This window comes from Cryptomeria japonica, chromosome 4, assembly GCF_030272615.1.
Source record: "Cryptomeria japonica chromosome 4, Sugi_1.0, whole genome shotgun sequence".
In the NCBI taxonomy this organism is placed as follows: Eukaryota; Viridiplantae; Streptophyta; class Pinopsida; order Cupressales; family Cupressaceae; genus Cryptomeria; species Cryptomeria japonica.
Window position 1 is genome coordinate 367,148,323 of NC_081408.1, and position 72,089 is coordinate 367,220,411.

Below are 72,089 nucleotides of genomic sequence, written 5' to 3' on the forward strand. Positions count from 1 at the left end.
TTTGATTAAAGATGTTATATGTTATTATTAATTTGAAGAAACCAAAATTATGCAAAACTTTATTACTCCATGTGTTATGACTAACATTTTGCAAACCAATTCATGATTGACACCATTTTAAAGTTTAGTACTTAACAAATTAACAAGTTAAACGAATGCTAATCTTATAAACTATTTTTTTTCAACTGTTTAATCATGTTTTTAAACCTCAAATTTCGAATAATAAATCAAGTGAGAATAAAATCCAAAATTGAATGTACAATTTGCACATGATATCATGTTGAAAATTCCTTGAATTTAAGAATATTCACTTTAAAACAATGGTTAACTTGTTAACACAACCAACCTCTTGCTTTACATTTTCAATCAATGCTTAATAAATTGTTTTGTGATACTCCATAAAAAAAATATTAAAAAAATAAACACCATTAACAATTTCACTATATCAAAATGTCATCAACTATTTCCCTATATGGAATTCAACTATTCCCTCAAATAAGAAAAATACAAATTCCCCCTTTCACATTAAATTGCTTTAATTGTAATTAAATAATTGAAAGGATTTACAGAAATACACCCAAGGCTTCAAATATAAGATTGAATATCCATTGAATTCCATTTGACATACCAAGAAGTTCAAACATTAAACAAGATTTTAGCACTAATTTACACTCTGGTCAAATTATGACATTACTAAGTTATATTTTGACCAAATAAATTATATTACTAATTTACATTTTGACAAAATTTCGACATTTAAAGAGCTTACCATGAAAATTTTCAATTCATGAACCATCACACAAATGTCAAAAACAATTGTTGATATTTATGCTCCCTTTTTAACTATCTATCAATTGTTGATATTTATGCTCCCTTTTTAACTATCTATCCCCATGAATTAATGGGTAAGACTCATCTTGAACCCTATCTTTTCACATACTACCGAAAAAAAATTATTACCCATTAGCATTGTGCTTGCCATAGAGTTTTACATGCAAGTCTAATCACAAAAATGAGAGATAACTATATTTCAACAATAGACCCTTTGGTGAGGCTCTTATAAAGCAATACCCCAATTTAAGGCCTTGCATTTAGGTGTCATCTCACAAATGTCCAATTCAATGTAGTCCTAGGCAAGCTTCCAAATTTGTAGTTCAGTCGCACTTGCACTCAATGTCAGATTAAATATACACAAAATAAAAACCACATCCCTCCACGTGGCAGTTGAGCTTAATCAAGTTTTTAGTATTGTATTATTATAATCTATAAGTGGTATGCTCTTTTCATACATATGAAAATAAATGTAGTCTAATTGCGCCTGCTTTGTTATTACCAGCCATCAAGCACAATTAAATTTAGATCCTACGCTACCATATAACCTTAATCCAGTTGAGATAGCATAAATTGATGCAACAAAAATTATATTACAAACAAAAGCTGAGCAACAATAATACCACCAGCAACCTAAATAAATAAATAGTCGTCTATGTCTAGAACTATAAGGATGACAAAGATGTTTTGTATATGTTTGCTAATTACATGAAACACTTGTTTTATAAAACAAAAATACCATAAATACTAATTAATGAAGTCAATTTGTAATGTAAATTATTCTCTTAAGTTTGCCCATCAAATTTTAAACAAGAATATCATAAATACTAATTATTGAGGTCAATTTTTTATATAAATTATTTACTCTGAGGTTTGCCCGTTGATTTTTAAATAATATCTTACTATATTTTTTCCCAATACAAAATATGCAACCATGTGGTAACTAACTAAAATACATGCTTTTGGAAATATTGTAAGCATAAAAACTAAAACAATGTGTTTTGAATTTATTATGTCTCTTAAGTTAGTGTATTCCACAGCTTTCTAGTTTAGATGAATCTGTAATTTCAATTCAATTTGGGGACTATCCAAATATTAGAAATCAAATAAATGAAAGCAGGTTTTAAAAGGAAAGACTTTAAGGATTAAATCCTTAAATCCACAACAAATTCTCAAGAGGTTTTAAAAGGAAAGACTTGAAGGATTAAGAATCCTTAAATCCACAACAAATTCTCAAGAATACATCTAAAATTGAAAGCATATTATCAGCTGAACTAAACCTTTCTTGCAAATCATTCTTCATCATATGAATCACACTCTCTATTTAAGGGTCACGTATCAAAACATAAATATCCAAGAAGTTGATGGTGAGATGCTAGCATGAATTAACTTGAAATATTGTTGCAAGTATAACGATCATATGTAGATTAATTGTCTCGTATGTTTTAAAAAGAGTCAATTCAGTCCCATCCCAATCTTAAATAAAATGCGTTCAAGGAAAATCCATATTTGAACAGTTTTACTATAGATGTAGGTTTAAATATTATTCTCTGTTAATCCACCTTACACTATGCATTGGCTGATGATGTCACTGGCCTCATCATTAACGAGTATACTGCTGTACACGTACAAAAGCGGACTTGGGGGATTGGGAGACGTCCGGACATAAGGGATTCCTGTAAATTCATTTCAATGGCAGATTTGCTACCAAGAACTATATATTGCTGTATGGGACAGAAATTAGTGAAAATTAATAATAAAAATGTAGAGTAATTTGAATAGTATTTTAATAATGGGTTGGGTGCATGGTTTGGTTGGTGAAAGCTTCCTATGATATACACAAGGTCACAAGATCCAGTCTGCCCCCAACCCACGTGATACCGCAGGTCATGTTGCACCAGCGTCACCAGTCGCGTTAAAAAAGTTTACCTGATGCATTGCAATTTATGGTGGGGGGCTACCCGAATCCTGCAGTTATTTAAAAAAATAGTATTTTAATAATATTTACTTACATTATTCTCTCACCAAGAATAGTGCATTATAGTTTCCAATTCCCATGTGCACTGCTAATAGGAGGCCAATTATGAATTAGTCAATATGGTTAAGGTATTCACAAGAATGGACGTTTCACGTCATGAACACCTTTCAGGTGCAACCAAGTAATAAAGAACGGCAAATGGAATCTAACTGGCGCTCAATTTTGAATCTGTAAATTAAAGCTCAAAATGTAGTAAATTAACAGCCCAAATTAAAATTGTAGCAAACAATTTTTGGTACTTTTTTAAGAAAAGCGAAAGCACTTAACAGCGAAACAGGAAACATTGATAAATTGCGTGTTGTGTTTATTGGAATAAACCAAAATTATGCAAAACTTGATCAATCCATATGCTATAATAAACATGTTGCAAACCAGCTCATGTTTTGAACCATTTCAGAGTTTATTGCTCAATAAAGTGTCAACAAGTAAAAGATCAATTCTACTCATATATACTAACAAGTTTAAAGTCCAAATCTAGAGCAATACATCAAATGTGACCGAAATCTCAGATTGAATGTATAATTTACCCAATACCATGGGGGAAACTCTTACTTAAACATTGCCTTACACATATTCAGCTGGGATGGCCATTGAATGAAATGACTGGGTAAGCACCTTTTGGTCATATCTTTCTCTTTCTCAACAGGTTACTGACTCAGTTCTTCATAAGCAAAGATCTCTCAGACTGATTTTCTTTTGATGGCACTTCTATCGCTACAGAAACAGAAACAGAAACACATGGGGTCCATACGCCACCCCCATCAGAGAAGAGGTGAGCCCCTACCTTTTCTCCATCCACCTCCCCCTTTGCTCCCCCACTATGGATGGACCCAGTTATATAGGTGGTAGGTACTAACTCATCAACACAACACCCTCCTGCTTTACATCTCAGCCATCTCAGCCAATGCCTGATAAGTTGGTCTGTGCTTCCAACTCCATAAATGTAAAAAAAAAATAACGGAACGTGTCATTAGCAATTCACTATATGAAAATGTCATCAACTATTTCACTAAAAGAAAATAGACTATTTCCTCAAACAAGAAAAAAAAACCACCTTTGTATTCAATTGAATAATTTTTAGAATTACTGTTTATAGCATTACAACTTGACCTTCAAATATAAGATTGAATATCCATCGCATTACATATGACATGCCAGGAGATTCAAACATAGAACAAAATGCTGCAAGCACCAATTTACAATATTCCCAAATGGGAATCATTCTATTACAAATTGTAACATTCAAGAAGGTTGTCATGAAATTTCCACCATGCACGAATATCAGATCAATTGCTGTTGTAGCCTGTGTTCCCTTTTTAATCATTCCAATACCTCAACTAGTGGGTTTAGGCTCAATCTTTGGTTCATGGAACCCTTGCTTTTTGTGACAGACTAGAGAAAATCACTCCCGGGCATTATGCCTCACCACAGTTATACGTGAAAGTCTGATCACATAGAATGATAGAAAATATATTACAACAATAGACCCTTCGGTGAAGCCATTTCTTATAAAGCAATGTCCCAGGTTGAAACCTTGCAAAGAGCTGATACTAAATGTGCATTAAGGTGACGTCTCACATATGTCCAATTTGAACATAGTCCTGGGCAAGGTTCCAAAATCGCAGTTGAGTAGCACTCGCACTAAATTTAACATTACAAATACATTGCACACAGGAAACTGCATTCCTTGAAGAAGGCATGACACACCTGTGAAGTGAATATCAATTAAGGTGTCAATTGAGCTGCGCCTGGCTCTTGTATTATACAGTGAACCTCGAAAGGAAGCAACCACTACAATGCCCATATTCTGCTTACAGCAAATCTTGCATGAATGATTGTGAGGTCAAGTTATTAGTTTTGATCTTTCTCTACAGCAGCTGTATGGAAACGAACCTCCGGAATGTACTGACTGTATGTCATGGGCAGTGTTCCAGTAGTTATCAGGAGGTAACTTCTTTGCACCAGGCTTTGCATGGCAACTTCTCACCATTTTCCCCAACGCAGCATAATCAAATTTGAGCACTTCATCCAAATATGTCCAGGATCTGCTTATCAATAAAATGCCATCTGAAGCTGCTTCACATGTGCAATCCAAGCAGCAACATTTTGACCATCAACAGTAACCCAATCAACTGCTGTTGCTGCTGGTTGTTCCCACCATTCATCAACCTGTAACAACAATGAAATATGGTTAACTTTGGAAAAATTCCACCTGAGCAATCAAATCAGATGTTTGTAAAACAAATAGCTAATGCTTCATAGTTTATAATGAATGTGAATATTGCACCATTTTTATTTTGGCTAAACAAGAAATAATCAATGATTGACGGTGATCACTAATGATCCCAATCAACATTTCAACTTTCTCAATCTTCAAATTACATTATTCTCCACTTCAAAATGCATCCTACACGGTTTCCTATAAAATGAACAATTGATTATAAAGATATAGGGTGCTAAAGAAAGAAAATCAGCAAATTATTGTAATTGCCACATCGATGCTCATTTACATATCCAAATATTTAAAAACAATTAAATGATGTTCACTTGGTTACGGAGCTGCAAATATATCAAAATATAAGTCTACAAATAGCATTAGTCATATAAATGCGACCATACCATACCATCTGACAAAACTAAGTTGTGAATGAGAGTAAAGTAGGTTCTGGTTTGTTGAGGAGCTCAAATCTTGAATCTAGTTTATGCACAGCTGCAAAAACAGACTGAGCAAGTGGAGAGCAAAGCATTTTCAATTTAGAGCAATAAAACACTACAAGTTGGAAATTGAAGTCAAATAAAGATAGAGAGATCGGCTCAACAATCAACAGTCTTCTCAAAAGCACGTCTTATTCCTGAGGCTGAAAAAATGAGAACGAACATGTTACAATATTTTCCTCCAATTTGGAGGCTTTTTGCTACTCTGTTTTTATTTCACTACTTCAAATAGTGCACAAAGAGTTTAGCTAGTTCCCAGATAACCTTATTGAAAGGGAGAAAACTAGGCACAAAAGAGAAAATAACAATTCACAAGGTTTACAGCTATAAGTACATAGAGAAATTCTTATCAAACAACCAAATTTTGTTGAAATCTTTCACTACTTGGTTAACAGTGATAGGTAGTTCATGCCAGTAACCTTTGCATTATTTTAACGGAAAAATATCATTGTGGGACTAAATCTCCATTCCTGTTATGGTTCAAGATTCCTGAAATTTTATTATGGTTGTATAGACTTGTAAAATCATAGTTGAACTACTCGCTGAAAATTCGGCGAGTAGTTAAAAACTCACGAGTTTTTCTCAAGGCGAGTTTTTACGACTTTTACTCGCCGATTTTTTGGGAGTTTTTCATAAAAACTCGGCAACACTAAAAAAAGAGGCCCAAACATGTCAAAAAATTATATAATTTTTGTTTTTTCAGGTCAGTTTCATTCTCTTCATGAGAATATATACATGAAATATAACATTTAAGTATATACTTTAAGTTATATTTCATGTATATATTGGCAGGATGTTTGAGAGTGGTTTCAGATCTCTAGGAGTTGTAATGCAGATTCTAGGTTTTAGAAGATCTTTTAATTTTTCAGACTTAGTCAAATTTCAGTAATCAATATGCTCCTATCAACATTCTCTCGCTCTCTCTATCTCACTCACTTTATCTACCCCGAATTTTAGACCTATCTATCTCCCTATCACTCTTCCTCTATCCCCCTCTCTACCACTCTCAATCTCACTCTCTCCTCTCTTCCCCGAGATCTAGACCTATCTCTCTACCCCTCTCTTTCTCACCCTCAGACCTCGACGAGGGGTGCTACCCTCAACCTAATTTTAATTTGCAAATGCTTGGTGGAAAAGTTGGGGTGGACATAACCCCAAATCTCAAAAAAATTGCCTTCAGAATCTTATGTCAACCTTGTAGTTCATCCAGTTGTGAGCGCAATTGGAGCTTGTTTGAGGCCATCGACACGAAGAAGAGGAGCAAGTTAGCTCAAAAACGCCTCAATGACCTTGTCTTTGTGCAATATAATCTTTGGTTGCGCATAAGGAAGGTAGAGGAAGCACCAACTGGTCCAATTGATTTGGATGATATAGATCTTTATAGTGACTAGATATCAGAGGAGTAGCCTCCATTGTTTATAGAGGATGACATCAATGATTTGGAGAGGTAGGCTATGGAGGAGGGGGGTGGATTTGGTTTCACGCTGAATGACATTAAGGAGGATGAGGAGTCACTGCCAGTGCTAGGTGCAGCTAGAGACAGAGCTACATCTAGGATGGAGGATGAGCCACAGCTTGAGCCAGTCATACCGAGCGAGGAGGCACAATCACGCCCACAACAGACTTCTAGGACTAGACCCTCTAGTTCTACCTCTCCCTTAGTTTTTACTAGAGTTGGAAAGAGGAAGATGTAATTGTATTGATCTATTTACTTTTAGTTCTACAAAAACTATTTACTATTTTGCTTCCAGCCATCAGCATTCCTCATGAGGATGCGATTTTGTACTCACTTTGCATTTAAATATATCTAGACTCAACTTGTTTCTTTTGTGTTCTCATTGAATGCATCTTCTCATTAAATTTTGCAAAAAAAAATGCATTTTTAATTAAATTTAAGCATGTTTTTAAGTTGCCAAGTTTTTCGCCGAGTTTTTGCCGAGTGTTTTTTTTTTCAGGCCTCGGCGAGTAGTTCAACTATGTGTAAACTAATGAGCTACCTTGAATATGCATTTTATTAGAAAATTAAAAACTATATCTCTACGTTACCCCAAGTTTCCGGGACGGGGGGATAGGGGGACGAGTTTCTGGGACGGCAAATTTTTTTGCCAAATTTGGGGACAGGGGACAGAAAAGGGGACGGCTATATAAAATATAGGGAAAATTTAAAATATAAAGGAAAATTCTAAATGTTCATATGAAAACATGGATAAAGCATGCATCTATACATTATATTCATATGAAAACATGGATATAGCATGTGTATGATACTATGAAAACATTTTAGAATGCAAACATCGAACATACAACATTATCAATAGACTCAATACTCAATATGCACTCATAATTCAGAATTTCAATTCATTCACATTGTCAATATGCATATCATAATAGATATTAAAGAAATAACATACATAATGGAGCCTAATCAGACTCGGAGGTTAAATTTTCACTACTTCCATCAGCGCAGTTTCCCCCTATATTTTTTGACGGGTTTGGGGGCAGCGCCCCTTGCGCGCTCCCTGTTGCGATACAGGGCGGGGTCGAGGGGCAGCGCCCCATGAGGCCAAAAATACTTTTATTATTTTATATAGGCGTAGAGTGTTATTTTTCTATTGGCAAAAAACCCTTCATGAGATATTTCACTCCCTCAAATACGCAAAAAACATCATTAAAAAAAATTTGAAAATACGACTTTTTTTATTTTAATATTTTTCCCTAGCCCTAGATGTGGGGGACGTCTAGCCGTCCCCGGGACGGCTGGGACGTCCCCAATCCGTCCCCAGCCGTCCCCGGGACGTACGGACGTCCCCCACAGCTAGGGAAGTCGTCCCCCCGTTTCGGGGACGTCCCCTCAAAATTCTAACAATTTGGAGACGGGGGGGGGGGGACGTCCCCAAGTCCCCGAAACGTCCCCGGGACTGGGATGGGGGTTTTCGGGTAGGGGACGCGTCCCCGGGTTTCGTAGATATCTCCATTCCTGTTATGGTTCAAGATTCCTGAAATTTTATTATGGTTGTATAGACTTGTAAAATAATGAGCTGCCTTGAATATGCATTTTATTAGAAATTTAGGCAAGTATAAAAATATCCATAAGTGCATGCTTAAGGCTAAATGAAATATTTAACAAGAACACATTACTAATACGAAGGAATTCCATTTGAACTTCTTTGGTTACTCCAGGGCATTAATAAAGCTTCTTGTTTTCTGACACCTCCAATCTGATCCTGAATGTTAACCTGTCTTTTTGTTCAAACGCCGCTGATTCAGGCATGTGTACCACACTGACATATGAATATAATTTATTTGCTTTAAATCAACGAACTGTAAGTACCAAGAAACATGCAAATGTTATACAAAGTATCCTGCCAAGTATATCATAGGATTATTAATATAGCTTCTTGTTTTCTGAAACCTCCAATCTGATCTTGCATGTTGACAACCTCTGCCTTTTCGTTCCAACCTCAATAATTCAGGCATGTGTACCATCTTGACATATGAACATGATTCATTTGTCTTAATCTGCCCGCCCCAAATATCAGCAACCCGTGAGTTTCATGAAACATGTAAATGTTCCACAAATAGTGTATCATAGTGATTAATTCACATATACTTCTTTCATCACTAAAATAGATCTTGTATGGGTCATCTGCCATTGAGATGATTACATGAGGTGATTTCAATCATTCCAAATGCATTCACTGCATGTTGACCATAGAGAAAAATTCATAGTTCCATGGAGCCGCAGTACATGGTGACACAAGGATGAGTTTCAGGGATGGGGGACCCTTTTTCCAAAATCTGAGGATGGCAACTAACTAGTAACATAAATATGATATAGTACTTAAAACATTACCTATGTTACACCAACTTTCTAGGGCGGGGACAAGGACGGCAAGTGTCATGGGGTCCATTTCTAGGATGGACTTTTTGGGAGGCTATTTGTTGCCCTTATTTAGCATCTGCTAACACTGTATCAAAATCAAATGAGTCATTACCACTATAAGGGGTTGCCTCAATCTATAGGACCCCAACCAATCCTCCCTATGCCTCCTTGTCAATCTATGCAATGTCCCTAAGATTAAAATCCCACCATACAGTTGGAGTATATCAACCTTGAAGCCACAGGACATTATGCCGACCACCAACATCTCCACTCATCTAGAGGTAAACCTATTCCTCTGGATGGAATGGATAAAGTTGTATGCAGACCAACTTTTGCCTAGAGCACAAGAACTAGCAACTTGTGAAAGGAGGGAAATGGCAATCATTCTCAACTTAGTGTATCCTTGCCAGCCATGTCAACCATACAGTCAACCATACAATATGGATAGGGATGGTTTGAGCTAATGTAGCCCTAGTTTGTTAAGTGTTGAACCGATTATTAGCAAAGACAAGCCACTATGTACTGAGTAAAGTTGATTCCTCACTTCAATACATATTCAAAGGGCCTTCATTACTCTTCATCATCAAGATGCAACCTCCCAATCATTGGTGCATACAACTTGAGAGAGCAAAATTTGTCATATGAAGTGGGGAGTTCATAGTGTTCTGCCAAATCACAATGGGCTTGATATGATGCTCATATGATCCCAAATTAAGATTCTTATTGTAAATTGTGTGCTTCATCTGCCCGAGCATGTTGTCAAATGTCTCATAAATCTCTCCAAGGCTACGAGACTCCATATCAGCATATCTAATGACATCTACAACATGTGAGATGAAAGAGCAAACATATCTACAAACAAAATTTCAAAAATTATGATACTCAAAAGACAAAGAGTGTATGCTAGTAAAAGACTGAATAAAATTATTGTGTTACAAACATTAATAAATTAACATGTCAATAACTTGATAAAAGCTCTAGAATTCATTTACCTCATAGTGAACCACCACTCATCATCACGGATGTTTTGTTTCAGGCGTTTTCCTTTAGTAGTGTTTGAATAAGATCATCTACCCACTATGATTATCCATCATCAATTTTTGAGTCCCTTGTACATTGATCCTTTCTAACCAAATGAAATAACTGACATATCTAGTCTCCATAGGTTTAAGGAATTCCATGAAAAAGTATAAAAGAGTAAATAAGGTGTGGTGGCTTCAAATGAACACCTAAAATCTAAATCTCTAGCTTTTACCAACACTAGCGCTTCACTCAATCTATCTTCCCTGTCTTTCTATGCATTGTTCAATACATGAACACAACACAAGGTCCAAAAAAAGCGTGTAAACACCCTCCACCATCATGCAAGCTAATTTGCACACACATATCAAATCAATTTGAGACATGCTGAAATTTAAAATTTGCACCCTTGTGCTTTCTTGAACAATCAACAGCTCTGAGAAAATAAGAGCCGGATACATGTGTCACTGTGATGTTGATGAGTGATTGATGTCTAATATCAGTCCACTCATTTAATTCGAGCAATCCGTCATCATCCAAGTTTGCCTCATGTTTTCACATGCCTAGTTTATGTTCTCCAAGGGGAATAAATAAAGAACCAACCAAAATTGCAGCTTTGAACATTTTTGTTTGAAATAAGGAGAACATACCAAATAATATGATATGGTAAAGGCAAACAAAAATTTTGGCAATAGGAAACTCCACCACTTCTTGTGCTTGCATATTGAACATACATGCAACTATCCTTGCCCTTCCACTACCACAAGTGTTTCTATTTCCTCTTTTAGAAACATCACCAGTAGCACTAGCGACCATAGATAGCATAGTTGATATTGCAAGCTAGTATTGCCATATCCTTAGACCTTGTTTCCCTTCCATAAACAATATTTTGAACTCTACCTTTATATTTGGACATTACCTTAACCCCATGTCCTATAACGCCCAAGAGGTGACCATATACCCTACTGTATCTCTTGCTAAAATCTTTGCGGCAAATATGACACAACTACACTCTACTACCCTTAAATTTTTACATTTTTTTTTTACTAGAGATGTCACAAATGGAAAAAAGATTCAGATTATTTGAAAGGATAGTTTGCATAAACTTTCAAGATTTTGCAAGTGCACTCATATGAGTTATTTGGTTGTCCTCCATCCACAACACTCCCACACCCACAAGAACCCCCAACTAAACCTAAAACTCTTATATTTCATGTTCAATACAAACACTACTGCTGCCCATATTTTACAGAAAAACAATGCAAGTGCATACTGAAAATAGAAAAGAAAAAAAAATGTTCTTCAAAACTTTGAAAAGTCACGAAAAAATAAAAGTAAAAATGCACTTACCTCTACAACTGCCCTACTCCTCAATGTTCACTTCTCAATAATGCTAGACCTTGCTATCCTAGTTTTGTTACCTCAAGCTCGGCCTTACTATTCACAATGTATTTTTCCTCCAACTTTGCTGCTTTTTTGGATGTAAAAAAAGTTTAAAATGGAAGGAGGAACTACCTTTTATTCATTTAGGACTGACTATGGTATGGAGACACACAAAACAAGACAATAAAAATGTTTTTGATTAATCCTAGGTGTTATTTAAATTTTCTGACGTTTTAGTGTGGCGATTAGTGACGGAGTTTCCAAGGCATTTCTAAAATGTTACCTCAGCAAAGCAAATAGGGGATGTTGAGGAAGGGAGAGAGATTTCAGAGTCCCTATATCATTGAAACAACTCCAATACAGTAACAGATCCAAGGGGGCAAGGGACACAAAAAAAAAGTAAAAGAAATTGCAATTTTTCTTTTATGCAAAGTTAAACTATAAGCACAATAAATCAATTGAAACAACAATGAATTGAAAATTCTAAATATCAATATATTAATATCATGATTATGTTAAGTTTCAACTTTCAAGTACAAAGAACCAATGCCATGATACATCTAATCATTCTCCCCAAAAATCGTGGCAAACCCCTCATTGCTAGAACTATTGGACCCATCTAATTGAAGCTCCTCCAAATGGGTTCCAACCAACCCTACTTGTGTAGCATGATCCTAATTAATTTGTGTCAGCTCAATTGGTCTATACTTAAAACCATGTTACTAGACTTTACTCATGCACAAGCATCTTGTGGTCCACATATGACCACAAGCTCCCCACTTTCCTAGAGGTAAGCATGCTGCTCTTGGTGGAATGGATAGAGACGAACAGTTACACATTTGACTATTGACAATTGCTGCATTTGGAACATAAATTATTTTGATTTATCTTTGACATTTGGCACTGAATTATCAATTATCAGCTGTGTTGTATAATTAATTTTGAATATTTCATTCAAATAATGGCTATTTTCATAAAATTGTAATCAACACATATTTTGTATGATGTACCCAAGCCACCATTTCTACAAATTCATTTTACCATTTCTAGCATTCCAATAATTACGAAACAACATAAAGTTTAAAAATCTTCTCTATATTTGATATTTTGAATTCCCTAAATTTATGACCAATAGGTTTATTTAAAAAGTTCCTTTTCTCCAAATTTCTGAATTTGCAAGCTCAATTATTATGCCGCTCCCATTTTTTCTATTTATAACTCTTCTATTTCTAATTTTCAGCTTCTGAAAAGATTTTATGTTTGTATTACATATCTGTGTCGTGTCTCTGCCTCCACATCAAAATAATAGTTTAATCCTAGCATCACAATTATGTTAGGGTGCTGCTATGCGCATATTACCAGATACCCCACAAGATCTCTCATACATGGTCTGCAACAAAGATATGTTTACCAATTTATTGATACTGCAATTCATCTTCCAGGACTCATACCTGTCAGTTGCTTCATTTTCAGAAGCAAGACATTTTATAGTTGCCATAAAACCTAACCAAAACCACAAGCGTCATCGATGAAAAAAACTATCCACAAAACTTGCAAGGCAGTCCTTAAATAAAGAACTTATCGTGCATTACATTTCAAGTTTAGATATTCAATATTGGCTCTCCCTAGAAGCACATTTTATTAAAGTTTCAGCCAAAGTGGCATTGAAGAAGAAAGTTACTGCAAAATATTCATTGGGAGCTTTGGTTCAAAATTAAGAAAATGAATTGAAAAAAAAATTGAGTAAAATATTTCGACAAGGAAACAATGTTGAGGTAAGTTTCATAAACCCAAATCAAGTACTGATTAACCTATATCCAAGGGCCCATAAATATCAATTTAGCATTTGGTAGTTATAACTTTAGAAGTAAACATAGCATGCAAGTATCACAAGGTAAAATGAGCCCTTAAATATTCATAAACTAAAACCATGTGCTGATTAACTAAGGTCCTAAGGGCCCTTATAGATCAATCTAGCATTCAGTAGTCATAACTTTAAGTAGCACACAAAGTACTTAGGTATCACAAGGTAAAATGAGCCCTTAAATATTCATAAACTAAATCGTGTGCAAATTAACTAAGGTCCTAAGGGCTCTTAAAGATCAATCTAGCATTCAGTAGTCATAACTCTAAGCAATCTAGCATTCAGTAGTCATAACTCTAAGTAATACACAGAGTATTTAAGTATCAAAAGACAAAATGAGCAATCAACACCTATAAAACAATACAAAAATCTGTGTAACATGGTAACTACATTGGAACGGTGCAGTCACTACTTCCTAATTTAAGCATTCCAGGAAACAAACCATATCCAGCTAGGTAATTTCAAACTAAGGGATGGTCTGGGTTAATCCGTAGTGTGCATGAGCCATACATAGTAGATTTTAACCTTTGTGTGGCAATACAAAATCTTTATTCAATATCATATACCTGCAGCAACCTTTTGGGAGGAAGCTTTGAGACAACACTCATAGAAAGAAACAGCAATGGGAGAAGGTACAGTTCTCTTTTCTAAAGTACAAAGCCCTATGCAAGCATGCATGTCTTTCCTTGTTACAAGATAAACAATGAAAATCTCAGAATCTTCAATTGATACTTACCAAACCTCTGACCCTCTTGCATTCTTGTAGACACTTTTGAGCTTCATGAACTGCAGCCTTGAGCTCAGGCAACCATTTTTCCATGGCTATTTTTTCATGTTCCGCAGCCACAGAAAGACAATATGATGTAGTCCTGTAAAAACATATACACTTTAAAATCATAGCCATTCTAATAACTTCCCAACAATTGACTAGCAACTTGTATCAGACAACAATGTTGCCGTTCATAGAACAAATATGTTGCAAAGATCCCATTTTATTTTTGACAGAATGTTGACTGTAAATTGATTGCTCACCTTTCATATTCTGGTCTTGAGCTGTAAGCATTGCTCAATAATGCACGACCACTGCCAACTAAGTCCTTAAGCATATGCACTTGATTGATTGCCTTTGAAAGGTCCTCCAAAATACTTGCCTCTGACCCACGGAGCTTCAAGCAAAACTCCAATGATTCCAACACTGATCCCAAGCCAGCATCCGAACCCTCAACTCCTGCTGTCAATGGTTGCATATCAGAATATTCATTGCAAGTTTACATTATTTTTTGATGTGTTCCAAAAGCAGCTTAAGAAAAAGTTGCTTCTTATGATGTTCAAATCATAAAAACCAAGTTACTTGTTGGCATGACAACACAAGAATATTATGTTACAAATGTGCATAGTGCAAAGTATACAAATGGATAATTAATCATGACATATGGTAATGACTTCAGACTTCTTTTAAAAATTCAATTATGGATAATAGGATTTTCTCTTTGTTCGAAGTTCATTTTTGGGATTCATAAATTTCATCTAACATGAACTTCAAGTTTCACATCATTAACAGAGCCTCTTCTGGTTCAACCAGCTTGATATATATTTGTTAAAAATGCACAACACAAATTCAGATTAAAAATATGTTTAGTTAAATTAAGCATTTAATAGAAGGACCTCTAAGAAACTTTTTGTGAAGACTACTAAGAACAAACATTACATTAGTCGTGCAAGAGATCACAGGATTTCAACTCCAGAATTATAGACTGTTGGATCCTGCTTCTTTCTCACGAACTCTCAAGGATTTTGCCAGATCCTACTTCTCCATAGTTTGTGGTGGGTCCCAAGTGGGGCCTGCAGCTGGAGAAAGCCATTGTATTTGTCCACCTCGTGGGGTTTGAAGTTGCTGGTGTGGGTCCAGTTGGTTTTTGTTGTGAACCTTTCTTCTTTTGGTCAGCTTCTGTCTCTCTCCTTTCTAGATAGTTTTCAGCATTTAGCTGCCTCTAATAGGCAGACAGGTAAATAGCAGTCCTAAATTGTTATTTTTTTCTCTCTTCCTTCTGGCAATGGAAATCCAATCACCATCATGCATGAGAAATGGGCACAAGATCTCTGGTTCTGTTGAAACAAACCATCTAGGTCAAGTAAAGATGGCTTCATCCGTCAAAACAAGGAAGTGGATATGTATTAATGCCAAACAGTTTCGGGGTATTTTAAAACATAGGCTTCTCCGTCCAAAATGGGAACAAACAATAAAAAAGCAATCTGAAAGTTCAAATAATTTGGGCCTCGGTCATAAATGTAACTCAAACAAGTTCCCTTTGCAAGTGACTTGCTGTAACAATAAAAAAGCAATCTGAAAGTTTTAATAATTTGGGCCTCGGTCATAAATGTAACTCAAACAAGTTCCCTTTGCAAGTGAGTGGCAACAGCAAGTCTAAACGCACAAAAGACCTTGAAGATTCTAGTGCTTCCAGTTGTACTTTATGGGCATGAATTGTAGTCCAGTGATACCTCAGATTCATGGTGGAAGCAAATTGAGAAAATTCAAAACCGCTTGATCACAAGCAAGTTCAAAATTAAAAGTTTGGGTCCTTATGATATCATGCTGAGTGAAACTGGGGCTACTCCTACTGAAGCAATTGCTATGGTGTCTCTCATAAGATATTTAAAAAGAAACAATCAAATGAAAGAAGTTAGATGACCTAAGGTTTTTTTCAATGACATATTGTGCAAAAGAAAAGACTTGGATGCAGCAAAACAGCAAATGGATAAGTAAATGGAATATCTACTTGAATACATGCCCCATGAAAAGTAAGGAGATAAAGGCTTTTGCTTTGGATAAGTTCCATAAGAGTACTTGGGGTAAAGCGCCAGGAAGAAAGAAAAATTATTATATCAAAGAGTTCAATCCCACTTTGATCATCAACCAAAAGTGTAAATAGGGGCTAATATTTCATGGAGACCCAAATTTCTTATTGCCTGGTTAAGAACTAACTCTCATCAACTCCAGACTAGGTTACCGGGTTCGGCCCCCTACACCCCTGGTGCTGGTCCGGTCCGGTCCGATCCTGGTCCGAGGTCCTAGTCCGGTCCGCCTGTGGTCAGGACAGGGTCCGTGATTCACAAGCCTGGATCGGACCCAGGTCGAACCCAAGAGGACCCAAGTCGAAGCCGAGGGTCTGATGGCCCAAAAATGGTGCTTTTTTGCAAAATTTAATTTTTTTTAAATCCACCACATTAAAAAACTAAAATATAACCCTAATAGTGAGTTTTAAAACATTAACTTGGCTCATTTCACACAAGCAACATGACTACAAGCAAGGGGAAGCGAAGATGTGGGATATGGAGCCAGAGCATACTGATTTGGATGCTTTCACTTCTCAGCTTGTTGCATTTGATGACTCGGATAGTGAGCAAACTTATAGTACAAGTGCAAGTGCAAGTGCAAGTGTAAGTGGCATTGGCATTGGTTCATCTAATGTCAAGGTCAATGATGAGGAGGAGAATGAAGATGATGATTTAGAGAATCCATTTGATGATTAAACTATTAGAATATTTCATTATATTTTAGTCACCTATATTTAGTTCCTTGTTTAATGGTCATTTAGCTTTTTTGTTTATAGCTCGTTAATTGTAAACTATTGCTTCTTTATTAAAGATGCATAGTTAGCTTTTATTTAATTTACTTTTAAGCTTTATTTAGCATTTAGCTTTTTAGTCTTTTACTTTAATCTTTTTATAGAACACCATCTTGTAACCTCTATATATACGTTTGTATATCATTCAATTAATTCCTTCAATTATTTTTCATGGTATTAGAGCACGAAAATTAAACTTTTCGAAAGGTTTCTCTAGTGAAATTTTTCAAAAGTTTTTTTCTAGGCGAATTGAATCCAAGAGGTTTTTTTTTTTAAAAAGAAAAAACTTTTTCAGGGCAATTTGCAGATTGGAGATTTTTTTCCTGCAGGTTTCTTTGCAGAGTTTCAGCTAGGGTTTCTGAGCGTTTTAGGCAGATCGTGGGCAGATTTTTTTGTTTTTCGCGATTTTCTTCTCGCATTTTTCTGTGGCTCACGTCGTTTTTTTGCGGCTCGCGATTTTCTTCATCCGCGTGTTTCTCTGTTACGTGGCGGCTGCGTCTGGTATTTCCGCATGATTTTTTTTTTGAAAATCGCAGATTTCTTTGGCGCTAGCAAGAGGGCATTTCTGAAAATCGCACATTTTCCGAAAATCGCGTTTTTCCTGTGTTTGTGGGCCGCGCCCAAACTGTATTTTTGGCACTTTGATTTTTTCATCTTTTTTTACACGAATTCCAGGCGCGATTTTCATGCCGTTTTTGCCGCATTACAGAAAAATCATGGTTCAGTGGTTTTTTCTGCCAGCTCGGGTTTTCTGCCAGGATACTTGAATATTTTGTCATTTTGATATAAAACTTGATTACAAGTTTATGTTGGTTTTGTTGTTTATATGATGCTATGTGACATGCTAATCTTAATTCATGCTTATAGGCTATATGTATATAAAATTTACATATTTTTGTACTAACGAGCCCAAACCCCTTTTCAAAATTTTGCCATACCAGCGTACCGGTTCTTTGAACCCAAACCGGTGCCCGAACCCGAACCAGCAACTTGGACTACAGTGTAAATCTAGACATTAGAAAAAAACAAAAGAAGCTTGGAACGAAAGAGTGTGTATTTTTTGCACTTCCGAGAAAGTGGAAACAAAAAGCATTTTATTCTAGACAGAAAGGACGTGTATGTAAATATCTTGACAGCTATCTCTTAGTGCGAGGGGATCATTGAGAAGTTGATGGTGCTCATCATCACCTTGCATGGAAAAAGAATTGAAATGCAGAAGTCAATTTGATTAGGCAGACTGCCATAGCCTATTTTTAGCCTCATGGACATTAAAAAATTTCTTCTTCTATTTCCTCGATTCCAAGGCTTTTAAGTTTGATGCTTCTACACAACCCTTCAAGCTACGGGATTACAATTAATTGAAATTTTGAAATTATAACAAACATGATATGTTTCAGGCCAGTATTTGCATAGTGTGGTGGTTAATTTGTTGTGGTGTTGTTCTTGCCATCAAGATTCAAACACCACTGGAGTGTTACTATTGACTATTTATTTTGGGGACGAGGTACCCCCATTTGTGAGCTCACCAGTTCATAGCTCCACCCTTCTTTTTTAAAAAAAAATCACACATAATATGTTTCACAAATATCAAGTTAATAATTTACAACTACAACCAAACAGTAAGCAATTAGAAGGTGATAAAACTTTCCCAACAATAATTTTATAAAAAAAAATTATAATTTTGCAGACTAATAACATATATCCCAGAAAATTGATTTTTGGGAACAAATAAACAATACTAAGTTTAAAGAACATCCTATGACTTACCCCTTGAAATATGAGATTTCCCTCAATTTGTTTTGCTATAGTCAAAAATAATTGCAAACATAATTGACCTGTAGATTGCAGAACATACTACCTGCATGATACTGTAGTGCTGCAGATATGCGGCAAATTGATGGAATTGCTGAAGGATCTCTTGCACCAGCTCTTGCAGTCAATAATTCTGCATTCTTCTCTGCAGCAGCAACTGCTTCAGGACCTGTTGACCCACTTACACCCATGGAATCCAGAAGAGCCTATTTTGAATGGAAAGAAATTTTGAAGCAGAATTTAGTGATTGTCTCTATATGCTTCATTTCTGGAAAGGTAATTAGAAATACATAATGTAATTTAACAATGAGCCAACCTGTGGAGTGGCCGGTAACATATAAAGACGGTTTTCTGGGCTTCTGTGAAAAGCAACTACTTCTTTTTCTATGAGATCGTGAGCCTCTGTTGTTTTGTTTTGAACTGTTGAACATGCAGGGATAATTGTGTTTGCTGAATATTCACGAGCAGCCAGAGGGTGCTGCTCCCAAGATGCTGCAGCAGCCTGCATATCAAAGCATTCATTTTACTAAAAAGCATCTCAGCTAGCTTGACATTAAAATAAATTGTGCTGGAATTACTATAGTCATAACCTCTGAAACAAAAATTGGCATAATTCATAACATAACTAGGATAGAGACAATCTGACACTTAGGTATAGCAACAAAGCTTCAACAAATAACCTATAGAAGTCTCCCAGAAGGCAAAATCTGACATATGTTCCACTGAGCTCCTGTTTGTGTGGATTGGCAAACATGGAAGGGAGAACAAGTAGGAATAACATTTTAATAGAAAAATTCAAAAATAGTAAAGGTATGAGGACAGGGATGGGTATGGAGGACTTTCATCTGACAGAATATATTACCAATAAGTAGGAATTCAAGTCCAATGAACTCATATCCCCAACTAAAAAAAGTTAACGATACATATAAAAACAAGCTCAATATTTCTCTATGTAGCTAGATTTCACACAAAAAATTACATACCAAATTACAGATTGTCTGTTCAAGCACACAGTATAATTTGGGGCACGAACTAGAAAATACAAAATATTGAACTCAACCATCTTGTATAAGGCAATAAACAGCTGAGTTGATCTCCTGAAAGCAAGCCCATTAGATATGATGACAGTATCAAGCAAGCAACTTGTGAACATTTTCCCCAAAAACAACAATAAATGGTGGATTTTAGATTACCGTCAACTGAGACACCAATTTGGTGTCTGAGACCCCTCTTGTAGAAACCCACATTGTTTTTCCAATTATCTTAGGTCTCATTCAAATTTAAAAAACTTCAGGTTTCAATTCGAATAGTGATAAATCAACGAAAATGTTGTCAGTCGTTTTAAAAGCCCAAGGTATAGTTTAAAAATTTAAAATCAACCCAATTTCATGCTCTCCATGGCATCTAATTGTTCAAGACAGTTCAAACAGCCTATCCAAGTAAGCTATGGGCACAATAATATATGTGCAATTAATTCAACAATCCAGCTTGCAAACACATCCAATCATTCTATTACCATTTTTCTCCCGTGGTGAGAAAAATGCAATCACAAGTCACATTTACTCTGTATAAACCAGCATTTACAAAATAAAGTAACTATCTTCCAACTGATAAGATCCATATTTGGATAAAATCAATTAAATTAGTTAGAAGTGTAATGATATTGCTGAAAAACAGCCCATTCCAACTTAATTGTTGTAGCTGAGCTACAGTTGCTAAAATTCTAAATATGGGCAGAAATAAAAAATCAGACAACAGTCAACATTTTTTATGAGAGAAGACAACATAAATGTGCATAATCTTACAAAAACTTACCAGATTCGATCGGACAAGAGCTGTATAAATTGATTCCAATTCTGTCCTGCGCCCATCAAATTGTTCAATCTTTTTCCATTTCCGTCGCAATGCTTCTTCAGCTTCTCTCCACTCTGCACACATTTTCTTCAGCCGTAGAACTTCTGATGTCAATGTATTTACACTTGCTCTTAACCCTACTAGTTCTCTTTCCTTTGACAAAACGTCCAGCTGCCAGCAAGAAAAACAGCAACTGGTTATTATTATTTCTGTGAGATCTTTTTGGTTTACATATGAACCAAATGTGATTTAGATCTAAACACTTGAAATTTTATGCTATTCTAGCAATTATTGTATAGAATAAGAGCAAACATACTATATCGTATATATCAATCATGTTGTGTGTACATGCAGTCTTTGACTAAATTAAAACCAGGTACATTTAAAATCTCGTCAACTTTTGATAATACTAGCAATGAATATTTTCTAAGCATGGTAACATTTAAACAGATAAATTTGTAGAGTAGTCCTTAAAGGAAAAATAAGAAAACTAGGCACAAAACCCACAAATAAAATCAATGAAAATGCCTTGCTTTCTAAGTTTTGATATGAAGAGACAAGAATTTAACCTGAAATTGAACATTGTAGGAAAAGTTTCACATGGGTACAAAACATCATACATGCAACTCTTTTCAAGTTTTGTGTTAATATGTAAATAATTATTTAATAACCTAAGTTCAGGAGTTATAAAGGAGCTCTGGACTACAATCCATATCCGTTCTTCATTCTCATGCATCATAAATTACACATGAAGCATCATATATTTTATAAGTATTTTTTCAGAGTCCAACATGACATAGTATGCTATAAAGTAACCCTATGTAGTATTCCAGATACAGCAACAATTAACTGTACTTTTAACATTTATGACAACAACTTTAACAATGGGTGTTGGAAAAACAATCACTTAAACATTTACATTTTTACCCAAATAAGCAAAATTGCATAAAAAATCACAAAACATTTTGCTGAACTACAAGTGAATTTTAATGCAAGTATAGTGTTTCACTCATTAAGTTTTTAATGTTTGCACTTCTTGTTTATTCTTGGGTCTTATGAAGGCATCGTGATTATTAAAATTGATTTAATCTCAGCATTTAGATGCACATTATGTGACATGAATACATATATAAATGGTGGTTGTGTTTGATTGGAACTTTCTTAAAATTTTATTGTTCACAACTAGTCACTAAGTACTTACACCTCAACATCTACATTACCAGGTTTGTCCGGTGCCACAAAATACAGAATGGGTCTGGATGTAACCCCAGGTCAAGGTACCTTGGTAAACCCAAGGTGTATTCCCAAGACATTTAATCATCCCATGTACATCTAAAATGTACCTAGGACAAATACATAATCCTGGGAAATAGCCAAGACAAAGTTGACTGCAGAAAAATTAAAAATTGTGTTAAAAAATAGATTTTTAGGACCAAGCAAAAAAACCCTCCTTCAATTAAGCTTTTTAAATTTTCAATTTAGAAATGCTTGCAAGTTTCAAATCCTTGTTTACATTTCTTCGAAAATAGGAGAAGTGGAATTGAATAAGACAATAAATAAGAAGGGTGATGACGTTCCACTTCTTCAACCATGCAGCCTTCATCTTTGGCCCAACCATGTCAGCCAATCAATTTACACTCCTCCATAAAGGTATCAGGGCAGGGCTCTCATTCATGCACTCAGAGAACTTTTGTGTGGACATTGGCAGACATAACTGCACACTCAGACAATCTTTACAAATACGATGGAATTGACCAGTCCCTAAATCAATCACAAAGTGAGAAAAGATGAAATGGTATTATTATACTATATATAAAATATTGCAATTGATATTATTTTTCTATGATTTAATATTGTATACATATTTATTTTAATTTATATTTGTATAATATTGTGATGGTGAGATTTGCACAGGATGGAGTAGCATAATTACTTAAGCAAAGTTGGGCTCACTCCCCAATTCTTCACCACACATTCAACTATACCTTATCCACATCAGCATATATCCCTATAAATTTGCCATTTATCATGCATATTATTTCCCAAAGATATCTTATCCACATCCACACATATTCCTATGCATTTTCCATTTATCATGCATACTATTTCCCCCATGTGAAACATTCATTTCTCATTTTGATATTTGCATGTCCTCATCCCAAGTCAATCCTAAAGCGCTAAACCCAAACTCACATCGTGTGGAATTGACCCAAAATTAAAATTTCAAATCTTAGTTGACTCCTACCTATTCTACTAGATATTATGAACCTACTTACTCATTTGCAAAATCAATTGATGTGTCGACATGCATTAATTCAAGAGCAATTCAATTTCATAAATTATATGCATTAAGAAAATAATTGTTCTAGGAATACTTCACTTTGAAGCACTAAAAGGAACATACTTCTAAATTAAATCATTCTAAGGTATCGACATTATTAAAGAGTGCTGTCTTCAATCATTTCCAAACATTTCCATGACGATAAAGTCCATCCAACCAAGGGGGTTGACATACCAGAACTTGTCCATTGTGATTTGGTGATTTACTCAAGGTATTTTTCAATTCAATACTACCAATCCTTATACCGTACTGGAAATCAATTTTTTAGAGAACACAAGTTGCATGAGTGCACCACAGCCAACTAGTTCAAATCTGTGCATCACAAATCAAACTTGCAACTATGCTCCCCCAAGTTTTTGGGACGACAGCAAAGGACGATGGGACATGTTTCCGATACGAGGATAGTTTTGGCCATTTTTTAGGGGACGAAAGTGGACAGCTATTAGATAATAGGGAAGTTTTTATAATTATAAAGAACTTTCAAATATTCATATCATAACATTGAAAATTTATAGCTGTCCCTTATATAGCTGTCCTATTCATATCATAACAAAGAAAATATATAGCTGTCCCTAATATAGCTGTCCTTATTCATATCATAACAAAGAAAATATATAGCTGTCCCTACTCTCAGCAAATGCATCTGGTAGGTTTGTATAAAAATCAGAGCTAGAGTCTGAGTCATTGCTATTATAAGGGACTACAGCAATGGGACCCCAACCAATCCCTCGTGTGATTCCTCCTCATCAATTCCTAACTGTATGAAGCTATATGTAGACCAATTCCTTTTTGCAGCAAAGGAACTAGCAACTTGTGAAGGAAAACGAATCGCAAGTACCCTTAACTCTGGTGCGTCCTTGCCATGCCATGTCCACAATCCAATAGGATTTATTTGAGCTAATGTAGCCCTATTCATCCTCACCTATGATTTGTTGAAGGTTGGACTAGAAAGATTCATGAATGCAAGCCAATATGTGAAGTAAAGCAAATTCCTCTTGAATATACATCATGAGCCCTTATTAGAACTCTTCATCATGGGATGGAGACACTCTTCTAGGTGTTAGCTACATACCGCTTGGGATTTAGAGTATAGGCTGCCATATGAAGTGGGGTGTTCATAGTGTCACATCATCACATCACAATGAGCCTAAGAAGCTTCTCATAAAATCCCAAAATAATGCCCCTATATGAATTGCTTGCTTAATAATCCCATGTATGCTATCGAAGGTCTCATAAATCTTTCCAAGGCTGAGAGAGTTAGCATCAAACATATCTTATTACTTGCACGATAGGCTCCATGAAGGAGCAAACCAATCTGCAAGGCAAACAAGTTACAAAAAATAAAATCTTAAAAAAGAGAGAAAATATTATACAAATTAGAAACAATAATAAATTATGATCTTAAAAATTACATAATAAAACCAGCAATTTTCTTACCTCATTGTCGACCACCAATCATCATCAAGGATTTCTTTTGTTTCACACTTCTTCCTTGAGGTATGCTTTCCTCTAACCATCTACCCACTCTAATTTAACCAACATTAATTGTAAAGCCTCATGGACCTCAAGCATCCTCTCTAACAAAATGCAGCTGGCATATCTAGCATCAATAGGCTTGAGGAATTCCTTCCTCAAAAAAGTGTTGAACAAAGCAAATGAAGTGTGATGATTGCAAATGAACATCTGCGCATTTCTAGCCTCTTAACACCACTACCTTCACCCACTATATCTTCCTGTTGTCTGCCAAGGTATTGTTCAAAGCATGAACACAACATGGGGCCTAAAAAATGTGCTTGTAAACACCCTCCACCATCAAACTAGCTAACTTACACACACAAGCTCAATCAGTCACTACCTATACAACATTAGAGGCTCCAACCTCTTTTATGGCATCCTTCCTCTTCCCCAAACAATCAAAAGCTCTGAAAAAATATGAGCTAGTTGAACTTGTGACAATAATATTGAAGAGTGACCAATGTTTGATATCGGTCCACCCATCCACGATGATGCAGCATCCAACCCTTATCCAAGTTTGTCTTATCTCTTTCATCAACACACTCACCTTTGAATATTCTCTACCAAGGAGGCTGGTACAAAGCTTATGTTCTCCAAGTGGGACAAATGAAGGATTGACATCTATCACATCTTTAATCACTTGTTTAAAATATGGTGAACGTGCTACATGAAATGGTATAAGAGCATGAAAAATATTTAGCAGCAGAAAAATCAGCCACATCTCATGAATGTATGTTAAACATATCTGCAACACTGGTAGTTCTCTTCTTTCCCCTATTAGATATAGAACCCTGTCCCCCTTGAATTCCAACATACAGGAATCCTATAGAAAATGACACACTAGGCTACAATCTCTCCAATGGAATTCCTTTCTTTCTTGCCCACCCCTCCATATGCAATCTAGTTGCCTCAAATTTCTCAGCTTAAGTTATTTTTCACAACCTTTCACCCCTTGACCACCTATCCACAAAAGATAACAATAAACAATCATATAGCTGCCCCTAAATTCTTTTTGCACAAATGGCATAGCCATACTCTACTCCCCCATGAAATTTTTTCTTATCCCTATTAATTTGTGATGCCGTACAAGAGGTTTCTTGGGGTTAAATGGGCTTTTTGCATAGGTTTTAAGAAGTTTGGAAGGGCATTCAAATGGGTTTGTACTTGCTGACCCTACTACACTACCACTCCCTGAAGAACCCCCAATGGCTGCCATACTTCTGTGAGTTCTAGCTCTACTTCTTTCCTGCATCTGCACTTCAACCTCCTCACTACCACTACTATCAATGTTGCTCATGGTGTATTTTGGATAAGAATCAAAAGAGTGCTGCCAGTTCAAATAAAAGAAAAAATAAAATCAAAATGCCCTTATTAGGTGTTAAAATTTTTGAAAAAAACTTTAAAAAGTGAAAACAAATGTAAGATTAAAAACTTACCTCTAGTGTAGTAGATTTAATGCCCTAGACTCCTCTTTTAACTGATGTTCTCTCTTTTTCAACTGCTTCTCTTCAACACAAGTTTGCAAATGTTAAAATGAGATATTATTTTTCTTTTTTGTTGTTGTTTAATGGGGTAAGAGAGTCCTTGCGGGACCACTGGCCCCTTTCTTAAAATTTAAAATGTGATGTTTTTAACTTAAATTTTGTTTTGTAGCCATCCTCGAGACAGTCAGGGGATGCTTGGACATTTCCCGACGTATCTTGCACTTTCTAGGGCATTTTGAAAAGTACCCTAAGTTTGGCTTGGAAAGGAGACAAGGGATGTTTCCTAGGCATCCCTACATCCCCAAAATGTCCCCTATAGGAAACGAAGGTACTAGGGCAAGGGATGCATCCATGGGAAGCATTGACTTGCAATGCTTGGAATCAATTATATAGCACAAAGGATTGATCCACCAAATTCTATGCAAAAATTCAAATTTAGCTGTTATACTTCAATAGCATACAAGCCCTCGCAATTCTGAGTTAGTTCAAAAGTTATCATCAAAATAGCAAGCAAGCGATCTATTGACCACTAAAATCAGCTAAGCGTATTTATTTTTGTTATTTGCAAAACTCAAAGTTCTATCACATAATATATTCCAGCTATAAATTAGCTTAATTAATTGTCATATTCATTAAACCTACTCTTGGTAGAAGAATCCATTTTCTTTAGAAATATTGATTAATTTAACAGATACATTTATAAGATTATGAATTAACTACTTCATACATATATTTATAAATAGCAGTGTTGCCCGGGGACGCGTTTCCGGCATAATTTGACCCGTCCCGGAAACTCGGAAACTTTTGAAAACCCTTACTCTGGCTGTCCCATAAAATTAATGATTGAATTTCGATTATTTGTTTGACTTCCACTCTCATGCAAACTCTCAATTTAAATTATTTAACACAAACGTTATATGTTAAGGTTTTATAATGTATATAAACATGCTTTATCCATGTTTTTATACGAATATTTTAAATTTCCCTATATATTTTAAATTTTCCCTATTTTTTATATAGCTGTCCCCACTGCCGTCCCCTACTCTGAGAAAAAATAATCTGTCCCGGAAACCCGTTTCCCCGTCCCCCCGTCCCGGAAACTCGGGGTAACATAGTAAAATAGTAATATACTAAAAATTATATATATTGTATTAAAATAATTATTATATATTTTTAATATATACCATATTCATTATATATCAGCTAAATCAAGCCAAACATAACCGGAACAAAAAAATCAGCAAACTGCATGACCACATGTCTCTTAGCCATTAAAAATTTAAAAGCCCTTTCCAATACTGCTTTATGATCAAAAGGAGAACTAAATCTCCAATTACCTATTGCCCCAGCACAGTTGATCCAAGTGTTGTATGGAAACCTACTCAGAAAGCCGCACAAAGTACTCTCATCTGGTGCAAAGGCTCCTAAAAAAACCATCCCTTATTTCCCTTGAATCCTCCCTGCTTTTCTAATATCATAAAGAAAGAGATTTCTGCATAACCACCATGGAAGATGGATCCCCAAGGGCACCCTCCTCCCAGTGCACACATTGGCATGGGCAGACATTTGCATTCTACAGATTTAAGATGTACTATATATTTTTAGATCAGTAGTTAAAACTTAATACTACTCTGATTGAAGTTATTTATAGTAAAATTTATCTTAGTTGGATTGACCCTATGTTTTCTCTGCCTTATGCAGTGTTCCAAGGGGCTGTGCCCCTGGATCTGCGTGACCCTCCAGATGTCCAGGAGACTCTGGGACTTGAAGCGGACAACCTGTCCTTATCTTTTATTTTAAAATTTTGAGGACATCTCCTAGATGTCCCATATAAAGGTGCATCCTAGGGACTTCTTGGCAACCCTTTTGTTTTGTCCTTTTGGGGATTTATTGGTGTCTCCTATTTCTGGTGTTTTGGGGGATTTCTTGGCATCCCCTGGCTGTCCCCAAAGTCAAACACATAATAAATAGCAAATAAAATAAAATAAACATAATCCAAAAAAAATCTTTTAAAGCCTATGCTTTACTCTACCTTTCTTCTCTTTTGCTCCTTATTTCTCTTTGGGTGAAGGCCAAACAAACAATTACTCTGATTTCTGGGCTTGTTGCTCAACTTAACCATGTACCATGCACATGCAACTTTTCTTCTTTTTTTTGGCATTTCTCCACACAGATTCTATCATTTTTCTGATTCAGATTTGTGTTAGAATAATACTCAGGCATGTTCTTTTGGATTGGACAAACAATGTTGATATCTCCTTTTGCCTTTGGAAAAGACAAACAGATGTGGAATGAACAGCATATTATGCTTGTATTTTCAGTGTATCGGATGGATTATGGTATCAGTGAATTGTAATTATACTTGCTCATTAAAATATCAGCTTCTTTTGGTTTTGTTTGTTATTAGGCAAAATTTATCTTTTTGTATTTGAATTTGTTTTAGTAGCTGTTCCCCTGCCATCCCTAAAACTCAGATAAAAAATGCCATATAAAAAATCCAGAAAAAAAAAAATGTCATCCCCAAAATTCACAAAAAAACTGCCTTTTCCAAACTCCACATAACATTTACCATGATTGAATCATGTCTCCAAAATCCTGAATCTTTTATCTTTTTGTTATATTTGCCAAGAAACATGTTCCCCGAAGTCCAGGAAACATTTGCCATGATTGAAACATGATTGTCATATTTAGGCATTTTTTTTTTGTATTTGGATTCGTTTTAATAGCTGTTCCCCTACCACCCCAAAAATCTGTTAAAATATGTCCTGCACGAAATCAAAAAAAAAATTGTCACCCACAGAATCCAGACTAAAGACTTTGCCATCAAAAAAATCCAAAATAAAACTGCCTCCCCCAAAGTTCAGAAAACATATGCCATGACTGGAACATGTTTGCCCCAAAACATTGAAATGATGAGTCAATTTAATTTTCCATTCACTTCCACTAAAACACAATTGTACAATTTTAGTAATGTTATGCCCAGGAATTTCCTTGTTTCCAGATTAATAGTGGACAGGCAAGGTCCATTTCATTAATTGACTGGTGATTGTAAAAACACAGCTTATTTCATGTATCTTCATATGATTAAAGATTGCTCTTTCACAGGCAATCCCCTCTAGACAAGTGTTGGAAGTGCCTAAAATGCTATCTACAACGACAGCAGATTTTTTGGTTTTTTATGTTGTATTCCACACCAAGCACAATCTTGCCCATAAATTCACCAACATTAAAGTACATGTTCAGAACAAGAGAGAAACAAACAGTCAATACTTAGCAACACCTAAAGATAATTCAGTGCACCTCAAATTGTCTCAGGCCTCCCGAGCTTTGAATGTTGTCTCCAACAGCATATGAATAACCTGCATCTCCATTGTCACTGCCATGCATTCGCTTTATCAGCTTCTCACTAACCTTTCTTGCCTCTGCAGCTTTATTCAATGCATCTTCAGTTTCCATGAACTGCTGCACATGGGCTTTCTGCATACAAATAGATAATTGTTTCAAATTCAATTCAATAGAAATGGATATTTACTTTCATCAAAAACAATCAATTAATCTTTTATATAATTTTATGGGACCAAATACTCAGATTCTTCAAATATGCTATTTGATGTATACAACCACCAAATTATTGACAATGCTACTATAAATTATGGAGGATATGTATCTGCTAATGAGATCAAAAGAAAATTCGCTCAAGAAATGGTCCTGTCATACGGAACTTGTCACGAAGATACACTGCAATTAAAAGATATTCCCATCCTTCTATAATGTGAGTTACATACACTACAAGATATAATATACTCTAAAATGGCTTCCAAGATATCTAAAATGAGTAGGAATCGTCCCTCAATATTTCACAGTTAAACATGTACCATAGCAAAGAACATAACATGTCCTGGGACTCTTACATCAGATGGTATATTTAAAATCAGAATACACCAGTTAGAAGAAGAGAAAATTCATCGCTGCAATAACCAGAGAACGATGACTAGCATTTCACTCAGCTCTAATTTACTTTCCAAAATTCCAAGATCCAAGATGTAACAGATTCCCTCAAAATATTTAAAGCCAAATGTGCAAAAAAAATTAACTTAGGGATACGATCACTTCCACTAACTCTATTGAATTATTCCCAAATGATCACACTTCTGTTGACTAATACTAAAATATTCACACTAGAATGTTAAATTTTGAAATTTTTTGGAGAAAGAATTACTATTTTCTCATTAAATGCTGACATTTTACCCCAAAAGATGTCAAAAGAAGTTAAAATCCAGAAAAATAGTAAGTTTACAAGTGACCTTTCCCTAATCCATTGCACTTTCTTGCAGATATGTTGCAATGTGAGATATTGTCAATCTGAAATAGACTTTAAGGTTAAAGTCCCTGGGGCTGATATATTCAAATCTTCTTTCTCTCCATTACTAACATCTGTTAAAAAATATATTATATAATTAAAATAGAGCAAGAGTTGCTGCTGCCTCCCTTCCTTCCCCGTCGCCTGAGCCCTCATGGCTCCCCACTTCCTATCAGCACAGGGTTCCCTGCCTCATTCCTCTGATGATTGACCTGCTATGCTTAAAAAAATCATATCAGATATTGTTGCAAACATTGAGCGAGTGAAGGAAAAATCCGAAACCTCAATCTAATGAAAAGGTGTGATGAAGTCCCTACTATGGATATACCCAGTGAGCATATTGCAGAAAAGCTGTTAGATCTCGAGAGAACATATGCTGGTGGGACACTTCTCTGGCACATGGCCCTCGTCCAAATCATTGGAGTCATAGGTGGATAAAAAAAGGAAGTTAAAAGTTGCAGGTAATATTAAAATCTCAATGTGGTCAGGGGTTTTCCATTGCCTCTTTCTCGGATACAGAAGATAAAGATCTGATAAGAGTAGCTCCTAGCTTTTGGACCCTTGTGGCCTTTAATTTAATAATTGGAAACCCAAAACTTTGATCTGCTTAATGAATTTCCTTCTAGGGCTCCTAGTTTGGGTCCAGCTACCCTTCCTCCCCTACACCTGTGGCATGAGGATGCTTTCCAAGCAATTGGTAACACAATCAGAATTTACAAAATGTAGGCTCCACCTAAAGAGAGAAATTTTCAGTGGCCAGAATATGTGTAATTAGGTCTTGTAAAAGGGCTGTTTGAAAGCCATCAAACTAAAGATGGACAATCTATCCTTTTCTCAAAAATTAAATTACCAACAAATTCCTTTCAAATGTGACCTTTGACACAAACATTCACATTTTTTGAGAGACTGCCTAAAATTTTAAAAAGGAAGCTACAACTCAAGGTGGAGCTGATAAGGGATTTCAGCCAGCACATAGAACACATAACGGATTGTTGAAATCGTTTGCCGTTGCGCCAAAAGCTCGAACTATCAATGCCCGATACAAATGCCAGATTTAACCCGATCCACGGGAGGCGGTTAAGCCATGTCACGAGTCCCCAAGGAGGTGCTGACCACCTGGTCAACAATCTCCCCCTCAGCACCCATTGAAGGGAGACTCAAACCCGTGACCCAAGGCTCTGATACCAATTGTTGGAATCATTTCCCATTGCGCCAAAAGCTCGAACTATCAACGCCCGATACAAACACCAAATTTAACCCGATCCACGGGAGGCGGTTAAGCCATGTCATGAGTCCCCAAGGAGGTGCTGACCACCAAGTCAACACAGATCTCCCAAAAAATTAAAAAGCACAATATGGAACCTCACATCTAATACCTTCACAGCTCTAGATTCTACAGAGGAGGGCAAAGAGACCATGCATAAGAAAAAAGAAAGGATACAGATGGAGAATGTCGAAAAAGAACCAAAGCCCAATTCTCCCACCCAGCTAGAGATACAAAATATCCTAATTCGAAGCAACAAGTTAGCTATTGATGAGTCTGAAATGCAGGCAGTTCCTGCCTCTAGCTATAAACCCCAATCCACCAAAGGTAGAGAAAGGAATATGAAGGTGCAATCAAAGGAAGCAGATGAAAACATTGTGGTGGCGCACAGGCTATAATTGATTCGATCTTCAAAACCATAAAATAAAACCCATAGGAAATGCTAGTCATCTCATGGAATAATAGAAAGGATACAAGCATAAAAGACAGTACTGTCTCAAAAGCACATACCAGAAAACCAAATGTTCTTTTTATTCAAGAAATTAAAACAAGAAGTATAGATGCTATTAAAGTTTAATGAAAAATAAATAAACGCTCATGTGAAAATATTGCTGAATCATCCTCTGAGGCAGAGAAGTTCTAACAACCTGGTCCATTAATTTTTTGCTAGAAGATCAACTTTTGAATGCTTACTAGATAATCTGATAAAAATCACACTGAGAGATACAAACTCCAATATGTAATACACCCTCTCGAATGAGTATTACCCGTTGGACTTCTATCAATGAAAATGTGGTTAAAATTTTCTTATAAAATGGATTCTTGTGCTCAATTCAAGTGAAAAAAGAGAACATCTTCCTGTAAATGATACCTATAGGGAAGTTGTTGAGTATGTCACAAATAGTCATGACCTGGATGATTAAGACCCAGAAAAGGGCAATACAGTTGAACTAACAAGAGAATTATAGCAGCCTTTGTAGCAGCAAAGTTAGACTACTTTTTAATTTTAGGGAGCCTCTAAAATTGTTTATGCTTCCTCATACGAAAATGCATGCAAATCCTATTTCAAACCATTAGCTTATCAGCATTCCCTAGAAGCAAAAGACTAACTATGGTCCTATCCATTACAAATATTCCTCTATTTGGTCCTCCGAGAAAGGTTTTAAACAGGCACTAAGACAAGCTTGGCTGAGCCTCATCACCCTTTCCCAAGACAACAATGAGTAAAACAAATATTAAAAACACTAGAGATTGCATCAGGTGTTGGCTGTAAATTCAAGAAAAAATTCAAATTATTTTTTACATTAAGCTGCAACTGGACAATATTCAAATTAAAATTGAAAAAAGCCTCTCTGATAGGCATTCTTTGAAGCAGCGAAATCTCGCCACCAACTGCTCTACCTTCTTCATAATGAAATCTAGAACATTTTGGTTAGGAGGAGGGAACTGCATCACCCAAAAAAATTCAGAAAAACACAGCAAATAAGAAATGCAAACACTATTACAAAACTCCAAACTGCAGAGGGCCAATCAGTTGAGACCGTGAAGGATATCAAAGAAATGGTCTTAGGAACCATTAAACAATACATACAAGGATTTAGAGCCATTGGCATACATCATATGCAAGGTGGCTAATACGATACAAAAGTTGGACAGTACTCACACTTCCTTGGTCCTACAAGAAGCTCAGAGGATTCAACACTTTACTGAGGGTGAGTGCCATGAAGAATTCATCAGAATTTCTCTCTCATGGGTGACCACCACTAAGACACCTATGATGAAGCAAACTCGGCATCCCACACAAATAGTCCCTTCCTTTGAAGGATTAGACAGTAAAGTTTTAGAAGCTCTTTACTCCATTGAGTCTAAATTTCACTGTTTATACGGATACCTCATGTTATGAAGAAATAGCCACCCACCGAAATACTGAAACATCTTGATGTGCCTAAACATATCTCCCGAAAGCTAAGACAAGAGCTAGATGATCAGAGTCAGAGATTCCAAGCACAACTCACCCAGTAAAGTCTCCTCACCGAGTTAGAAATAACAAAGGTGGTAAAAAAGGAAAACGAACTTGCTCAAAAAGTCAAAGAAATTGCAGATAAAGACAAACAAATGAGTGATAAATAAAGAAAATTGCTGAATTAAAACTTGTTAAAGAAAAGACCAAATCTCAACTCATAGAAGCTGTAAAAATAGTAAAAAATTCTAAGGAAAGAGAACTCCTGGCAGCTCATCAATTGAAGCAACGAATAGAGGAGGTCAACAAAACTGCATAATACTGCTTCTCAACACTCAATCCCTTCATCTTCTGTCTCTCAACAAGTAATGATGTCTTCTCACACTCCACCCCTCAGTTGTAATGATTTTTTGTATACTTTATGTCGTCTAGAAGACAACTTTTCTTTTAGCAGGGGCGTAATGTAGATAGCTAAAACATATATGGGTTAAGTCCAGTTATATTGTCTAATTGGCAAGTGTAGTTATGACTCATCAGTTGATTAAAGTAGTTTTGAATAGTAGCCAATGATGGGAATTTCTTAGCAGCCATTGGCAAGTTTAAATACTTCCTTTGTAGTCTAGACAAGGGACCACATTGTTAAAACGAGTTCATAATCACAATTTTTGTATTAAGAGGATTGATAAATAAAACACAACTGTTATACTTTCCCATTTAGTATGCTATTCCCTTATGTTCTTATATAATCCAGTCACAAAAACATAAAATCCAAACAATTATTGATAATCGTGATATTTTTAGGATTTTTTAATGTTTTTGAAGCACCTAAAGGGGGTGCTACACTATACCACAGGATTTAAAATTGTTTCTAGACTTGCATCCTCCTTTCCTTGTATTGTGATCATTTATCAGTTATTAGAGATGATATCCTTGGTTATTTGCAAATAACCTTTCCTTGCTACCACCTTTAATTCTCTTGTAGATATCATTTGACTTCTAATACAAGGCACCATCCTCAATTACTTTGCGGATGATTTGATGCATTGATTCAAAGATGTCATCCTAGATTTGCAAGTGGATGGCCTTACTACTTGAATATACATGGTTGCTTTGTAAATGACCTCAACAATTGGGAGATGCCCTCTTTGCTTGGTTTGTTAAAATACTCAAATGCATTGATGATAAGCTTGATAAATGTTTAATTGCTTCTAAATCTAAACTAAACACCTTCATGAACATTTGATAATTGGTTCTTGCTTATTCTCTGCATGATTCCATAGATTTTGAATGTTCTCAACCACTGAGTGTTTGCATGAGGAGAAAATCACTACTTTCGCATCTGATATTGTTGTTCTTTTTTTCTTGATCTTTGGTGAATTTGTACTTAGACATTAATGCATTTACATTTTTGTTTCCTGAAGGATGGATATTTCTTATATGTATGACACTCCTTACAATCTCATTCTTACTTTTAAAAGGTTGGAGCTTGTTCATGGTTTATGGTTGAATTGGATTCCTCATTGATGAGACTAGCTTTGGCATTGATCTCTTGGTTCTTACATGAGACCCTTTTAGTTCAGGTAGGTTCTCTAAAGCTCCTTTGTAGTTATCGTGGTCCAAGATGATTATCAAGACATCACAGGATTGTAGTGGGTATTTTTGCTGACTACTTCATTTTAATGTTATCTTTTCTCTTCATGGAATGTTGTGGTTTGGACTCTAGGGGAAAAGATTTGTCAGATTCAAATGTTGTCCTTGTGACATGTTAACGATCACCAGCTATAGGTGATCGAACACTGATTGAGACGTCTCTAAGACTTTGATGTCATGCCAACTTTGAAAGAGACTTTTGATTTATGAAGTATAAAACAGATTACATCCTACTTGGCTTCAAGAATGCCCCTTTGAGAAGGTGTTTGCAAGATGCCATCTTTTTTGTTCTCTCAAACTATAGTTTTAGGAGGAATGCTGGTACATATTCAACATTTGATGTAAATTTGCCATGTCAAGCCCCCTGGATCTTAGCTATGGGTGCATCTTTGGGGATGGGGTTCTTTTCTCCAAACCAAATTGTGGTAGTTTCAATCCACTTCAGCCTGCATTGGATAATCATTTAGTAGATTCATCATGGCCTACCTTTGTAGATAACAAAGGACCAACATGTGCTATAATCATGAAAGATCACGTAACTTCATATGTATAAATAAGTGAAGTTTGTGCCTAATTAAGATCATCTTGATCATTTGCTATAGCGATCATAAGAGCCATAATAATTATTGTACCTCACTTAGACAAATTCCTATAGTATTCTCTCTTTCTCTTTATTATTAATGTGTAATAATTATCGTACCTCACTTAGACAACTTCCTATAGTATTCTCTCTCTTTATTATTAATGTGTAATAATTATCGTACCTCACTTAGACAACTTCCTATAGTATTCTCTCTTTCTCTTTATTATTAATGTGTATAATATATCGTTAAATTACTTTAAGAGTTTTTCATATTACACAATAATAACTCCCACAAAAGAAAAAGAATTTGATTAAAAGTTGTCCACAAATGCTCTAATCAATTTACAAAATAAGTTTCATAACTATTTATCTGCTTTTTCTTCTTACATTTTAGGAACTTTAATTATTTAATCATTTGCCAGTTTTGCCTCAGCTTTTTGTGTTTTACCACATTAATCATTCTGGGACCGATGACAGATAATTCAATGATGATGCTAGAAATTTACAAGTAATAAGAATAATAAATAGAGATCACAAATCAAAAAAGAAATAAATTAATATAGTAGCATCCATGTGAAGAATAAAACAAAACTCTATGAATCTTCAAAAAAATACTTTGAAGGACAAGGAAAACTAAAGAGTGCCAATAGAGTTAAAACTTAAAACTAAAGAGATACCAGAGCTGGAGGATCTTATAAATAGAGATAAGCAATTTCTGAAAAAGAAATAGTGTGCATCTTAAAAGGGAGAATATTCACAGAAATACCTGTCTCTCACGAAGTTGATTATACGTTCCATTGCTTCTACTTTGAGAATATGAGCTCCCATCAGGAGATGTAGCATCCATTACTCTATTATTCTCATATTTATACCTGTAGAAGAAAATTACATAAAACATAATTGACATAGCATAGTCAATAAAAAGTAAAGTACAGCCAAACCCAATATGCTAGCAGTTTATTCATCTAAGGCATTAAATCCTTGTAAAAAATATATGAAATGCTTCCTTATTAGATATGATAATGGTTGGTCTTTAATAGAATCCATGAACAAAACGGTAATTTAATTTCTTATCAATATTTATAAGGAAGAACAATGAAATAATTAAGCAATCCAGCTGTTAGAACTGATTACACATCCATTTTAAAAAGCATATGAAATTATTTTTTATGGGATATGCTAATGGTTGAACTTTAATAGCATGATCTGTTAACAAAGCCTAAAATGTCCATGTTAAATTAAGTAGTCAAAAAAAGCTCCCCCAACAAGTTACGCAGACAATAACTAGTCTTGGTGAGCCATACTGCAAAGTGAAATTTATTTTCTGATTGAATATTTGCAAGGACTAAGCACAATGAAATAATTAAGTAATCCAGCTATTAGGATTGATTACACACCCATTGTAAAAATTATATGAAATGCTTTTTTATTAGGTATGCTAAGGGTTGGTCTTTAATAGTATGATCCATTAATAATGCCTAGAAGTAGAAAAAAAGCGCCACATTACAATATGATATTTTATTTTGTGATTCATATTTATGAGGATAAAGACAACGAAATAATTAAGAAATCCATCTGTTAGAATTGATTACACACCCATTGTAAAAAGTATGTGAAATGCTTTTTTATTAGGTATGCTAATGGTTGGTCTTAAATAGTATGATCCGTTAACAAAGCCTAAAAGTAAAATGAAGTGAGTGGCAAGAAAAAAAATCCCTAGGACATTTTACTGGGATGTTAAATGTCATGGTGGGATACATAGGAAAATGATAACTATTTTCTGGTTAATATTTATAAGGACTAAGCAAAGTGAAATAATTAAGCAATCCAGCCATTAAAACTGATGACACACCAATGGCATCTTGTACGCATTAATCTTGAAGAAGTCAGAATATTAAACTAAACCTGTACTCTAGTGCTATAAGTAAATCTATGCAGGAATGCAAACTTTAGTCCCAGAAGATATCGGCTCAAAGCTGCCACTCCATAAAATACACACCATCTAGAGTATAGATCAGAAAACTATCACATGTAATCAAACTATACTTTAAAAAAACATCTTTCTACTAAAAATACTGAAAAGACAATAAAATTTGCTTCCAATGATCAGTTGTCATATATACTAATCTAAATTTCAGACTCCAATCATAGTCATTTCTGTCACTTCCAATCTTTGCAAGTTCTTTTTTCTTGATGTTGTACTCAGAATGGTTCCCTGCAGGACATAGATCATATACTCTCTGATTCTAAAACCTCAAATTCTATCTCCATAAATATGTAATGGTTTGTGGGCTCCTACTCATTTTACTTCCCCTGAGATGTGCTATAGAATTCCCTTACATTGAAAGCCTACCTTTCCTAAACATTCAAAATCAAATTTTTTACCTCCACACTCAATCTTAAGGGTTTCGTCTCTTAAAGAAAACTACCTATTTCTAACCATTCATAAATAGAAATCAAATTTTATACCTCCACACTCCATCTTTTTAGGGTTTTCTCTCTTTACTTAAGTTATTGATGCCTATGTAAAGCTGTACTCAACATGGATCCCTGCACCACAAATTTGTCTCACATTCTGTTTCTGAAATTATTGATTCTACCTCATCAAATGTATATTATTTGCATTGCCATTTTACTATAAGTAGGCTACTACTCATCTTCCTCTACACTCTACCTAGAGGATCCTCTGTCTGAAAGTTACCCCCACTCATGTATTTGATCCGTAAGGATAATTAAATTCAAGTTATTCAACTTATCATCATACAAAATCAAGTGTGTAAATAAAAGCTTTATCTGCCATTCTGATTTTATACTCATGTTTAAAAACTAAATTTAAATTCCATTACAGATCTGTCCATCATGATAGATTTGCATCTAAATACCTAAAATCTGCATATGCCCATGACTCCCCAGACTGAATAACAGAGAAACACAAGGGCAGTAAAAACCAAAAAGATAAACATACAAATATGCCAACAGCTCGCTATGCTACGAAAATCAAAGGGTGGCTTGTAAACAACAACTTCACAGTCCACAACTTGAACCACTCAGATCAGCAGATTCACTATAGATAGCAGGAGATGTGAAACAACCAATAGAAATTACTAAGACCTCATTAGCGATGCCAAAGTTAAAATCAAAAAGCCAAGCTGATAAGAATCTTGTAACTTCATGCAATTCACTGCAGAAAATTATAGTTATCAGTTGTTTTCAGTTGTGATCAATGCTTTAGACTAAAGCTGCTAAATTTTTCATTCCCAACTAATAAGGCCCGATGGTTGAAAATTGTGACTAAACATAGCAGCTGTAACCTGACCAACAGTGTCTACCTCAGCCAGAGTTGTGGTAATTGTTGAAGGATCTCATGAACAAATTATAGAATCGGATAAACAGATACGGTAACAGATTCTGTATATTTTCAGGACCCCCTGAGACAGATGACCATATACAGCAATTATTAAATATATATATTCAATTATTTATACATCTAGAAACATAGAACATAACATTAAAAATATTACTTTTATATATTTTCACCCTTTCTTTTTATATTTTTAATTATTATGTTTATTTAGTTATATTATTTATACATCTAAAGGCATAGAACATAACAATTTTCTTTTGCAATTTTTTTTCACAACCCTAAACCAGAATCAGCACCAAGCAGTGCAGCACTTATCCAGATATTATAGCTCAAATATATAGATATATCTGATACCATATCCAGGCATTACAGCCATATCGTATAATTCCCTGGTATCCAATATGTGGATATACATATCTGGAAAGTGTAAAGGAAATATCCAGAAACTCTGACCACAATACATATTCCTAGCACAATGCTCTAAGATGTTCTTGTCAATTTGCAGACCAGTTTACTTTTCAGATGGCATACATCTTTAGTCGAGAAATTGGATGCTAAGATTCCGAGTGTTGAGGTAAACCTAATAGAGGTTTAACATTGGCCAAGTAGTCATCTTAATATAAATTTTCATGGCTGTAGACAATTACAAACGCCCATACATATCATTATTCAGGAAATTATTTTATTTATCTATTATTACATTTAAAAAATTACTATATTATTCGCTATCACAGCTCTCTTTCCATCAGTCTTTTCTTTCTATTTTCAACAGGGGCTTTCCATCAATCTTTTCTTTCTATTTTCAACAGAGGCTTGAGCTGTTAAATAGCGCGAAATCCAAATCCAACAAAAATAGAAAGTTGCAGTTATTAATATTAAGTCATTATTATACTATGATATTGTAATTAGTCTGCTTTGTTTATTATTTGCAATTATTAATATTAAGTCATTATTATATTCAATATTGTTATCATTTTTGTTTTTCTTACATGGATTGTGCTGACCTCCTATAGACCCCGCTGCCATTGTAGAGCGCCCATTGGCATAATTACGCTACTAGTTGATTCATACATTTGGGAAAAAAATCCAGGAAAGCATTTGACAAAACCTAAACCTAAACCCCTGCCACATAAAGAACAAGCACTTTCAAAGAACTTAAAATCCTGCTCTGTGGATCGAGATATATTATCACTATATAAAGGCTCAAATTCATCTCCTGAGGATAAGAAACAAGATCTTGTTTAAATCTTTCACCACAAGAACTGAGTTGAATGAGCAGTTAATGAGCTAAAACATAACACATAACAATAACATATTGATTATTGACATATGATGTTTAAACCTTGTCACCAACATTTTAGGCCTATAGAGATCTTTTACTTCTATTACACACAACATAAATAGACAACTGATCCACCAGAAAAAAGAAATGTGGAATTTAATTAAATAAAAAAGCCTCACTCCAATCTTATTGTATTTGAATCAAGATACTTATCAAAGTTCATCCTGAGAATAATTAGGGAATCTCGTTGATCATTCACAATCAAACTTCATATCATAATAAGACTTTCCTATTAATAGCATAAAGCTGTAGAAACTTCAGATGGTTGAAATCAGCAATTACAAACAGAGCCAGCACTACTAAAGCTCAAAGGATTCTACCAAAGTGACTATTAATGTAACATCTTATCTTACCAACAGCAAACATTAGCACAACATATTGTTACATTTACATTGACATAGATATTTCTCATGGAAATACAAGCCATCCCATTGTGAAAACCAGAAACATAGTTACTAAAGCTAATGTGAAGATAAAGCAATGATGAAAACAAGTCACTAAGGCTAAAATGATGGTAAAGTAGTAAAGAAAACCTTAATCGCTCAGCATCTGCTCTAACATCAATTTTCTCTGTCTCTCGGTTTATCAGATTGACAACTCGAGCTGTGTATGATGTAATCGCACGAAGTAATTGTGGAGGACTCCTCAAGGAATTTAAAGCAATGTCCTTTATATCATCTGGTATTTCTCCATCAATGTCGATACCCAACTTTGAAGCTTCTAAATATTTAAGTCCTTGAACACCTAACCCATCATAAGCTGGAAATGTGTTTCGTATTCTTTCAGTAAGATGAGCTGCAAGAGACTCACATGCTTTTCTAATGCTCCTTTCCTGTGCTGTTTCTATGAGAATGAGACCATCTGTGGGTTTGTTGCCCTTGACTGTAGCATAAACTGTGTCCTGCTCATTACGAGCACGCAAGATGTCAGGAGTCACATCTTGCGCACCTCCAACTCTCATCTTTTGTGCATCCCTTGCCTGATCAACATATCGATGAAGACGGCGCTGGTATTCTGCAAAAATCTTGGTTGTATCTTCGCATCGTTGATCGTAGGCTTCAAGCATCACCTGCTTATGCCTAAATACACAATAACAACAAGTAAGCTTCTCTTTGGAAAAACATGGCATTCTGTTCAGAAATTCTTAATCAAAGTTTCAAGTTGATTCTTCAGCAATCTCTAAACTTTCAAGTTTCAAGTCCATCTTTAAGCAGTCGCACATATAGTGTAGTATGATAATGACTTTAACTACTTCTTGACTATGTCAGTATGATATATCTTGAACATAACAAACTATATTTGTTTTTGTTTGTGTGGTTTGGGAAACTTTAGCACAAAGCATACATTTATGTCTATTTTTGTTTGTAAGATTTTGTACTCTACTAATAGGCTATGAAACTCCCCTGGTGAAGGAGGAGCCAGCTATCTTTCTCTACAGAATAGCCCGTTAAGTGCTCAAACTTAACGTCAAGAAGGGGAGGATTTTATAGGAATTTATAACCCTTGCCGTCCCCAATCTCATACCTCAAGGCAGTCAAGTCCTCTTTTGTTGTTCGAAAAGTGGAAATACACTCTTTTTTAACTAGCAAAAATCAATAGTGAGTAAAATTTAACTTTATATCATGCCAACATTTCCACATCATACCCTATCCAAGGTTTCTAGAAAATTGGCGTTCCCTGTAACTCTATTATGACAACTTACCTTTGATATGATACATAATTTGAGCAATGAGCTATTCAACAATGGTAGATTTTTTTCACACCAATTTTGTTATTACAGAACTGGCAGAGAGTATTCAAATAAAATATCAATATGACATTCAGATTTACATGAAGACTGCGATAATAAATCAGTTGAAAGGAGCTTTCTCAAAACGACAATGTTAAACCAAATGTCACACAGCTCTGGGGGATTCACTGTCACCGCAAGTAGATTATCCTTGATTAACTGAAAAACTAGTATTCTAACGTCAGGCATGATTTAATTTATCAGACACTTGAGAGATGGAAATGAGTGGCTCCTCCAAGAAATTTAACAATAAATCTGTATGTATTAGTGACTTTGTATGTCGATTTAGTTTGATTGACCTACATGGAAAGCCACAAGGATCAGTTTGAAGCAAACAACCTACAATATACACACTTACTACACAACTCGGACAAATTATCCTTTGAATTGCAGCACAAGACAATTTGGCTTCGTGAGACGTCATGTGTCCCAACAAAAATTCATCGTAGATATTTAACCTATCAAAAGCAGATGCAAAATCACGACAATCCAAACAAACGATATAAATTCAAAACCTGTAATTTGACTTGTCGTCGAGCATTCTCTTCCGCTGGGATTCCTCCCTGGAAGTTTCTAGCATCCGTCCCTTCAATTCCTTCCGTTGTCTCTGAAGGATTTGCCTCAGTCTCTCCACCTCCTTTTCAGCCGCATCACGTTCTCTCAGAGCCTTCTCTCGGATTTCATAGGCTTCGGAAGCCTGCCCCCGTTCTAAAACCTCCTTACTCTTCGGAATCTCCGCAGTTTTGCCTTTATTTTTCCCATCAAATCTCCTCCTGCCTTTGCTTTTAACCTCTTCTTCCTTAACACGTACATTATTCCTTGACGTCTCCTGCAGGCCGGCACCGACGCTAGGCCTTCCATGGACCAGAACATTTCTCTTAATTTTCTCCACAGTTTTCTCCGATTTTACTCTTTGTAAGAGAAAATTCCAAACGGGCAACATATTTCCTCTACAGATTTTTTTGAGATCTTCAGGAGAAGGAAGAGGATTGTTAGAAGATAAATATTGCCCCTGAGGCCGGTAACCCATTTCCTGCTGTAGCCATTCCAAAATTGCTTCCGGCTGTGGAACGCCGCCGCTTGGGTTCTGCATAGCTTTGAATCTACAAAATCTTATCGGAATTCACCTCAAACCAATGCAACAGATCCCAGAAAGATGAAGATCGATCCGAGAGACCAAAAAGCCGCTTTGGAACCAAATTGTGGGGCGTTTTGAAAACCTAGACGAATATTGAAACCCTAGAGAATTTTTCTTGCAAATTTGGAAGCGTTTGCAGCTGATGCGTCTGCTGCTACTGTGATAAAGGAGTTGAATTGGGCGTCCCATTGACATGATTATTCCATCGCCCATATAAAAAATCTGTCCATCATATTCCAAACCCTGCCTCCTGTTATCTCAAAGTCTCGTTAAATCCCGTGCAATTCAGAGGGACGAGAAGGAGCAACTATTAATTTATTTATTAAAAAACTTGATTTGAAATGCCAAGGGGGGGTGTGTGGGCCGGTCGATAGTTTGTCCGTTGAGGAATGCCTGCCCTACGATTAATATTTGTTCGTGAATTAAACGCTAAGGCCAAAAACAATCCAAAAAATTAGCTTGGATGGGCCACTAAATCATGCGTTAGTGCCCATGTCATCGTCACCTCTAACGGTAATCTAGTGGTTGGCCGGCTATGTAATTACAAGCTACCAAAAACATATATTAAACGTCCGTCTTATGACTTTCAAACTGTTGGCAAAGGTGAGCTTGCAAGCATCTTTCTTGCCATTATAGTCATGTGTTTAGCAAGTAATACCCATAATGAACAAAGGATTAGATTGGATGCAAACTCCACAAAAAGGATACTAAATTGGTAAGAGTTAACAAAAGGTTAGATTGGAGGCCACATTTTTAAAAAGATACTAAATTGGTAGGAGTTCTAGTGATTAAGTAAAACACATAGAAGATTTTTGGGTTGTGTAAGTTTGATTTTTCATGGTGTAAAAATTATCTAGGATTAGGAATAAGTGTGTGAATGTAAGTATAATAATAAATGTATAAGGGTAAGTGGTGGTATGGATATAGTAAGGTCGTAATGTGGGGAATTTTGTGTAGACTAAGAGGGGTAAAGGAATTATGTGTGGAATTGTGTGTAAATGGAGAGGGGTAAAGGAACTGGGAATAAGTTCAACTTTTCACAATACTATGTTATTTGTCAATATGGAATTGTATTAAGGCATTACACAAAATGGACTCAAAATTAAAAAAGGATTGCATGGATGTGTAAATTTAATCATTACATTTTGTCCCCACTTTGAGATGCATGTGAACCCTATAGTCATCTAAAATTAACACAACATCACTTAGCCTAATAACACAAATATTTCTTCTATAACTGATTAAATAATCCCTATTTATCTAGTTAGTTTTTCAATGTGTACTTGCTTATTAATTAATAATATTTTATTATTTAATTAATAAAGTCATTATTCATCACAATTCACCCAATTCAATTTCTAACCTAAAGTCATTTATCGTTTCTTTCCTATAGCCCACTTTGGGTAAATAAACCAGAAATTAAAAAAAATCATTCATTTTCCATTAGTGAGTTAAAATTAATTGTCACTAATCCATCACTTGCACACACTAATCCTTGTCAACTCCCCTTAAATCATGCGCAAAGATATGGCCTTTGTATATGTGGCATTGTCTTTATATCATGTTACATGGGTCAAAAGACTCGTCCATTCTTCAAGGGTACTTCTATGTACCATTTTTCGTTTTGTCCCTCCACTTTCTTCAAGAAGATTCTCCACCTTAGACTCGCCTTCAATCTTGGACTCTTCCCCACCCATGAACCATGTGAGGAAACTTATCCTCATCTCATCACTCCAAGTATATCAACCAACTTGAGGCCTTAAACTCTACTTATAGTCCCAACCATTCAATTTTTTAACCAAATTTCTATAAATAGGATGTCATCCTAAGCCATGTATATCTCACCTTGGAATGCTACCTTGTTTTATTGGTAAGGGCACCCACATAACATCCAATCCATCGTGCTTGAGCACAAGCACCGTAGACCTGGTGCAACAGGGATTGATATTGGTGCATTTAATTTTTTTTCATCAATATTCGATAACCCTTTGCTTTATCTTGACTATTACATGCATTTTTTCGTAGAATAGGTTAATGTTATTTTAGCGTATTTTTGCATGCTTTGATTTTAATGTGCATCTCCTAAATGAACATGTATTTCAAAGTAAGTAAGCACTCGCAAACATGCATGTAAAGTAAATATGCAAACATAAAAAAGATAGTATGTGTAAAGCAATGGACTTGATTGGAAGTCTCTATGTGATCTTCCATCCTTGGTATGTGTGCTTCATGTGAACTCACAAAATAAAGAAAAGATGTGCAATGATTAGTGTAGACACCTAAAAATGGCTAACATTCTCATCTCATCACCTCTATATTTGTCACCAATATTCTTATCAATATTAATTAAATAATTTTAATTATTTAATTAAACTAACATTAAATTCTCTCATTTACAGTAGTTAAATAATTTCTATTGTTGCTTCTAGATTTGATTGTGTTACGTTTTTTTGCATCAACGTTTCGGATCACACTCTATGATCCATCATGAGTATGAAAGAAAATACCAGGGTAAGAAAGAAAATGCAATTATACTTCTTTCTTATCCTAGCATTTTCTTTCATCATGATGATGGATCATAGAGTGTGATCTAAAACATTGATGCAAAAAAAAGTAACACAATCAAATCCAGAAGCAGCAATAGATATCATTATGGATTGTGGAAATTTAATAATTTTAGTTAAATTATTTAATTAATTTATTAGCCTAATTCTTCTCATCCACATTAATATAAATTATTTTTAATCATTTAATTAATTCATCCATTAATTCTTCCAATCCACTATAATTGAATACTTTAAATTATTTAATTACCTTAAAAACTACAATTAAATAAATCACTATAATTTATTTGATTGATTTTCTATTTCTATTTCTTCTATAATAAATAGAATAATGTTTTATTTATTTTAGATTCTTCCAACCATGCACATGAATTAAATTTTTTTTTAATTTTAATAATTCTTCCCAAGTCCATGTAGATTTATCAAATTAGTTCTCTCAAAGTCACTCTCAATCCAACTCATCAACTTCACTCATACATGCTGTCAATTAGCTCATCAATGAAGCTCTTCACAAGCACACATGTCGCATGCACATTCATCTTGTCCTCGCAATGAACCTCATCCATTGTTTTTTGTAATTATTCTCCATCATAAATCAATCTCATGTGAATATTATAAGTATGTCATCTTCCAACCCACCAAGGATCTATTGGAATGATCTGATAGGGGGGTGAATCAGTTTTCTCACACGTACAGTAGTTAATGCAAGTTATAAGATTGATACCGGAGCACAACACAATGAAAGATAAACCATGAAAGCACAACACACATGACACCAATATTTTGACGTGAAAAACCAAGTAAAGGGAAAAACCACGCTGGAAAACCCTACCCACAATCAGATAATACTTCTGCAATAGTATGCGAAATAATTACAATGGGGATTGCACTTGCAATCAGGCCAATAGCCTAGAGCTCATTGCTCATCACAAAAGATAGGTCTCACTGACTTACAAAACATCGGACTACAATCCAGAGAAAATGAACTGTGAAAGTAGCATCCACTAATGCTTGATGCAATTCTGAATAAGCACAGATGTCTGCCCTGCAATACCAAATCCTTATGTTCCCTTCGCTGAAAGATATGACTTTATTCGCACATAAACCTTTCTCTCATAATGTGGACATAACCATCGATCCCAAAACCCATACCCAATTACATGAATAATTTACCTATAAATATAGATCATCAACCTTAATGATAAGGTCGGCTAAACCCTAAACCCAAAAAACATAATTATAAAACTTATATCACATGATACCACCAAACCCATATTATGATTTACATTACATAGTGTGGACCTAATTCAAATATCCAAACAATTATATCCGTCAGAAATTCCGTTAAGACCAAAATCCAACACGTTTCACCAACTGGTAGAAACCCTTAGTGCAATAACATAATAAGTCTAACTGGATCCAAATGGGACCACCATAATAGCACGCCAACCAATGCAAAGTCATAAAACATTCAAGATATGATCAAGAAGCACCTTCAGCATGATAGAAACTGATTACGTATGGCGGACCAAAATCATCTGATCAAAACATCAAATATCGCTAACTGGTAAAGCTAACCGGTACCAAGAAATATCAACCAAGAACATAAGTGATAGTTATCGGAGCACCAAAACATGAACCAACAAATTATGGCAATCATATAACCATCCTGAATAAGCATCCATAACCGAAACCAAGGATCTGATCATACTAGATCATAATCGAATCCAGAACCAAGATAAACACCAAGTCTAATCGGGATAGCAAAACCATATCCAACCGAAATACAATATTGACATCAATGACAACACTTAACCAAATCCAACATATGCCAACAATCTCCCCCTTTGGCATTGATGGCAACACTGAATGTGAAAAACATCCAAGTGCCAAGGAATGTCAACCATCTCCAAAAGCTGATCACCGTGTGAGCACCATCTCACCCAAAGACTTGACTGTTTTTCACATGAATACCATCTCTCCCCCTTTGACATCAATGACAAAGGACAAATACCAAACCAGAAAAAAAAAACTGAACCAAACAGCTGACTACTCCCCCTGAGTAGTAGCATCATTTCATCAACCCAGATAAAAAGTATGTCTGATAAGCTCACCAGATTGATGAATTCTTGCATCTCTAGGTCTCTTCTGGAGGGTTGGTAACCCCCAACTGATCTGTTACCCCATTATTTGTTTTGAACAAAATAATGTGTATTTAATTTTGTTTCCCTCATTCGGTTTGAGCCGTCTTTAGCCATACTCCTTTTGTTCCTTTATGTTGCACCTTTTATGCCCCAATGAACCTGTCGGTTGAACCTGCGTATTGGTTCAAGGTTCAAAGTTCAACTGGTGCCTTTGTGTGGGTCGTGGCTTTGTTATGTTGTTAAGCGAGCGAGCGTGAATGCGTTAAGTCGGTCTTGAACTTGAACTTTGAACCATTTCTAAATCGGTTCAAGGTTCAAGGTTCAAAGTCTTCCTTTATGTTTGTTAGAGTCTTCACTCATTCCCGGTGTTGTGTTGAGCTGCAATTTGAGAGTTCTTTTGTTTTCTCAGGATTGAACTTGAACCATTGAACTTCGTGTCAGTTGGTTCAAAGTTCAAAGGTTCATTTCAAATTGGCCCCGAGGACATTAATAACACAAAAGGAATATTCTGGACATCTTATAATTTAAAATTCTAATTATAGAAATAAATCATGAAAACTCAAGCCGGTTGTGCAGAGTTGATGTGTAATTAAGAAAGTTGTCAGGTTCCCATCAAATCATTGGTTATCTCACATGTTCGGATGAATCATTATGAGGCGTGTGTAGATGTTACTCAGTTTTTACGCTTCTTAACATGTGAATTCTCAAATTGTGAAAGTGGTAGCTGTTGTTGTTGAAGGAGCGAAAGACGTTGAAGGTAATTTTCAACTGTATACTTTCGAGGGTTTCACTGATTTCATGGTGGTAACAGGTGAGTTTTGATAATTTCTCTTCTCAGTGTTACTAGCTCAAAAAGTCAATGTAGGAAAATTCTTTGTTTTGGAATATAATTATGTCTTGTCTAGGAACTGTTTGATAAATGTAAAAGCGGCCATTATGAGGTTGACTCTTCCAAAGCTTGGTTGCACATCATGCCTAGTTAGTATACTTCCAGAACTGGGTGATACTTCTTTGGAAAAAGTTGACTTAGGAGATTTTTTAGAAAGAGCTAGAAACCCTGGGGCTGACTCGATGGAAAGAATAGTTAGAAGTAGCTTGATTGAAGTTGTTGCTTTCCCAACTGCCACTCCTTGTTCAGAACTAGTGATAGCATATATGAACAGATATGATGTTGAAAGCAAGAGCATTAGGACCAGCAGTGGTGAACTGTTAGTAGAAATTAATAGAGAAACGGTGATGGTTACAATGGGAATCCCTCATAAAGAGTCGTATGAAGACTAGTCAATTGGAACCTCATATGCATTTTTCTCTGAGAAGAAAATCACATTTAGAAGCGTCATTGCAAGGAATTGGCTTCTAAAGGTTTGGAAAGGGGGGTCCCGGTTACCCAAACCTCTTACCAGAGAGCATTTCATCACAGAGGTGCGGGATATTGTAATATTGTTAAACAGACTCAAAGGGAACTCACACTCTTTCTATTAGGAGGATTGGATGTACTTTTATATTCAGGTGTTGTTAGCTGGTGAGAAATATCTTGACTGGGTGCAAGTTATTGCTGAAAGACACCATGAGGGTTTGAGTAACTTTGTTGGGATGTCCAGTTTTTACATGTCCTCATATTTATTTTATATATTGGCTTTGTACCAGAGAATGACAAGGGTTGCATAATGAGCCTTGGGTGGACAGCATGAAGGTTTATGAGTATTACCCTTACCTGCAACAACAGAGACATGCAAAAAAATTCACAAGATGGAATGATGTCTTTGTAGGAAGGCTTGCCTTTGAATTGCAGGGAGACATAAATAAAAGAATGTCAGTCGAGGCCATGGAGCTGGTCAGTATATATGGAAGCTACTTTATCCAATTTCCCAGGTTTACTTACATTATAGTGGGGGGCTTTGAAGGTGAACCATTCAAATTTCCCAGGTATGCCTTTGACAGTTATGTGCTTGTTGAAGTTTGCAGACAGTTAGCCCACATTGAAAAAGGATTAGGGACAAAGAGTAAATATGGGATTGATTTCCCGATTGAACTTGGATACTATAGTTGTAAATCTGTATCTGATGCCTTGAACCTAGAATTAGAGTTTAAGAAAATGAATTTGCAGCCCTACATTGCCAAACGTAAGTTTGATAGCAGGGGATATGTTGTAGAACATCTAAATGTTGATGACCATTTATTCCATGAACCTCAATTAGAAGATTATTGGGAAAATTGTTGTGATGAATTCAAAGTGAGGAGGAGATTGTGGTCAAGATTTACTCTGCAGCAGGTTGTTACAATGAGGTTGTCCATTAATGTGTCTGGAGTACAAGAAGAGGAAGGGGAAGATGTATTGGATCCCGAATTCAATAAAAGGGTTCAAGGGCAACCTATTCCTAAATTTGATTGGGATAGAAGAGAAGAGGAAAATATTCAAGCCAAGTCCTTCAATGTCATAAGAAGAACAAAGAAGTGGTTAAGAGACCGAAAATTTAGAAAGGAGTCGATTATCACTCGTAATGAATTAACAGTTGGTCCACTTGCTACAACATAGATTCCCACTTCCTCCTCTAATAAAATTGTTGATGTTGTAGGTGACACAAGGCTTACTATTGGAGAGGTTCAAACCAGAAGATCAAAGAGGTCCCCATTGAGTTCTTCAGCAGTTCGAGTTACTCGTTCAAGGAGCAAAAAGAAAAACAAAGAACCAGTGGCGGATCAAATTGTTGTGGACTTGGATTCAAGCGAAGAAACTCAAGTGATCATGGATCGACAAGTGTTAAATAACCCTCTAGTGCAGGATGCAGATGCAGAGAAATAACCTGAAGAAAATCCAAATCCGATGAGCACTATGACTGTTGTCAACCCATCTGATGATCAAACACCTCTGCCTAAAGAAACTTCCAATACTTCTCAATGGCTTGGAGCTTCAATTGGGAAGAAACACAATATTGTCCCTATTAATATTCCCGTGAAGGATATGGTAAGTAAGTGCCTTGGGAAAATATCTAAACCCAATAAGCTCAAAACACAGGCAATGATGGAAGTTGATGATGAAACAGGCCACTGGGTAGCGAAAGTAGCTAAGCCCATCTCAGATAGAGATCCAGAAAAATCCACTGAGAATGATATTATTGTTGATAAAATTGTCTTGGGAGTTGCTTTGAGGGCTATGGATGCCAAACATTTAGAGTCCTCTACTAAGAGAATGATATCCAGGACCTGGAAAGATGAGAAGGATAAATGAGAGTTGAAACAAGTTGTTACCCAGATGGCTAAATATATTAATGCCATACATCACCTGAGTCCTTAGCCCCTGACACAAATGACATTATCTTTTGACCCCAAATCACTAGTGAATCAAAATTTATTAGATCAAGTCCAGAAAAGCCGCATGATAGTTGAAGTTTTTGATGAGTGGCTTGATTCCATTGTGTAGTAGGGCACATACTATATTGCTAGCCTAATCAAGGTATATGATAACGCCATAACTGTGAGTAAAGAGCTAGAACTGGAAGCTACCACATGGGAAAAAGAAAGAACTAAATGGGTAGCAGTCTTGGCGCAGATGAATGATGTGCAAAAATTTGGCGTTATGAAATTTCAAGCTGAGAAGCCAGTGGAAAACCTGGATGACAACATGTTGTATGTATTAAGAAAGAATGTTGAATGGAGAAATTCTATCATTAAACATGGTCATGAAGAATCTTTCAAGTTACTAAAAGGATTAAAAGAACTAATTGATATGATGCAGAAAGATCTGAAATGCATCGATATACAACTCTTGCAGGAGGATGGACAGATGACTGACCAGTGGCAGATATGGTCAAAACCTTTAAAGAAAGGGTGCAACTTGTTAAAGAGACAAAGTCTCTAGCCACAGACGACTTTTCCAAAGTGGCAAGAATAGAATCAATGTTAACAGTCTGCTTCAATCACTTGGAAGCGCATAAAATGAAAGTTATGCAGGTGAACATAGACAAAGAAGTTTGGAAGCAGCGCATTCTACACATTGGACTCCTGCACTATCAGGTTATCCTAAATTTCTCAACAACACATCTGGAGTGGCGAAATGTGCATGGTACCGCGACAAAATAGGACAAGTCAACAGCTTCTTCTACCATGATGGAGTCTTGATCATCTTAGGATGAGTTGTCATCCTGTCTATGGCCTTTTGTTCATTTAATTTTTATCCAGTTCAAAGTAAACAATTTCTTTTAACTCTAGGGTGGAGTTTAAGAATTCAGGGTTATTTTCAAAAGGACTATTGGCCTGGAGGCTATAAATGTAATTAAGCAAGCTTTGTTAAGGGTTTGAAAAATGGTGATTTGAACTAGCAGACTTAATTTTCTTTTATTTGCAATGTAGACATATGAATGGAATGAAATATTTTGTATGGTCTTCAAATCTGTGCATTTGAATGATAGAGAAATCTCTGTTGGGATGTATGCTTGTGTACATAATATTTTACTTCATTATCAGTTCTTCATAAGTCTGTTAATTCATTGTTTCAGAAAATTAGTGGTACATTGTTGTTTAAATGATTTGGATCCCCCTTGTCCTGTGAGGCATGAGCGAGTATTGATCAGCATTTATGCTACATTGAGTATGCTTGGTGAAATAAGTTTTACATTGAATTGGAATGTTCAAAGTTCAAGTCCGTGAGCTTTACATTTATTCACAATTATCTTGTAGCATTCTTATTGTGTTGACAAATGAATGTGAATTCCTTTCTCACTTTCTGGTGAAAAGTGTGTTTCTTTCTGAGTTATTTGCGTAAAAATTTATTGAATCTTATGAGGAGTTGCACTCTTATGCAGAGGGTAAACCGAAGCTTGGTTCACCCAACTGTATGTTTCATTTGCTTTTCATCAAAGGGTATACATGAGTCATCATTTTTAAAAATATATATATTAAAGGAAAGGCAAATCTGTTAACCAACATGATCTCTGAGATATTCAAAAGTATCTTTAGGCAATGGTTTTGTTAGAATATTTGCAATCTTCTCCTTAGTAGGCACATAAACCAAATTGACTTCATTTGCTTCAACCTTTTCTTTCAAGAAATTATACCTTATAGAAATGTGTTTTGATTTGGAATGAAATACCGAATTCTTTGACATATCAATAGCAGTAGTATTATCATAGTGAAGAACAATAGGCTCGTCATAACTTACCCTTATATCTTTTAACATTTATTTCATCCATAAAATCTAAGTACAGTTGGTTGCAACAACTACATATTTTGCTTCAATAGTATATAATGAAGTACATGATTGTTTCTTACTAAGCCATGAAACCAATTTCTTTCCAAGAAAGAATGCACCGTTGGTAGTGCTCTTCCGGTCATCCACATCTCCTGCCCAATTAGAGTCTGTATAGGCACATAGTCTAAAATCATCATTCTTTGGATACCATAACCCAAGGTCTGTTGTACCTTCCAAATATCTGAATTTCCTCTTGACAACAATATCATGAGTTCCTCTAGGATCTGACTCAAATCTAGAAGCAATACAAACAATATTCATTATATCAGTTCTAGTCTGAGTTAAGTACAACAATCCACCAATCATTGATTTGTATCTACTTGGATTCACTTTAGGAGATTTGTCATCCTTTGACAATTTGCAACCGGTTATTATAGGAGTACTGACAGGTTTAGAATTCTCAAGTCCAATTTTCTTAAGCAATTTCGTCACATACTTAGTTTGACAAATGAAAATACCTTTATCAATCTGTGTAATTTGCAAATGTAAGAAAAAATTCATCTCACCAATCATAGACATTTCAAATTCATTCTTCATATCATCAACAAATTTCATGCATAGACTTTCTTCTCCTCCAAAAATGATATCATCCACAAAGACTTCAATAATCAGTATCTCATCATGCTCAATTTTATAATATATGTTACTGTCAGCATTACCTTTGCTAAAACCGAGCTTAGAAATATATCTATCCAATCTAGCATACCATGCTCTAGGGGCATGCTTTAATCCATATAAAGATTTCTTCAATCTACAAACCATGTCCTTGTCTTCTGATAAAGAAAATCCATTAGGTTGCTCAATGTAGACTTCCTCCTCAAGATCTCCATTCATAAATGCACATTTGACATCCATCTGATATACTTTATAGTTCTTATGTGCATCATAGGCAAGAAATAGTCTTACCGCTTAAATTCTAGCAACTGGAGCATAAGTCTCACCATAATCAACTCCTTCTTCTTGTGAATAACCTTTGCAAACTAATCTAGCCTTGTTTCTTACAACTTGACCTTCCTCATTCAATTTGTTCCTGAAAACCCATTTAGTTCCAATAACATTCTTATCTTTAGGTCTAGGGACTAATTCCCATGCCTTATTCTTTTCTATCTGATCTAATTCTTCTTCCATTGTTTTCATCCAATTTTCATCTTTTCTTGCTTCAATAAATGATTATGGTTCAATTTGATAAATTAAACATACCTCTTCAGTAGTTGTCTTTCTTCTAGTCATCACACCTTTCCTTTTATCGCCAATGATCTTATCTTGAGAATGATTTAGTTTCACATACCTGGGAATCTTTGAATTTTCTTGATTTACTGACTTTTTTTTGTTCATCAGTCACTGTTGAGTTTTTTGATGTTGTCGGAGTCATTGATTCTATGCTTTGAACAAATTATTACATTACCTGTTCTGGTCTAATAAATTCATCTTTCGGTCCATAATCATATGATCTGATCTGATTATTGCCTTTCTCATCCACCTTAACATTTATGCTCGCCATTATCCTATTCAATCTTTTGTTATAACATCTATATACTTTACTCTTAGTAGAATAACCCCAAAATATGCCTTCATCACTTGTAGGATCAAATTTTCCTAATGCATCATCTCTTCTAATGTAGCATTTACTTCCAAAAATTCTGAAATATCTAACAGTAGGAGTATGACCAAACCATAATTCATAAGGAGTCATACCGGTATCACCTTTTATGTGTACTCTGTTGATAGTGTATACCGCGGTATTGACAGCTTCCCTCCAATAGATATCAGACAATTTAGCTTTAGTCATCATTGTCCTTGTAGCAACCGATATGGTTCTATTCTTCCTTTCCACCAATCCATTCTATTGTGGGGTTCTAGATGCATAAAGTTGTCTTCCAATTCCATTCTTCTCATAAAAGTTGTTGAACTCACTGGATGTAGACTCACCACCTTGATCTGATCTTAAGCATTTTATCTTCAATCATGTCTCAGTCTCAACCATAGCTTTGAATATTTTGAATTTCTCAAAAGCTTCTGATTTTTCTTTTAAAAATGCAACCCACATCATTCTGGAGTAGTCATCAATAAGTAACATAAAATATCTATCACCTTGAAAACTTTTAGTCCTTGTCGCTCCACACAAATCAGTATGAATAAGATCAAGAATTTCATTAGATTTATCATGTATGCTTTTGAAAGAATTTTTGACTTGCTTACCCATTTGACATTCTCTATACACCGGATTATGAGGTTTGACAATCTTGGGCAAATCTCTGACAGCCTATGTTGAATTGATCTTCACTATGCAATCAAAATTTACATGAAACGTCCTCTTATGCCATAACCAACTTTCATCAATGTAAGCAATCAAACAAGCCTTCTCACCAGAGTTCAAATAAAAAATGTTTCCTTTGGTCTGGGTTCTGGAAGCAATTTCCAATCCAGATCTATTGATGATCTTGCATTTACCATCCTTGAATTACAAATGAAATCCTCTATCCACCATCTGACCTACACTTAAAATATTATGATTTAAGCCTTCAACATAATAAACATTATCAGTACTAGTCTTACCATCCAATGATATTGTTCCTTTGCCTTTGATCCTACATGCCTTATTATCTCCAAATATGACTGTCCTACCATCAAATTCTTGCAATGTTAGAAACTTTATCTTGTCACCGGTCATGTGATATGAGCATCCACTATCTATAACCCATTCATCCTTTTCTTCAATTTTAGTAGTTGAAGCCTTCTCCTTAGTATGAGTTTCTTCAATGACAGGTTCCAGAGAATCATCCTTGATAGCAATAAAGACCCAATCTTTACCAGAGCTTCCATTGTCGGTTCTAGGTTCATCATCATCAGTAATACCAAAATCACCATCACCAGCATAATAGCATGATTTATCCTTATTCCTTCTAAATATAGGTCTGATTTGATATTCCAGATTAGGCTTATAATTCTTCACAAATCTTTCATGATTCCTAGCAACTCTTTTAGGGTATCTAGAAGCAAAATGACCAATTTTATTGCATGAAAAACATTTAAAAGGTACCTTTCCCTCATACTTACTTCCAGCTGGTCCTTTAGGAATTATTTTAGCAATCAGGGCTTCCAACTCTTCAATTTCTCTTTCTTCTCTCTCAATGTCCTCCAAATCTTTATCATACAACTCTTTCCAATCTATCTTTTGCTTACCGGAGGCAGATGCTTTAAATACAGTTTCAGTTTTAGTAGCACTCTGATCTCCAAGTTCCTCAAGTTCAAAAGAAGTCAATTTCCCAAGTAATGTATCTTTGTTAACAGGGGTACTTGACATTGTCCAGAGTTCATTAATTGCAGTAGCCTTCATCTTGTAAGCTGGAGGTAGAACTCTCAAAATCTTTGACACAACCTCATCCTCACTAACTGATCTGCTGCAACATTTGATTCCCTTGATAATTTCATTTACTTTGTCCATGAAGGAACTAATCTTCTCATCTTCTTCCATCTTCAAAGTTTCATATCTTACCCAGAAACCTTCAAGTTTTGCAATCTTTATTGCTTGGTCGCCTTCATAAAGAGTTTCAAGCTTTAACCAAATCTGCTTAGCATTCTCCAACTCTATGACATTCAATATCTTTTCGTCAGATAGGGCACTCAACAATGCTTCTTTTGTTCTAACATCATTTTCAACTCTCTTTTGTTCATCAACAAGTGTCGGTGTTCCAGAATTAGGATCATGAGGTATATACCCTTTCTCCACTATCTCCCAAACTTTAGCTCCAAGACATCTCAGATGAATCTTCATTATCTCCTTCCATATTTTGTAGTGTGTACCATCAAATCTAGGATTCTCCTTTCGATAGGGGTTGAATGTAGAACTTGATGATAATGCCATCAGATCTCCTCAAGTGGTTAGGCTTCTGTAGAGAGGACCTTGCTCTGATACCAATTGTTGGAATGATTTGATACTTGGAGAAAACTGAGTGGGTGGGGGGGGGGGGGGGTGTGTATCAGTTTTCTCACAAGTACAACAGTTAATGCAAGTTATAAGATTGCTACCAGAGCACAACATAATGAAAGATAAACCATGAAAGCACAACACACGTGACACCAATATTTTGACGTGGAAAACCCGGTAAAGGGAAAAACCACGGTGGGAAACCTTGTAATACCCTAAAAATGGTCACCTAAACCATGAGCCCCTGATCTCGACAACATCACCAAGGTCCTAACCAAAGGCAATTAAATCAACCTTGAGCACCTAATTAATTAATTCTTCAATCATTAATGTTAAATGACAAATAAATCACTCTATATTAATTAAATATTTATTTAATTGATTAAATCATTTTAATCAATTATCCTATTTATTTAATTAAATATCCTAGCATATTTAATTAATAAATAAATTTGTCATTTAATCACAAAAAAGGAATTAATTTACAAAAATAGTTTTATCACAAAAAGAGGAATTAATCTGCAAAAGAAAAGAATTAAATTGAGAGAATAAATCAAACTTAAGATATTTCTTTTTTAAAAATTGAGATAACTTGAGAAAACAGAAAAGCAATTAAATTGAATTAATCATTTTCTCTAAAAATAAAACTTAAAAGATTTTTTTGAGGAAAAAAGTTCAGTTGCATTGAAAAAACCTTTTTCTAAATAAAAATCTTGAGCAAATTAAATAAAAGTGCATGGAATCAACTAAATTTATCTCCAATGCAAACTTAGACTTATAATCTAAATGCATTCAATCAAAGCTATAATTGGAATCTATCACAAGATTAGCTGAATCTGATCTCTCAATTATTTTAATTATCCTAAATTATGCTTTTTCTTGAATAATCTCAACCGCTCATTGCTAATCGATCTTGACTGTTGGTCTCTCTTTTGAGTCTCTATAAATTCAACCTTCATCTCTCATTCAAAGGACCCTGGAGATTTATTGTTATTATGCAGTTTTTTGCTCTGGAGTCATTGAAGATATTGTGCTTTGAGATTATTGCATCTTAGTTTAGCTTTTTGCATATTTACTTTAATTATGATTGCTTGATTTCATTTAGCTTAATATTCATTCATCTAGCTTAATCTTGCATATCTAGTTTATCTTGCACACATTTAGCTTAATCTCGTGCTCATATAGATTAAATCCTTCGTCTTGGTGTAGTCTAGTCACTGGTATTTCTTAGACAAATCTTAGAGCAAGTCTATACTCTCATCTTTTAAAAGGAAATAGGTCGATTTGGTATGATTTTTATATTCATTATTATATTTGTCTAGCCATGCATGCAATGACTTAATTGAAGTGTTGTGTCTTACAACTTGCAAACTTTATCCACTTTTCACACACATTTTTGGCACCCACCGTGGGGCAGAAAACTACATCTTTTGGCCTCGCAGATTAACTTATTTCTTTTTTTCAAATTTTTTTTTCGGTTTTTTTTTTTTCCTGTAAAAACTTGTACGATTTTTCATGGAGGCCCGAATGACAAACTGTAGGTATCGTACGATCCGTTACAAATTATCGTATGGCTCGGTGAGAATACTCATACGGTATTCTGGAATTTGGTATTAAAACAGACTGCAATTTTGGGGTTTTCTTATTGAATTTTTATGGTACTAATGCTGACCCTGGCTTGTTGTCTGTATGCATGATATATTTTGATAGCCTAATCAGTTTTTGTAGAATGCTTGTCGAAGAATACGTTCGTCGCACAAAAACAATATGACTACTGATTCATTGTTTTTGCAGGTTTCCTGAGGAGATTCAAGTGAACATCGTGTATTCTTTAAATTCATTTTTAGGCACTTAAATTGCTATCTGGTTAATGAACAAATTTGTCTTTTGTGTTTCAGAAAAATCTAAGAGGTAGGAGAGTATGCTCTTGTCTGCACAGACAATCAGAAATCTAGACCCGCGAAGCTTTTTCTAAATTTGAGATTTGTGTACCTTTAGCGGGCCTGTCACAGTGGGAAAAAGTAATCACCCTGTGAGAACGACCCAAGTGAGTACAGTTGGACCTGAGCATTCCAACTCGCTATAATAAATAGGCCTTTGGTGATTAAAGTCTCAAAGGACAGTATTATTTAGGTTTTCTCTTTGAGATCTCTCATATCGAACATTTTGTAGGTCCTCGCGGTCTCAATCATGTTTACGTGACTACAACTTGTTTCGGTACCTTGTTGGGCTATAGGCCTCAATCATGCTTTTGTGACTTCAAGGGGTAATTTCAAACAGAATTCCTGACTAAGAACTATAAGATAGAGGCTACCTGATTCACCTCCGAAAGGGGGATAATCTTTGTGCAAGAGAGATAGTAACTCTCCCAAAATACTTTCCATTTCATGCTCCCATTAGCTTTTGGAGTCAACTAATACGACATTGAGAATCCATTGCGTGAGACTCAGCGGTCGTATTTTGATTAGCTATTGGGTGTGTACCTGAGTTTGCAAGCAAATGTTTTCTTCTCTAAGCCAACTTTCATAGGGTTAGCGTGTTGTGCTTGAAATTCATTATACATCTTGCGTGTTTTATATGTTTTCATCCTCGAAATTGAAATTAAAATACTGAAACTAGAGAAAACAAATCAACAACATCAACAAATTAGTGATCAAAACTCGGTCCTAGTAAAAAACTAGTCTCTGTTAGTCATCAAAACTCAGTCCTAGTCAAAAATTGGTCTCTGTCAGTCATCAAAACTCAGTCCTAGTAAAAAACTAGTCTCTACCAGTCGTCAAAACTCTATTTGTGTCAGAATCTTGTCTCTGTCCAATACACTATCGTACGAGTCAACTAAATTATCGTCTGGCTATATGCGAGTTGTCGTACAAGTCTTAATTGGTCCTATCAATTTATCATCTGGCCCTGTCATAATTGTCGTCCAAGTATACACAATTATCGTGACATTACTAGAAAATTGTCGTCTGGCCTTTAGCATACTATCGTATGAATAATCATCACACTCATCAGATTATCGTCTAGAGATCATTAAACTATCATGTGAGTTTAGGCAGCAACTTGTACGAGAAACTGTCTCTATCATTTGGGAACTGTTAAATTGTCATTTGGGTCATAAAACTTTGTCGTATGAATTCCTGATTTTGTTAGTCCAGAAACTTGTCTGTCTACACACTTTTCCAGAACTGTCATACTTGTATAATCAGTCTACAACAAGCATAAATCTGGTCATCACAATTATGAGCATAAACAATCTTGATAGTGTACCCATGTCGTTGTGTTGCACGATTTTGTCGATCATCTTTCACCTAGTTCAATCAACTACTTATCAAACTTAAGTTACTTAGATCACGTCTTATACAGGATAGATCGTTCCTAAAACCAGACCGAGTCTTAGTCACTTCTCTCAAATCAAACTAAGTTACTTTGATCACGTCTTATATATGATAGATCGTTCCTGAAACTAGACTAAGTCTTAGTCACTTTTCTCAATCACTGTGTCAAACGAACAACTAGCTTCAATTTGACCTTGACTTCTGCATCACATCTAGCTCTCGATCACATCAGTTATAAATGCCTATTCAAACTAGAAGTTCTCACAAAAAAGATACCAAAGGTAAAGGATCGTCCTTTTCATTACAAGATAATCCATTCTTCGTAGAGGACCTTGCCTTTAATAAACCTTCATCGTCAAATTTACAAATTTTTGATCAACCCTTATCTCCCATCATGTCTAGAGAAAGGCAAGAAAGATAAGCTACTAAACATGATACTTATGACAATATCAACACCCATGCTAATGACAATGATTCCTCATCTAGTGAGTTTGAAGCCTCTAAACCTACAAAAGCTATTATAAATAGCTGTCAAAAAGATAAAGTTTTTTTTTAAATGGTGAAGATTATCATGGCTAGAGAAAAAGAAGACTATTTTCTAGAACTAGCAAAACAAGGCGTGAAACTTCCTACTGATTATAACATTGAAACCCTTATCACTAAAGAGGAAGAGACACCCTTAGCATTGGTAAACAAACAATTACAAGCATTACAGACTGAAATCACAGAAATGAAAAACAAGGATAAATCATCAAAGCAATATTCTTTAGACACAATCTACCCGTTCCCATTTGCCAAAAATCTTTACATACCTCCATTTCCTTCAAGAGTGGAGATTCCTAAGTTTGACAAATATGATGGTAATGCAGATTCTCAAGACCATGTCAAATAATTTTGTGCTTTATGTATGGAGTTCATGCATGAACAAACATATCTCATGCGCCTTTTCCCGAGGAGTTTAGGAGGACAAGCTATAGAATGGTTTTCAAGCCTACCGATGGGAATTAAAATTTTTGAGGAATTAGTTGAGTTATTTCTCCAACAATACTCCTATAACATTCGTCATCCAGTCACTATGATTGAGCTTTGCAATACCAAACAAAAAATAGGAGAACCTTTTCTCACTTTTCTTCAATGTTGGAGAAAGATGTTCTCTAGATATTCACGACCTATTCTAGATTCTGAGAAGATGGACATTTTTGTCAATAACCTGATCCTTGAATTGAAATACAATATCTAAATGTAAGCATACCCTTCATTTAACAAAATGATAGATAGTGCCCTCAGAATGGAAGATGTGCTTATACAGAAAAGAGATATATCACTTTGGAAAGAAACACAACACGACTCTAGTTCCAAAGAAAAGAACAAATACTGGAAATATGGTAAAGATAACAACAAAAACTTTGTTAATGATGGAGTGGTAGACACTATTAAAACAAAATCAAAACCCACAATATTTAATTTGGCTAGCGGCACAAAAGCACTCGAAGCAGCTAAAACTGCGGCAGAAAACCCTCCAAAGAAATCAAAAGAATGGTTTAAAGAGAAACGTTGGCTTTTGAAGCCTAAACACGATTTCACTCCTCTGGAAGAATCATATGAATCAATTCTTAAAACTTTATTGGCAAATGATGTGATAACATTGCCAGACATTTCTAGACTATATGATCTGGAAGTTAAACCCAAATGGTGGAGGGAAAACGAGTACTGTGAATATCATTGAAACAAGGGTCATACAACAAACAACTGCATGAAGCTCAAACATGAGATTCAATACCTCATTGATGCTGGCAAAATTGTTGTTGAAAATCACACAACTAATCAAATGCCTTGGTGAAAACCTGGTAAACAGGCACCTTGGTAAAAAAAAGATATTTGTCAAGTAGGTTAAAACCTGGTAAACAGGCGTCTTGGTAAAAAAAATAAAAAATAAAAAATCAAATGCCTTGGTGAAAACCTGGCAAACAGGCACCTTGGTAAAAAAGAAGAAGAAGAAAGAATCTTTACCAAGCAGGTGAAAACCTGGTAAACAGGCGCCTCTTGTACTCAAGTGCTCCATCTATCAACGCAAATTTGGTATTTCCCGTTTTCATTCCCGCTTTCCTGCATCTTTGTTTTTGCTTGTACATATCTTTTAGTCGCTTTTGTGACATTTTGGTTCTTTTGGAACTCTCATGGCTTGAAACTGATCAATGTCCTAGTCTTAGGGTAATCGACTGATCAATTTACATGTCCTAAGCAGTATCAACCAAGTCATCTTTCTGTCAGTCGTACCAAGTCATCCACTTTGAGTCAGTCACCTATCTCCTAACTACTGAAGAGTTTTATCACTGAGTAAACAAGCAAAACAAGACTACTGAAAACAATCACTAAACTGTTTGAGATATGATTGAAATTTTATTTGTGTCTTGTCTTTTACATTGGTTTTTGATTATCATTCCCTCTGAGTAACTTGAAAAAGTCTATCTTGACTAAGAGGAGCAAGGATTGGGGGCATAATACTTTTCTTTGTTTTCTACTTGTAGGAATGAATCTGATGATCTGGAAACATCTAATTAGTTGGGTGTCTGTGATAAGTGCCTTCACATCAAGGTGAAATCGCCACACATACCTCGACTCCGCTTATGTGTATGCTATAGGGAGGTTGGAATATTTTCTTTGTCTATTTTGAGGGAATTTCTTTAATTTTCAATCCGGATGCATGCGTAATCTGTCCAAGGATATGAACGAAAAAAGGGTCATTGCGGACAAGATAATTAATATTGCATATGAAAAGAAAGGAACTATATTTTGCCTACTATGTTTGTAAAATGCTCAGTGATGAAAATTAAGCATACCAAATCCAGTGACTAGGTTTAGGTTGCATTCATTCTAAATTTTATGCATTTCGAGTGATTTCAGTATGATAACAATGATCTCTTTATCTTTTGAACGAGAGTTTGAAGCAATCATCATTTCTCAGCTAAGTGGTCTCTTTTTCGTCATCGTTTCTTCAATTGAGAACTTGTGTATTGAGATGTTAGCTGCATACATAAGCATCTTATATAGATCCATACATTTCATTATATATTTATTTGCATTCATATTATTGCATGAAAAATAAACATTTGCATTATTAGTTACTCATTTTCATCATTTATTTGCATGTGAAAAGAAATGAAAAAAAACCCCATTCATATTCATCTACATTACATACATCCATACTGAAAAGATATGCATACATATAGAATAAAGCATATAAAACAACATCTCATAATAAATCAACACAAGTATGATGAAATCAAATCAAGAACTCATATATATCGTCACAATCTCAGTATCTTAGAGTACAAATGATATCAACTGTCATATACAATGTCTCATCGGAGCAAGAATCGTATAGGATACAAAAATGGGGTATATAACAAAATCCAAGAGATATAACAAATCTAGCTCTCTGCCTCTCCCTCATCATTAGGTGGAGGAGGTGGTGCCTGCTGACTGACGTCATGTCTTGGTGCCCTAGCTCCCTCAAATCGAGCCATATACTGAGAATATGGAACAACTTGTTGCGCTACTAGGACCGCTACACTATAAGCTACAACGTAATAAGCTGCACGACTCATCTGATGCAAAACCTCTCACTGAAGAGCATCACGTTCTGCTCTCACCTTAGCAAGTTGTCGATCTCACTCTGCCAGCTGCATTTGCGCCACTGTCAACTATGACTACAAACCTGTCAAGCTCGATCTCAAAGACCGTACTACATCTAGTACTCCCTGCTCTCTCCCAACATCTCCCTCTCCGCCTCCTTTTTGATCTCTCCATTGTCTAACCTACCTAGGAGCCGCTCTCTCCTCCTCACCTCCACCCTCTATTGCCCTAGAACCGCCAGCCTCAACCCCAATAACTCTTAAGGATTCACCCTCCCCACTCTGTTTTGTCTACCTCCCGCTGGTACCCTACTGCTACTAGCACCAGGATCACCTCCTACCCGCCTAGGTACATCCTCTCTTTGTCCCTATACTTGCCCTCGTCCCTATACCTGACCTGGCACCCGTGTCTATGCCTATGCTGGTGCATCATCCTCAACCTCCTCTATAAGAGGTGCATGCTCTCCAAGATCTGTAAATCGAGGAAAAGGATGTCTTTGAAACCAATCTCTATAGTGGGGCAATGCTCCCACGTCTGCTACATCCTCTAGATAGTCCCATCTCTGTGGCTGTAAACCCGCTAACTCTTGCATGCTTAGGGCATATGACACTCTCGGTGCCCATACTCATCTCTCCTCCTCCCCATATCTAGCGTATGTTGTGAACTCCTGGGATATACTTTGCGGTCTCCCATACTATCTCGTCACCCTAAACACTATAAATCGCTCAATGATAGACACTAATCTTCCAATGAGAGGTCGAGTCATGAACATGTCCTTCCTCTGCTCTCTCCAATCGTCCCATAACTTTAAACCCCTATATGGTCTCCATACTACAACAATCAAATCTTCCAATTGCCTCCTCCAATAGTTAGTCTTGCCCAGGTGGGGTTGTGTAACATAACCTGAATAACAACAAACAATAGGTTGGTGCGCCTCTCGAGAATCATCTACAATAGGTCTACATACTGGGATGTGCTCCCATGCCCATATATGTAGAACTAAAACACCTGCTGCCATGCTCTTCCCCTCCCGATACACAATCTCATGCATTTCATGATACATATGAGCTAGTAAGCATGATCCCCACCCTAATATCATTGGATGAATCAACAACTTCTCAAGCATTCTGCCCCAACCACATAGAAACCCATGTTGTCCTCTATCAGGCATCACAAAACAACAGATCATACTAGCCAAAACGCAAGCCAGAGGGTACTGTGCGCCATATTTGCTCATCAAATCATCCCACGTAATAGCGCGTTCAAGAATAGTCTCATCATGGATTATTCGTCTCAATGCCAAAACACTTGATCATTGAGTAGAATCATAATCAACCTTGTCTCCAGTGAACGAAATCCTCAAAACCCTATATATATCCTCCAGCGTGATGGTCATCTCTCCAATCGGTAAATGGAAGGTGTTATGCTCCGAATGAAAACGATCGACTAAAGTAGTCAACATATCGTGATTCACATGGATATCAAGCATCTATAATAGGTATCCGAATCCACACAAACCGATATGCCCTCTCCCTGCATTTGATAACTTGCGAACTAGCCTCATTGTCGACGGAAATGTACACCGAAACTGAATATATGGCAACGAATTTGCAAAATCGAACATACAAATCGTTAGCATGTGATCAAATTTCCGCTAAAACTATGTTAAACATGCTCACAAATCCAAATATACAACATTCAAAATAAAAAATTTGATGTTTACACTCTAAAAAATGCTTGTTGTTTTTTATATAAATTTCCACAGACAAGCAGAAACTTGTACAAACAAACAATAGGCCCCGCACGAGTAAACACTATCATACGAAAATTTAATACTCCTTGCACAATAAAATGGTCAATCAAGAACATTATAGTACGAAGCAAGGGTGGACACTAGATGACAAACCCTACTTGCTTAAACGACAAAACAAAAAAGGACAGATACTCGTACGAGAAATGGTCATGAACCGCACGATAAATTGATGACAACGCCTTTAAACGAAATTAAAAATGCAAAAATTTAAAAAATCATAAATGCAAAGGCTAAAGATCGATCACTTACTGCTGGGTCGTAGTTTCGCGGTCGATTATGACATCTCTGGTGCTCGAATCGATGCTCCTGAATCGGAATAGCCATTTTTCTTCGCAAGAGCTTTTTCAAATTTTTAAATTTTGAGAGGTAAAAATGAATTGACAATGACACATTGAATCCCTTATATAGCCCAAACCCTAATTTTCAACTTGCTCTGTTGGACATAAAACTTGTACCCTAAGCTAAATCGACTGTACTGAGTCCATTTTCGGGATCGAAATCGAAATCTGACGTTAATTCTCTAGTTGAAATTTCACCACGTTGACCACTTAACACTTTCATCCTCAAGTCAATTTTTGAATCATTTTGCGCTCATCTCAATTTAAATTCTCAAATCAACTCTGATTTTAATCTTCAACATCAATCTTTGTGCTCAAATAATTATCATCGCTAAAAATTGCCTAAAATCGTTGTTCCCTCGCTAAATTTTGATATTGCTCCTGAGGGGGCATACTCATTACACCTTTTCAGTGATCATCATCATCAAAAGTCGAGAAATTTTTTCAAATCATCTTCATCTAAAGTCGAGCAAAATTCATTTCAAACAAAGAAAATCAACTAAACCTTGTTACTAGGGGAATCTTAACTAAAGCATGTCATATCAAGTTGAGATTCTTCGATGTCAAATAGAGCAATCTCTAGGGGCATATCAATCTTTTTCCTTATCTGAATCAATCTCCAAATCAATATTCAGTTTCATCACATCAAATCAAGTTGGAAATTTTCCCTTTTCTCAATCGGTTCTTGTTCAATCAAGTTCAGAATCTGTTCTCTCATTTCGCTCAATCGGTTCTTGTTCAATCAAGTTCGCAATCGGTTCTCTCATTTCGCTCAATCAATTCTTGTTCAATCAAGTTTGGAATAAGTTCTCTCGTTTCGCTCAATCGGTTCTTTTTCAATCAAGTTCGCAATGAGTTCTCTCATTTCGCTCAGTCAATTCTTGTTCAATCAAGTTCGGAATCGGATGCGTCTCTCGCTCAATATAGTTCAATCAAGTTCTAGATCGATGCTTGTTTCTTGATCAATCAAGTTCAAGAACGATATGTCGCTCATTGTTGATCCTAGTTTTATCAAGTTCAGGATCGGTATCGATTTAATCAATCTATTCAGTTTCATCACTTTAAATCAAGCTGAACATCTCGCTTTTCATCGATTTGAGATCCATCAAGTTCAGAACTGATATCTATTTGACATCAACTATTCTTTGAACCAATACGCTACTCGCACATTAATTCAAAGAGGAGAAAATGTAATACCCTAAAAATGGTCACCTAAACCATGAGCCCCTAATCTCGACAACATCACCAAGGTCCTAACCAAAGGCAATTAAATCAACCTTGAGCACCTAATTAATTAATTCTCCAATCATTAATGTTAAATGGCAAATAAATCACTCTATATTAAATAAATTTATTTAATTAATTAAATCATTCCAAGTAAAGCATTTTAATCAATTATCCTATTTAATTAATTAAATATCCTAGCATATTTAATTAATAAATAAATTTGTCATTTAATCACAAAAAGGGAATTAATTTACAAAAAGAGATTTATCACAAAAAGATGAATTAATCTGCAAAAGAAAAGAATTAAATTGAGAGAAGAAATCAAACTTAAGATATTTCTTTTTCTAAAATTGAGATAACTTGAGAAATCAGAAAAGCAATTAAATTGAATTAATCATTTTCTCTAAAAATAAAACTTAAAAGCTTTTCTTGAGGAAAGAATTTCAGTTGCATTGAAAAAGCCTTTTTCTAAATAAAAATCTTGAGCAAATTAAATAAAAGTGCAATGGAATCAACTAAATTTATCTCCAATGCAAACTTAGACTTATAATCTGAATGCATTCAATCAAAGCTATAATTGGAATCCATCTCAAGATTAACTGAATCTGATCTCTCAATTATTTCAATTATCCTAAATTATGCTTTTTTCTTGAATAATCTCAACCGCTCATCGCTAATCGATCTTGACCATTGGTCTCTCCTTTGAGTCTCTATAAATTCAACCTTCATCTCTCATTCAAAGGACCTTGGAGATTTATTGTTATTATGCAGTTTTTTGCTCTGGAGTCATTGAAGATATTGTGCTTTGAGATTATTGCATCTTAGTTTAGCTTTTTGCATACTTAGTTTAATTATGATTGCTTGATTTCATTTATGTTAATATTCATTCATCTAGCTTAATCTTGCATATCTAGCTTATCTTGCATACATTTAGCTTAATCTCATGCTCATATAGATTAAATCCTTCGTCTTGGTGTAGTCTAGTCACTGGTATTGCTTAGACAAATCTGAGAGCAAGTCTATACTCGCATCTTTTAGAAGGCAATAGGTAGATTTGTTATGGTTTTTATATTCATGATTATATCTGTCTAACCATGCATGTAATGACTTAATTGAAGTGTTGTGTCTTACAACTTGCAGACTTTATCCACTTTTCACACACACAAACCCTACCCACAATCATATAATACTTTTGTAGTAGTATGTGAAATAATTACAATGGGGATTGCACTTGCAATCAAGCCAACAACCTAGAGTTCACTGCTCATTGTGTGTGTGAAAAGTGGATAAAGTCTGCAAGTTGTAAGACACAACACTTTAATAAATCACTGCATGCATGGTTAGATAGATATAATCATGAATATAAAAACTATAACAAATCAACCTATTGCCTTCTAAAAGATGTGAGTATAGACTTTCTCTCAGATTTGTCTAAGCAATACTAGTGACTAAACTACACCAAGACGAAGGATTCAATCTATATGAGCACAAGAATAAGCTAAATGTATGCAAGATTAAGCTAGATGGATGCAAGATTAAGCTAGATGAATGAATATTAAGCTAGATGAATTCAAGCAAGCACAATTAAACTAAGTATGCAAAAAGCTAAACTAAGATGCAATAATCTCAAAGCACAATATCTTCAATGACTCCAGAGCAAAAACTGTACAATAACAATAAATCTCTAGGGTGTCTTGAATGAGAGATGAAAGGCTGAATTTATAGAGACTCAAAAGAGAGACCAATGGTCAAGATCGATTAACAATGAGTGGTTGAGATTCTTCAAGAAAAAAACAATTCAGGTCTATCGAAACAATTGAAAGATCAGATTAAGTTAATCTTGATATAGATTCCAATTATAGCCTGATTGAATGCATTCAGATTATAAGTTTGAGTTTGCATTGGAGATAAAATTAGTTGATTCCATGCACTTGAGATAAAATTAGTTGATTCCATGCACATTTCTTTAATTTGCTCAAGATTTTTATTTAGAAGAAGCCTTTTCAATGCAACTGAACCTATTTCCTCAAGAAAAGCTTTGAGTTTTAATTCTAGAAAAAATGATTAATTCAATTTAATTGCTTTATTGAAATTTCTCAAGTTATCTCAATTTTAGAAAAAGAAATATGTTAAGTTTGATTTCTTCTCTCAATTTAATTATTTTCTTTTATTTTCAATTTAATTCTTTCTTTTGCAGATAAATTCCTCTTTTTGTAAATTTATTCCTCTTTTTCTTTAAATTAATTCTTTTTTTTTTGTAAATTAGATGGCAAATTGATTTATTAATTAAATATGCTAGGATATTTTATTAAATAAATAGGATAATTGATCAAAATGATTTACTTGGAATGATTTAATTAATTAAATGAATATTTAATTAATATAAAGTGATTTATTTGCCATGTAACATTAATGATTGAATAATTAATTAATTAACTAGGCGCTCAAGGTTGATTTAACTGCCTTTGGTTAGGACCTTGGTGATGTTGTCAAGATTAGGGGCCCATGGTTGAGGTGACCATTTTTAGGGTATTACATTTGGCCCTCTTTGAATTAATGTGCGAGTAACACGTTGGTTCAAAGAATAGTTGATGCCAAATAGATATTAGTTCTGAACTTGATGGATCACAAACCGATGAAGAGCGAGATGTTCAACTCGATTTGAAGCGATGAAACTGAACATATTGATTAAAGCGATACTGATCTTGAACTTGATTGAACAAGAATCGATGCAAAGCGAGATACCGTTCTTGAACTTGATTGAATCAAGAAATGAGCATCGATCTAGAACTTGATTGAACTAGATTGAGCGAAGAGACGAAACCGATTCCGAACTTGATTGAACAAGAACCGACTGAGTGAGAGATAAAACCGATTCCGAACTTGATTGAACAAGAATCATCTGAGCAAAGCAAACTGATTCCAAACTTGATCGAACAAGAATCGACTGAGCGAGAGATAAAAACCGATTCCAAACTTTATTGAACAAGAATCGACTAGTAGGAGAGAAATCCGATTCCGAACTTGATTGAACAAGAATCGACTAGCAAGAGAGAATGTTCAGCTTGATTTGATGTGATGAAACTGAACATTGATTTGAAGATTGATTCAGATAAGGACAAAAATTGTTATACCCCTAGAGATTGCTTTATTTGACATCGAAGAATTTCAACTTAATACGACGTGATTTAGTTAAGATGCCCCTAGTAACGAGGTTTAGTTGATTTTCTTTGACTGAAAAGATTTATGCTCGTCTTTAGATGAAGATTTGAATTTTTTTTTTACTTTTGAATAATGATAATCACTGAAAAGATGTAATGAATAATGCCCCCTTGGGAGTGAAATCGAAAGATAGCGAGGCTACAACGCTTTTAGGCAATTTTTAAAAAATAAAAAGATTTAGCAATGATAATTTGAGCATGAAGATTGATGTTGAAGATTTAAAATCAGAATTGATTTGTGCGCAAAATGATTCGAAAAAATGATCATAAGACGAAAATACCAAGTGGTCAACATTGTGAAATTTCGACTAGAAAATTGACGTCAGATTTCGATTTCAATCCCAAAAATGGACTCAGGACTGTCGATTTAGGCAAGGGTACAAATTTTATGTCCATTGGAGCAAGTTTGAAAATTAGGGTTTGGGCTATATAAGGGGTTCAATGTGTCATTGTCAATTCATTTTTACCTCTCAAAGCTAAAAATTTGAAAAACCTCCTGCGAAGAAAAATGGCAATTCCTATTCAAGAGCATCGATTTGAGCACCAGAGACGACATAATTGACCGCGAAACTATCCCCCAACAATAAGTGATCGAATGCAAACCTTGTGCATTTCTCATTTTTTGAATTTTTGTTGAATTTTTCATTTTGAATTTCATGTGAAGTCGTGTTGTATCATTTTGTCGTGTGGTTTATTATTGTTTCTCGTACGAGTATCTGTCACTTTGTATTTTGTCGTATGGTCATGTAGGGATTGTTGTATGGTGTCCACCCTGGTATTGTACGAGAGTGTTCTTCAGAGACCATTTAATCATGC

At 35.4% G+C, this 72,089-nt stretch overlaps 1 protein-coding gene across 2 annotated transcripts; it reads right to left on the reverse strand.

Moving 5' to 3' along the window:
• Window positions 1–3,896: 3,896 nt before the first annotated feature.
• Window positions 3,897–44,166, reverse strand: LOC131047125 (AUGMIN subunit 5). 2 transcript variants are annotated; one of them, XM_057980975.2, is made up of 10 exons: window positions 43,197–44,166; window positions 41,426–41,971; window positions 36,953–37,058; window positions 29,670–29,846; window positions 20,991–21,200; window positions 19,492–19,677; window positions 19,222–19,381; window positions 14,767–14,965; window positions 14,471–14,603; window positions 3,897–5,038 (listed from the first exon to the last, which is right to left on the reverse strand). In XM_057980975.2, exons 1-10 carry the CDS (start codon window positions 43,772–43,774, stop codon window positions 4,922–4,924), a joined length of 2,412 nt encoding a protein of 803 aa, XP_057836958.2. In that variant the 5' UTR covers window positions 43,775–44,166; the 3' UTR covers window positions 3,897–4,921. The 2 variants fall into 2 exon arrangements, with proteins under 2 accessions (XP_057836958.2, XP_057836966.2); XM_057980983.2 differs by having other exon boundaries at window positions 14,767–14,962; window positions 43,197–44,164.
• Between the last annotated feature and the right edge of the window lie 27,923 nt (window positions 44,167–72,089).

Coding starts and splice junctions, on each gene's coding strand:
- LOC131047125 (XM_057980975.2), bottom strand. CDS start 43,774: ATGCAGAACCCAAGCGGCGGCGTTCCACAGCCGGAAGCAATTTTGGAA. Junction 41,972..43,196: donor GACGACAAGTCAAATTACAG/GTTTTGAATTTA, acceptor TTGTGTATTTAG/GCATAAGCAGGTGATGCTTG. Junction 19,382..19,491: donor TGTTACCGGCCACTCCACAG/GTTGGCTCATTG, acceptor CATTCAAAATAG/GCTCTTCTGGATTCCATGGG.